The following is a 72,089-nucleotide window of genomic DNA, read 5'->3' on the forward strand; positions in this document are numbered from 1 at the left end:
GACATGTGCAATCCACTGTAACAATAATGATGAATGATAGCCGCCAACCGAATGATACTCTGCTTCCAAGAAGGAGTTGCGGTCACTTAGTGATGTCACAGGGTGAGCCCACCCCTTGTCCATATATGGGCAATGATGTGATAAGGGGCAGAGTCAAGATCCAAGAGTGGGGGAAGTGGAGAGTGATTCAGCATGAGCAGAATATTTTTTCCCCATGCGGTTTGGTGGCCTTTGTTCATCATGATTGACATAGACCTACACTATTGTGCAAACTTTTAAAGCAGGTGTGAAAAAATGCTGTAAATTAAGAATGACTTCATAAAGTTCTAATAAATTATTTTTATATATTAACAAAATGAGAAGTAAATGAACAGAGGGCAAATCCAAATCATAATCAATATTTGGTATGACCAACCCTTGCCTTCAAAAGAGCATTAATTCTTCTAGGTACACTTGCGCACAGTTTTGAAGGAACTTGGACAGTAGGTTGTTCCAAACATCTTGGAGAACTAACTACAGATGTTCTGTGGATGTGAGCAGCCTCAAATTCTTTTGTCTCTTCATGTAATCCTAGACAGACTAGATTATGTTGAGATCGGGGCTCTGTGGCACCAACTCATCACTTTTAGGACTCCTTGCTCTGAAGATAGTTCTTAATGACATTGGCTGTATATTTGGGGGTGTTGTCCTTCTCCAAAATAAATTTGGGTCCAGTCACACGCCTCCCGGATGATATGGCATGATGGATAAGTACCTGACTGTACTTCTGAGCACTGAGGATACCATTGGTCCTGACCAAATCTCCAACTCTATTTTTAGAAATGGAGCCCCAAACTTGCAAGGAACCTCCATTATACAGTACTTCATTGTTGCCTGCAGACACTCAGCATTCTTCTCCAACCCTTTGGAGGAAAAAATTGCCCCCCCGCTACAGCCAAATATTTTAAATGTTGACTCATCAGTCCAGAGCACCTGCATTTTCTGTACCCAGTTCCTATGTTTTCATGCATAGTTTAGCCTTGTTTCCATGTCAGAGGTATGGCTTTTTGGCAAAAAAAATTCTATGAAGACCACTTCTGGCCACACTTCTCCAGACAGTAGATGGGTGTACCTGGATTCACTTTTTTTCCCCCAGTTCTGTGCTAATGGCACTTTTGGACATCTTTCGATCTCAAAAGGAAGTAAGCATGATGTGTCATCTGCTGCATTAGGTTCTTTGGCTGATGACTGCATCTACAGTCCTCTGCGTTGGCTTTTTCTTTGTGTTTCTACAAAAGAGCTTGAACGGCACATCTTGAAACCCCAGTCTGCTTTGAAATCTTTGCCTGGGAGAGACCTTACTTATGCAGTATACCTACATTGTGACTTGTTGCTGTGCTCAGTCTTGCCTTGGTGTATGACTTGTGACATAAAATTGTCTTGCACAACCTCACAAGACAGGATGGATGTAAACCCTCACATATACCCAGTGAAGTGAACAGCCTCAGATGATACACAGGGATGAAACAAATCTCCTACATAAGTTTTACATGTGTATCTGCTGTCTTCATCTTGCTATACTATTTAGAATTCATACATCGGGTAAGAATTTTCACTTCCCCTTTCTGCACTGTTAGAGAAGGCTTGGATTACACTGGGAGCAGCTGATTGGAGTAAAAGCACACCCCCTCCCTCCACATTGGTAGAGGAATGAAAATGCTTTCACAACTCTGCTCTGAGATGGAAAGCTCACTGTTAATCTATTTATAGCAACCTCCCCTGACACACAGCCATCTCGGAAAACATGTGAGAAGTTTTCAGGCTGATAAAAGACAAACAGAGCAAGAGACAGCTATGGGACTCAGTACATTGGAGAAAGATAACAAAACACTGCAGATATATTTTATGAATCGGGTTTTCACCCCTTCCTGCCCAGGCCAATTTTCAGCTTTCAGAACTGTCACATTTTGAATGACAATTGCGCAGTTATGCGACATTGTACCGAAATAAAATTTTGATCATTTTTTCCCCACAAATAGAGCTTTCTTTTGGTGGTATTTGAGCACCTCTGCGTTTTTTATTTTTTGCGCTATGAACAAAAAAAGAGCATACATTTTGAAAAAAAAAACATAATATTTATTACTTTTGCTATAATAAATATCCCATTTAAAAAAAAAAAAAACATATTTTTCCTCAGTTTAGGTCGATATATATTCTTCTACATATTTTTGGTAAAAAAAAAATCCCAATAAGCGTATATTGATTGGTTTAAGCAAAAGTTATAACGCCTACAAAATAGGGGATAGATTTGCCAATTTTATTATTATTATTTCTTTTTTTACTACTGTAGCACTGACCCCCGAAGGAGCTGCTGGTTTTTATTGGGCTTACCGCTACCTCATCTGCTCACTTCTCCATCTCAGGGGTCCCGTTGTAAAGTGAATCAAAGAATGTTAGCTCTGACACTTAGTCCTTTTTCCAAGATTTATTTGCGATAAACAAAAAGTTTTGCAATAGAGGGATAGAGGGTTAAGGGGAGTTTAGGTACCTGCCAATTGCAGGTCAGAGATATTTTCTTGATCCAGAGGACAAACAGCTTTCACAGACTGGATCCAGCAATCACCAGATAGGCCTCTCTCACTGACCCAGCAGCCGGTGAGATGCTCAAACAAAGTCTCTGCCACAGACTTGTCAATTTAAATGAACTTCTTGAGAAAAGTTAAAGACTTGTCACCCAGTACCAGTTTCCTTCACTATACTGTGTGGTTAGTGACCTCTCCAGGCTCTTCCAGAGATACCAGCCTTGTTGATCGGTCCTCTCCAGAAAAAGTCCTCCCCTGGATCCTCCAGTCGCTTGGCTTCTCCCCGCAGGCAAGACAGCACAGGACCACCCCTGGATCAGTAGCTCCCAAGACTTTTGGGCCTACCCTTTCAGTTGCAAAGCCTTGGGCCAGCTGGCCCAAGACGCAGGAACAGGCAGCACACACCCCAGGCCAGGAGGGCCATGGGGTCAGGATAACGAACCCTCAAAATGGCGTCAGTACCTTAACCACTTCAATACCGGGCCTATTCTGGCACTCCTCTCCTACACGTAAAAATCATAATTTGTTTGCTAGAAAATTACTCAGAACCCCCAAACATTATATATATATATATATATATATATATATATATATATATATATATATATTTTTTAGCAGACACCCTTTGGAATGAAATGGCAGTCATTGCAACTTTTTATCTCGCACAGTATTTGCGCAACAATTTTTCAAACGCACTTTTTTTGGAAAAAAAACGTTTCATGATTTAAAAAATAAAAAAACTTTTTTTTTGTATAATATAAAAAATGATGTTACGCCGAGTAAATAGATACCTAACATGTCACGCTTTAAAATTACGCACACTCATGGAATGACGCCAAACTTCAGTACTTAAAAATCTCCATAGGCGACACTTTAAAATGTTTTACAGGTTACATATTGAGAGTTACAGAGGAGGTCTTGAGCTAGAATTGTGCTTGTGCTCTAACGCACGTGGCGATACCTCACATTTGTAGTTTAAAAGGCGTTTACATATGTGGGCGGGACTAACGTGTGCGTTTGCTTCTGAGCGCGAGCTACTGGGGACAGGGGTGTTTTAAAAAACTAATTTTTTTATTTTATTTTTTATTTAACTTTATTTTTTTATTTTTACTTTATTTTTACAACTTTTTTTTTTTTACTTTTATTCCTATTACAAGGAATGAAACATCTCTTGTAATGGGAATCATTCATGACAGGTCCTCTTTAAGGAGAGATGTGGGGTCAATAAGACCCCACATCTCTCCTCCAGGCTGGAAAGCATGAGATCGTGAAAAAAAATTCACCGATCCTATGCTGACAGCCGCGATCGCGGCTTTGTTTACTTCTGGGAACCTGGGCGTGACGTCATAACGTCGCGCCCAGGCCTCCGACAGTCATAGAGATGACTGGTGACCATCTGATCACTGGAAATCTCTATTGTCATCATCTGGTGCCGGATTATTCTTTCTTCGGGTCCCCGATGGCACGGGAGAGCCCGGAGAAGCACCGGATGGTGGCGGGAGGGGAGGATTCTCCTCCTGTCGCCTATAAGAACGATCAAGTGTCAGAATTGCCACTATGATCATTCTTATGGTGCACAGAATCACCGGTTGATGATGCCTGTGGCTTCTAGCATCATTCAGATATTCCCATTGAAAGTCCAGGGCGTCATATGACGGCCGTGGGCGGGAAGTGGTTAAGTACCCCCACCCAGAATGCACAGCGGGTGAACAACTCCCACTGGGCTATTTCTGAGTAAAAAGGGTATTCAATACATCCAGCCTGTTGCATTTCCAACACTTACCGGTGGTGACAGTGAGACCTATGGCCAAGTGGAAACTAGCACAACCCAGCTGAACTGGTACAGAAATCAGAACTTTGAAATAATTAGCCTGAGCCAAACTGCAGCTTCAGACAACTTAAATTTGCAAAAAAACAATAGAGTCTGCTCATTAGGAGCAGGGCGCTACACTACTAATGGTGGCTTTCTGCAGTTTTTATCATGACTGTGACATTGCAGTGGACAGATCGGACACGTTTGACACTAGTTTGGGACCATTCACATTTATAAAGCGATCGGTGCTATAGAAAATGCACTAATTACTGTGTAAATGTGACTGGCAGGGAAGGGGTTAACACTAGGAGGCGCTGTAGGGGTTAAATTTGTGTCCTAGGGAGTGATTCTATCTGTGAGGGGAGGGGACTGATGAGGGGAGGAGACCGATCGGTGTTCCTCTGTACAAGGAACATAGATCAGTTCTCCTCTCCCCAGACAGGACGTGGATCTGTGTGTTTACTCACACAGATCCACGTCCTAGTTCTGTGATGAGCAATCATGGCCGCCGGGCACAAGTATTGAGTCAGTGATGCGGCGAGAACGCGCGTGCCCTCCACGAAAGCCGAGGACGTTATATGACGCCCACCCAGAGGGAGGAACGGTTTCTGCCGCCATCATTTTACAATATGGTGGTAGCAGGGGTCAAGTCCTGGGAAAAAAAGTGTGGGAAATCCCACCCAAGATCCACTCCTCCACCAAAAAAAAATGATATGCTTATATGCACAAACGCTTCAAAAGTGGTATTTTTCATCCAATTTTCGTATTGTGTGTATGAAGCTTAACTGTTAGTACATAAAAAAAAACAATCCTCAATAAACATAAATACGGTAATTCTCTGAATAATAAGCAGCCATTCAATTGTGCTTCCATGCAAATGTGAACATCATGTTCTGATCTTAATTGGGGAATTTTATGTGGTGAGTTTACACTTTTCATTGAACAGAGTTTGGATAACACAGGGTTAAACGGAAAGGTCATAAATTAACTGCACATTATCTGGACAGAATGCTTGGGGAGATAGTGGTGTGTTCCTGCTTAGGAGATGTATGATAGCTTGGGGGGCTGCAAACTCTGCAGGGCTCCAACACACACTCGCTGCTATTCCGACCCTTCACATATTTCCACATAAACTTCCCTCCTGGCATTAAACTTTGCCAGGTATTGTGCTCAGCTTACCACCCCAAACTGATGTTCCTCTCTCAGCTCACCTCTCTCCCTGCATGTCCTGTAAGCAGAATAACTGATCTACCCATCAGCTAGACCTAGACCTGATCTACCCATCAGCTAACTGTGATTGACAGGTAGATCAAAGCGGAAGCCGTCATGGTGCCCCCTACTGGCAATGCCTGAATGGTCAGGTGTGCAGCACTTACTATTGCGAGCTGTGTCGGCAGCTGCTGGTGTGGCACCTGCCACACAGCTCGCATACTTCAAAGTCTTGCAGGACACTGCTGCTAACGGGAACTGAGTTCCTGTTGTGGAAGAAGTACAGGAACTCCGTTCCCATGCGTTCCCGCAGGACTTGAGCACTGGGTGGTAGGGAACTGGTTAATAGCAGGGGTTGACTTTTCCTCACCTAATTTTAAGTTTCCTACACAGCTGTTTCTGTTTCAGTTATTAACCCCCCTGGCGGTACTCCCAAGTCTGGCTCGGGGTGAAAATTTTGTACCATTTGCGGTAACCCGGAGCCAGACTCGGGAACGCATCGCTGAATCCAGGAAGAGGTTACTTACTTTGTCCCCTGGATCCAGCGATATCCCCCTGCTGTACGAGCCAGCCGTCCTCCGCTCGATCTATCACATCGCTGGGCTCCATTCCCTGTGAGCGTTGCAAAACTGTCCCTTTACATCAAAAATGGTTTTAGATCAGATAGAAAACAGCGATAATAAATTAGAATCATTCGCAGACTTGAGCGAAAGTGATTTGTGGGGAGATCCGTCATCAAATACTGAAAATGAATGACAGTGACAATTCTGCAACTGAGCAAATTTTTGTGTTTTTGATTTGATTACATTATTTAATATTTTTTATTATTGTTATATTATTATTTTGTATAATTATTTATAGTTATTTATTATATTATAATTTATGATTTAATTTTTCAAACTTTATCATACCCGGGATGTCTTTCTATGGCAGCAGCGGCTCTCATAGTAATAGTCTGGAGAAACCTACTTATTATCTCTCCTGATCAAAATCATTAAAATCTCTATTAACCACTTCCCGACCAGCGCACGACGATGTACGTCGACAGAATGGCACGGGCAGGCATATTGGCGTACATGTACGTCCAATATTCGTTGCTGCCGTGCCATCGGGAGCGCGCCGCCGGCGGCGCGCTCCCGCGCTGGTCGGGACCCCCGTGAGTCCGGTCGCGGGACCCGCGGACTCGATCGCCGCGGGCATCCCCGCGATCGTCTCACGGAGCGGCCGAATGGAGGAAATGCTGTATAAACAACATTTTCCCATTCTGCCTAGCAACTAGTGACGCTGATCTCTGCTCCATGTGATTGGAGCAGAGATCAGTGTACACTAAATGACAGCCCAACCCCCCCACAGTTAGTAACACACCCCTAGGAACACTTAACCCCTACACTGCCACCCACTGGTTAACCCTTTCACTGCCAGTGTCATTTACACAGGAATCACTGCATTTATATAGCAGTGCTTACTGTATAAATGACAATGGTCCCAAAAATGTGTCAAAAATGTCCGATGGGTCCCCCACAATGTCGCAGTCACAATAAAAATCGCAGATCGCCACCATTACTAGTAAAAAAAAAAAAAAAAAAAAAAAATTAATAAAAATGCTATAAAACTATCCCTATTTTGTAAACGCTATAACTTTTGCGCAAACCAATCAATAATCGCTTATTGCGATTTTTTTACCAAAAATATGTAGAAGAATACGTATCGGCCTAAACTGAGGGAAAAAAATGTTTTTTTATATATTTTTGGGGGATATTTATTATTACAAAAAGTAAAAAATAATGCGTTTTTTTCAAAATTATCGCTCTATTTTTGTTTATAGCGCAAAAAATAAAAACCGCAGGGGTGATCAAATACCACCAAAAGAAAGCTCTATTTGTGGGAAAAAAAGGACGTTAATTTTGTTTGGGAGCCACGTCGCACGACCGCGCAATTGTCAGTTAAAGCGACGCAGTGCCGAATCGCAAAAAGTGGTCTGGTCTTTGACCAGCAAATTGGTCCGGTCTGAAAGTGGTTAAACTGTACTCATCCCCAATTAATGCTGGATCATTTTTGTATTCCATTTTCTGTATACCCTCCAACTGTTCCTGATTTTGTGGGGCACAAACTACAGTGTACGGTAATTTTGTTCAATGATACCAATGTTTGCCCATACCCCCAGCTAACTACTATTTTCCCCTACCCCCAGCTGTGCACTATGGTCCCTCCATTGTCCACTTCGCACTATTGTCGCCCCCTGCCCCATGCACAATTCTCCCCACTGAGCAATATTGTTACACCCACCTCCTTATTCGCACCCATGTCCCTACATTTAGAATCAGTGTTGTTCCACCCCCTACTGAATATTAATGACCCCCTGCTGAGACAACAATGTCTTCATGTAAATTTCCTTCCTCTTTCAAATCTTTCCTCCTCCTAAACTTTTTTAATACAATTTGGATAGTAAAATATTTCAGTAGGAAGATTTAAAATGTATCTGTAAAACCTTTTCCCTGCTCTTAAGTGTAAGTTATTAATTTATTATCAAATCACCATTCAGCTGCTTAGACAAGCTCATAGCTTTTTGGTGTAAGCACAACACCATAAAAGCTTCCGTTAGTCAGAAAAATTCTTGAATTTTCTTCATTTGATGTGCATAAAGGCCTAATGAGTCAAATAATTCCTGGAACCGTACAAATAAATTACACTAGTAAACCAGCTGGAGGTTTAGGTTTAAGGTGCCCACATTTTTTTCACTGAGAAAACCTAGAAAATTTGATTTGGGATTCACAAACATTTGCATACGAATGTGTATAATGATGTGTTGTGCTGTGGTATTGATGCACAATTGTTTCTGATGATTTTGCCCATTTTGAAGCTACTGCACAACAGTAATACATAAATGTTTTAACATCTATTTTAGAAACAGGTATTTAATGTCATAATCGTTAATAATATACTGAGTTTGCTAGAAAGAGATGATTTCACATTTTTTTTGTACAGAGCTATTGATAATCTTGGGATTTTTAGATCAAAAGGATGTCGGTAAGGGACATTTCAGAGAAAGATGTAAATAAAACACAGATGTTTACATACTGTCCCTGGTTTTACTGAGGCTTACAACCCTTAAGCGGCCCCCTAGTGGCCCAGGGTTCTCGGGCAGTGCCCGAGTGGCCGAATGGTCAGTCCGCCCCTGGGCGCATTCAAACACTCATCCTCATGATGACTACAACCCTGATGTCTGCTAGCCTCATTGCTGGATTGTCTTCAACTCTGATCCCTGTGTTCTGTACTCCTGAAAAACTGCTGATCTTGCTACTAGCCCAGCTAAGTTTGACACCTCTTTGACATCCTCTTGGATTCCCCTTGCCTGTTATATCTGCTTCTGATCTGTGTTACCAACCTCGGTCTAAACTTTTGTCTAAGATTCTGCCTGCTGATTTTGTAACTTTCTGGCAGCATGTTCCCAACCCCAGCTTGTCTCTAACCTGGATTCTGATTGTGATTCTGTAACACAGCGATAATCCCGTGTGCATAAGTGCGATGGCCCAAATGGGAAAAGTACTCTGTGGTAGGAAGTGGATAATACTTTTGAAGCCTTTCTGTCCTCTAGGACTGTGGTTGTCCTCAGAACTCTGTAGAACATAGATAAAAACAGAGGGCGCACTGGCCCAGTGCATTATCCAACAACAATTTTTATTAAGGGTAAAATATAATAAATAGCTACTCACAAACATAGGCCTCAGTGGGCTCTGATGAAGAAGGACATACCTTTGATATGTGTCATACCTTTGATACGTATTGGCTAGCCTGGGAAATTGTAGCCACATGGAGTGGCTTAATGAACGCTTTTACTACCTACGCGATTCTGTACCTACTTACCTGCCTGGCTGTTACCAAACTTGGCTTGTGACCTGACTCATCGCTTCTGCTTATCCAACCTCAACATCTCCAAGTTTAATTTTGCTGAACCAACTTCCTGACACCTGCACCCTTCCGCAGCCCCAACAGCCCTGTCTCCACCACTAGGATTGCTTAGATGAGAATTGTGCAAAAGGCCACCCTTGTCATCTCAGGATTAACAGGATGGTATGTGACACCTCCTGTCCACGATGGGGCCTATAGGGTCAAGGTGGGCTGGCATGCATGTTACAGTGTTTCAGTGGCAGGAGGCTGTGCTTGGGCACTCACATTTAATGCACCCTCAGCATTACCCAATGCTAATTCATGTGCAGATCTCACTTCAATTGCATATGAATAAGTCATTTATTTTGTGAGTGCTTTTCCCATTCTATGCCAACTCCATTGGGGAGAGCTTGTACCCTAAATCAGGTTTGTTGCTAGAAGATAGCTAATTAGATCGACATGTCATTCTTTTGTGCTTGTGCTGGATTTGATAAATTAATTATACTGCTGGTAAGGGTGGGTTAGGAGACATGAGCCAATTTAAAAGATATATGGAAACATTTGTGTGGGATAGTCAGCCAGCCTTGAGTCTATTGTGGATGGACACCTTCCTGCTCCTCCCCTTCCAGACCTTGTTATTCATTGGTATTATTTTTTGTCAAACATTTTTATTGAAGATTTTAATGTAACATCAAAATAACAATAAAGCATTGTGGTGATCTATGTACAGCACAGTATGAATATCGACAGAATTGGTCCAGTACAGTATTAGAGGTACGGTAAACCATAAACTTTGAGTATATTACATAGAACTAAACATAGTAGAGGAATTTAAGAGAAAGGTGTCACCTGTGGTAAGATTTTTCACTGTTGGCTATTGGGGTAAAGAATAGGATCCAATATGCGTATATATGAAGGGTGAAAGCCAGGTGAACTCGTGCATGCTCCCCTGATATCCAAACACCCCTATCGGGCTCTATCCATTGGTATTATATTGGTACTGTATTTCTGTTAGCATACATAGTTGTGAATGTTTTATGTAAAAACAAATACGACTGATGATATAAACAGCTTGGAGCTGAGAATTCTTCAGCTTTCTTCTCTTTGGACACCATATGAGAGCAATTTATAGCAATAACAGTATATGGTATATAAAGTGGCTATTCATATATAGTGCACTAAAAAAGTACAAACTAAATTATAGGATAATGATTGAGAGGATTTCACCATAAGAACTTGTATCTTTATAAATACTGTAAGTTCATTTTACTAGCAACAAAAATTATATTTTCTTAATGTTTTTCAGTACAGGCAACAAAAAATTCATACAAAGGGGCCAAACTAGCAGCACATAAAAAATGCCCAGGTATTGTGACTGTTCTTCAACCCAGTATTGAATTTAAATATTGCCTTATAATTGTATTTGTTGTGGTCTTTTAGGGAGCATTTTAAATATTTACCGACCTACCTAGGTAACCCCTATAAGACATTATACAGTAAGCGTCAGTTTTATGCAGTCTGTAATAGGCTAGTGTAGGATTCAGCAGACATGATGATCTTTGACGTACATGTTGAGGTTACATATTTTTGCCAAAATACAATTACTTACCTCATAATCCTACTTTTTTAGTGTGTTTAAAGATGCCTAATAGCCTGCCCGCTTAGTTAATAGTATAGGCAATGCTAAGAGGCTGGTTTCAAGCATTATGCAACCATAGTTGAATTCCCTATTTTTTGTAGTTTGGTATGTTGAACTTAACAATCATAGGGTTATCTGTGTGTGGTCTGGAACTAATCTTAGGTGTCAGTTTTTGTATTATGACATCAGATGGGGGCGGGATCACCCATTTACATCACCAGTTAACCCCGCCCTTGCCTATATAACAGCTGTCACAGCCAAGAGACAGCAGTCGACAGGACACCTCCCATCAAGGCGGATCTTTTTTCTTCTTCTATTTTTCGGGCCTGTTGGGCACCGTGATTGAGGATGGATGAACATCGCAGGACACTTTTTTTTAAATAAAGAAATTGTCAAAAACTGTTTCTTGTAAGTTTAACTTTTTTGACACTTTTTTGGTGAATGGGTAGGGGTACAATGTACCCCTGCTCCTGAAAAAAACAATAGTTTTTAAAACTTTTTCTTGCATTGATACATGGCCCTGGGGCAGTACCCGGGTCCCCATACACTTTTTATGGCAATAACTTGCATGTAAGCCTTTAAAATTAGCACTTTTGATTTTTTATGTTCGTGTCCCATAGACTTTAATGGTGTTCACATGTTCGCACAAATTTTTTGTCTGTTCGCATGTTCTGGTCAGAACCAACCCGGGGGGCGTTTGGCTCATCCCTAGTAGCCATCCTGCCTTAAGCACATGTAGCACTGCTTTGATGTGTTCAGCTAAAGCTAAATAGCTAGATCTAACTTTACTTTGTTTTATCATAACCCAGCTTGATTGTCTACTTATACCTGCTACCAGGGATTAGTAATAGAGTGGGAAAAGACAATAGGATAGAAATAGGTTTGGATTATGAATATTTATCCCTCCCTGGCCAACCTTTATGCCCTTGTACACATGATCGGACATTCCGACGGAAAATGTCCGATCGGACAGTGTTGTCAGATAATCCAACTGTGTGTGGGCTCCATCGGACTGTTTCCGTCGGAATATCCGACGGACAAAGTTTTAGAGCTGGGCTATAAAACTTTCCGACAACATTATCCGATTGGACTTTGTCCGATTGTGTGTAGAGAATTTCCGATCGGACAAAGTGCCATGCATGCTCAGATCAAATTCCTAGACCAAAGCTATTGGCTACTAGCCTGAACGTAGTCCCGTCGTAACGAAATAACGTTGTCACGTTACGAACGATCGGATTTTCCGACAACTTTGTCCGACCGTGTGTATGCAACACAAGTTTCGGACAAAATCCGTCGGACAAAATCCAATGGATTTTGTTGTCGGATTGTCCGACCGTGTGTACAAGGGCTAAGAGGTTTGTTGGCAGTGACTTATGATGGGGAAGTATTGTTATATTTAAATATAAGTGCACATTTTTTTTCTGCAAATGTGAGTACATTTATAATTGTTTATAAATGGCAGACTTGCCTTTAACACCCTTTACTTGCTCCAATTTTTTGCAAGTACATGTTGTCAAAACATTATTAACACTATTCATTAATGCTTTTAACATTATATAACATTTTTAGTTAATTTCACTTATTCCTTCCTTTAAATATACAACATATTCTGCTGAATGGAGTATTGAGAGTTATTACTATATATTGTCTCATGTACAGACTCATAGAAATGTAATTCCTTATTGGAAGAGATACAACTTGTTTGTATATCTGTTTTATTATTGTAGAGTATTTATGCCAACTAGTGACTTTTATAGCTTTATACATCAGTCAGCAAAAAGCTGAATTGCCTCTGAATTGCCACCAAGGAAATACAGAAATAGATAATACATATTTAGGAACATGCTGCTTCATGCCAAGCAAGCTACTTATAGCAAAAGATGCCTATATACTGTAGCTAACACTTTATCTTTGAATCCCTTTTTATTTCTCTAACTGATAAAAGAAAACTCACCACAGCTTATCATTTGAGAAATCATTGGTCTACAGTTTAGGAAGAAAATGATGTACAGTTACCTAATAGTCTCTACCCCTCTCTACTAAGATGCAACACACTATGGCCTTTGGCCTTCTTCAAGAATGTATACCATTTAGCTCAGCTTCAAGTGACTGTTTTTCAATTTGTGCATACTAGTCTTGCTCATTTTGCTCAGATTTTATGACAGGACTTCTTTTGGGTGACTTCCTGCATGCCTAAATGTATTTAAGGTTATATATTTCACAGGGACAAAGTCACCATACAACAGGTAGATCTCTATGTAGGCCATGTTTTCAAATTTAAACAATGCAACATACATTTTCAGAGCATATCACCTGAACTTCATGTGGTTTTCAGGGGACCTAAATCTGAACTCTTTAAATAAGTATCAGCCTTTTGAAATTTTTTGTAAAAAAAGGCCTTGGATTTTCTAGAGAAATCTAAATTTCATATGGTGCACAAGACTATGATAACAATTATTAGCTGAAGTGTGGCAAGTTTTCTGGTTAAAGGGTTTTGTCACTTCCTTGGAGGTTGTATTCACCATACATGAGTTTACAGTATATGGAAATGGGCCACCATCAGGGGGGTACAGGCATTACACCCGTAAGGGGCCAGCATGTCTCCAGGGGCCCGGCCGTCACCAACACCCCCCCCCCCCCAGACAATCCGACAATCCGACAATCAGCTGGCTACTGGAGAGAGGAGGGGGAGGAAAGAAAGCATGCAGAGATTTCACTCACCGCGGCCAATGTTCTCTGGTTATCCAACCCTGTGGAGGCAGAGCCTAAGGATTTGTTTGGACTGTGATTGGGCAAGACAGGGCCAGGGGGAGTGGCCAGCTCATCAACAGTGCACATGGACACAGACACCAACAAAAAATTGTAGAGTGCAGCATGGAGGGTAAGTCGCAAATATTTAATGTTGCTGACTGTGCCCCCATGTGCTGCCTGTACATTTTAGTGGGACTTTCTTCTTCTTGGATGGGACACCCTAAGACCTATTTTACACGAGCCGCCACCATCATCAGCGATAAGGCGGCACTATTTTTAGCACCGCTTTACCGTCGTTTGAGCGGCTCTATTTGGCTGCTAGCGGAGCGGTTTTAACCACCTACTAGCGTCCGAAAAGGGGCTAAATCCACCCTGGAGCAGCATTTAGTCGTCGGTATCGTAGGGCTGCCCCGTTAATTTCAGTGGGGAGCAGCAGTGGAGGAGCAGTGAGTTCACTGCTCCTTCTCCGCTCCAAAGAAGCTGCTGGCAGGACTTTTTGTGACGCCCTGCCAGGGCACCGGTCCAGTGTCAAAGCCCTCGGGCTTTCACACTCGAGTGAATGGAGACGCTTTTTTCAGGCGCTCCCACGCTCCAACGCACCCACCGCCCCAGTGTAAAAGGGGCCTTACTGTTAAATATTGAAAGCACTGATGACTTTTAATCCACTTTACATATATTAAGGTGTAAGAGTATTAAAATAAAAGTGGATGCACCGAAGAAATCAGTGGGATGGTCAGTGGGCCGATTCAGTGGGATGACAAGTGGGCGGGCCCTGGAGAAGGTTGGGGGCTTGGGCCCCCGGGGAGGCCCAGGCCTAAAGCTGTGTAATGGGCCCCAAAATTTCTGATGGCTGCCCTGATTACTCCTATTAATTTAACTGCATTTTTGAAGGAGAAGGCATCTTTCAAGTCCGCCTTAGCAGGAGATCCTCACATCAACAGCTTAGGCCAGTAGCTTCCCATTTTATGGTATCTAAATGCTCTAATCTGAAGGTTTGAACTGGATTTAAGTATGCCTCATGTACACTACAGTTGCTAAACTGAATTTTAGGAGCAGTTTTTGCATTTTTTTCAGCAGCCCCTGAAAAATCGCATTCAGGACTGTAGTTTACTAGAATTTTAAACACTAAAAATGCTTGTAACTGCATGTAAACATGGTAAACTGCGTGTTTGCATCTATAAGCGTTTTTAAAGGGGGAAACATTTCTGATACTTTTTGAACATATAAAAATGTTTAAAAAACACAATTTTCACCACAAGCTGTTGGCTGCATCAATAGATGAGTCCAGCAGCGACAAACTCTGGTCCTCTAATGCAATTTGCTATGTAACTGCTGCTAAACTCACATAAACTCAGTATGTAAAAGCTGTAAAAGGGACATTTTTCACTGTCAGTTTCCATCTATCAAGTTTCCAGCATTCAGAAAAGGTTTTCAACTGCCCTGTGTACATGAGCCCTAAAAAGCAATATTGAAGAGGAGATAAGGGGGTGAGTTGCTCTGTCTTAGGCTGGTCAAAGGTCATACAATTTTCTTGTACAATTTTCCTTTAGGTTTACCAAAACCATATAATATAAAGTCAGACCTAAACAATTTCAATTTGTATATAAATCAGGCAGGCCCGGACACTACATAGTTGAAGGTAATTCTAAAGAAAGAAAACTGTATAATGTATGGCCAGCTTTAGTCTATACTGACATAAATGACTTGATTTGAAACGATCAGTACACCTTCACCAGTCCAATTGTTCTATAGCTGAGTGAGTTCTTTAATTGTTTATGTTGTCATTAGCAGTCCAAAGTACTTCTAAATTGTTTTATGAGGGATCTGAGTCTAGATCTAAAGCAAATACTGTATTAAACTCAGTGTTGATTTTTAGTGTGGAACCATGCAGGTAGGTGTCCAGTGTTATAAAAGGCAGGAACAGAGAATCTTGGAGAGTATGTGAGAATAGAGAACCATGAGGTAAGACGTACCTCTATCATTTCTACATAGGATATAATGTATACAGTATATTTATTAAACAAATGGCTTATAGATACACTTAATAAGTATCATTAACTGCTTGCCCACCACGCTATAGCCGAATGACGGCTACAGGGTGGCTCGATAAATACATTGTACATTGACGTCCTCCCAGAATCCTGCTCTCGCACGCCCCCTGGGGCACGCACCCAGGAATATCCGCGACCGCCGGGTCCTCACGGATCACGGTAAATGGCCACTGATAGCGGCCATTTACCACATGTACGCTCCGTCAAATGACACTTCCGGTTCTTTCTCCTCTGTGCAGATCGGTACAGTGGGAGGGGAAAGGGGAGAGATCAGTGGCAGCAGCGCTGTGGGCTAGATGTGTAGTGCCTATATGTATGTGCCCATTCCAGCCATCCATCCATCTATACTCAGCCATCCATGGTCAGCTTACCCATCCATACACAGCATACTCATCCATCCATCCATCCATTCTCACCCATCCATACTCAGCATACTCATCCATCCATCCATGCTCAGCCATCCATACTCCTCCATACTCAGCATACTCATCCATCCATCCATGCTCAGGTATCCATACTCAGCATACTCAGCCATCCATGCTCAGTATACCCATCCATACTCAGCATACTCATCATCCATCAATCCATGCTCAGCCATCCATACTCAGCATACTCAGCCATCCATACTCTGCATCCCCATCCATCCATCCATTCTCACCCATCTATACTCCTCCATACTCAGCATACTCATCCATCCATCCATGCTCAGCCATCCGTGCTCAGCCATCCCATCCATCCCCATCCATAATTAGCCATACCCATCCATACACAGCCATACCCAGCCGTACCCAGTAATACCCAGCAATACTCAGCCATGCCCAGCCATACTCAGCCATACCCAGTCATACTCAGCTGTACTCAGCCATACTCAGCCATACTCAGCTGTACTCAGCCATACTCAGCCATACTCAGTCGTACCCAGTCATACTCAGCCGCACCCAGCCATACTCAGCCATAACTAGCCATACTCAGCCGTACCCAGCCATTAGGGATGAGCTTCGTGTTCGAGTCGAACATACGTTCGACTCGAACATCGGCTGTTCGCCCGTTCGGCGAATTCCGAACGTTTTGGGGCGTTCGCGCCAAATTCGTGTGGCGCTCATGGCCCACAAAGCACTGCGAAGGTGCAGTGCATTACTGGCTCATGATTGGCCAAGCATGCCCTGTGACCCCGCATGCTTGGCCAATCACAGCGCCGGCAGCGAGGAGAGCCATGATTGGCCACAGGCAGGATGCCTGTGGCCAATCATAGCTCAGGCTGTGTAGTACACGCCCCACACTATATAAGGCCGCCAGCGCGACGACCTTGTGTAGTGTGTTGGCGTCTGTAGCAGTTAGTGGGTGTTCTGTGTACCTTCAACACCGTATTGGCCGATTTTTCGTTCTTGCTCTTCTGTAGTGGTTGTTGTCTGCGTGCCCTGACCGCAGTATACACCGCTATATTCACCTATATAGCTAGCGATATATCTATCTTTTATAATAGAGCTTTCAGTCAGTGGTAGGAGATTGTGCGTGCTGTCTGCGTGCTCTGAACCCAGTATACACCGCTATATCCACCTATATAGCTAGCGATATATCTATCTTTTATAATAGAGCTTTCAGTCAGTGTTAGGAGCTTGTGTGTGCTGGCTGCGTGCTCTGATCTCTGAGGACTTCCAGTGTGGTGGAGAAAGAGAGGGAGCTGATGACTTCAGTCAGCCCAGGCCAGGTGCCTGTTTCTCAGCCTAATGAAGGACGTGGAGCCCCTAAGCTCCTGGAGCTCGTCAAGGAGGAGAGGTTGTTTTTGGAGAACCAGCTGGATCTTGCAGATTGGTCTCTGAGACAGCCAGGAGAGGATGCGGAGAAATCTGCAGACAGAAGGAAGAAAGCTAAAAGCTTAATTGTGAAGGCTTCCCGCAGCTACTGCGAGAAAATGAAGGTCCTGGCGGAGCTAAGGAACCGGAGAGACAGATCGGGTGTTGTAAAGAGACAGGAGTTCAAGACGGTGATAGACGGGTTGAAGAAGCAGTGCAACTTGATGGGTGAGCTGTTATCCAACCTGATTGACAGTGCTTCTAGTGAGAAAGAATTCCTATCTAATGTGGAGAAGGCGGTGAGAGTAGCGTGTGACGAGGGGTCCCAGGCAGGGAGACGCCGCAGACAGCATCTAGCCCCAAGCACAACGCAAGAGGAGGAAATGGCGGGTCCCTCTGAGGAGGCCACCCGTGAAGAGACAGAAAGAGTAGTGGAAGGAAAGATGGACGGTGAGAAACCAGTGAAAAAGACTGTGGGTGTGGGAAAGCCATTGACCTGCAAAGAGACAGTCCCAGTGCGTAAAGGTGCAGAGAAACCTGGAAAAGTGGAAAGTGTCCCTAAAGACAAAACGGGTAATCAGCCTGTGTGTGAGGCTGTGATCCCGGGTGGCGTTGTAGGTCCCAGTGAAGCAGAAGGAAAGCAGCAAAGGAACAAGAAAGACTCTAAAAAGGTGAAGACACCAGTGGTGCAGTTAACAAGACTGAAAGACAAACAAGAAATGGACTTAACCTGTATGCAGTCCCCAGTGATCCCGGGCGGTAGTTGTAAGCAGGGCATGCCGTCAGCAGAGCTGTCGGCTGCCGCTGCTGCAAGCCGACCTCAGGGAGAGGGGAAGGGGGTTGGTGGTTGTAATGGTGGTGTAAAGAGCCAGGCCAGCTTGGCCGCCGCTGTGGGGAAGGTTACAGTGACGGCCGGCCGGCGGCAAGGCTCCTGGTGGTGCGGTAATGGCGGCTGCTGATAGCAAAACGCCGTCTTTTCGCGGGCAAAAGGGCGGGTCTGTTGGGCGTGAGCCTAATGTAAAGACAATGGGGGAGGGTGACGCGCTTCCGGTAGGCGGATCGGCCTCTTGCGGGGTTGATTCAGGGCCGGAAGTGATGTCAGCGGGAGCGGAAGTTGGCCGTGGAAAGCATTTCCGGCCGGTGGTTAACACAGCTTCCGGTCCAGCGCTTCACGCAAATGTTGTTGACAGTTCTAATAATATGGATATGTCTGATAGTTTGGAACTTGGTCAGGGGATTGCATGGGGAGATTGCCCAATGGGGGAACTGGATGAGGGTAATCCAGCACTGGACTATATTAGAGGTCTAGAAGGATCCCAAAGTGAAGGAGGACAAGTTCCAGTAGACTCCTGCGGGGCTCATATGGAAGTAGAGTGGAAGGAGGTCTGGAACGCGCTTCTTTGTAGTTCAGAGGATGAGACCCCTTTAGGAAATCATCCGAGTGTAGAAGGGGTGGAGGGTAATGCTTCTCGTGCTGGGGAGATAGGGGTGTCACCGTCTGCTCCCCCCTCTGTACCTGTGACAGGAGCCCCTCCCCCTGAGCCTATTTTGAGGGGTTCACCAGAGATAAGGTTACTAACAGCCTTAAGGGAGAAACGGTCTTATGCTAAAGTAGCAGGAGCAAATGTGGCTCTGGACCACATCTATCACCAGTTTGGGGCCGGGAATTTCCGGGTTCCCCCGGCTGATCAGTCCTCAGGGGCCAATTCTTGGTCAAGAGGGACTGGTGGTCCGGAGCGTAAGAGGAGAAATGTGGTACAGTTGCGTTGGGAGGGAGGTGGTCAGTGCCCCACTAGAGGCCAGGTGGTAGATATGGTCCTGTCCTTAGGTATTAAGGTAGAGGAACTTTATGCGGTGATTCACCCGTCTGGTTCCCCTGATTTTGATATCAGCTTCATGAACGCGGTCATCATGGAGCTGTTTATCACAGCCTTTGGCATGATTAGGGGAACCGATCCCTGGAAGGGGTTTCGGGTGATCCCTCTAAGTAGGCAGGAGGATATTAAAACTCTTACAATATTGGTAAAAAATGAGAGTTTGCCCCCAGAGGACATTGCGACTTGGTTGGGGAGATACGGCCAGTTGCAGTGTCCTCTAAACAAGTGTCGTGATGAGAAGGGGGTCTGGACTGGAGCATGGAACACTAGGATCAAGCTAAAAAGAGCTGGCAGCACAGTTGCGCATGTCCCGGGCAGTGCTTTTCTGGGAAGGGACAGGATCCTGGTGTTCTATCCAGGACAGCCCCGTCGGTGTTTTAGGTGTGGGTGCCCGACCCATTTGAGTGCTGACTGCACAGTGGTCCGGTGCATTAAGTGCAACAGGTTCGGGCACTCGGGGGAGGCATGTGATCAGATCTGCTGCAACCTCTGTGGCCAGATGGGACATCCATTTAGTAGATGCCCTAAGGCCTACAGAGGGGAAACAGCAGATGGGAATAAACCAAACAGTAGTAAGGCTCCACCTCCTGCTGGGCGGGGTCCTGGGAATAAAAAACAAAGTGCTGACCCTGAGGCTGGGGTGAGACGTGGGAAAACCCAGCCTCAGCAAGAAGGTAATATACCTCAGAAGGTTAAAGAGGTCAGGTCTGTGCCTGGGGAGGCTGCTCAAGCACCTGCAAATGAGGTGGAGGAAGAAGGGGTGGTTGGGCTTCCCCCCTCGGAGGGGGTGGTTCAGGTTCCAGCCCCCCAGTCTTCTGGTCCTGTTCTCCTCCCTCGGAGGCGGCGACCAGGTGGACGCCCAGCTAGGGTCTCCTCATCTGACTCTTCAGCAGGGGACAGTCAGACAGGGGAGGAGGAGATGGAGGTTTCGATGAAGGGTGCCCAAAAGCGCCCCAAGGAACAGTCTGATGAAGAGGGGGAGGTTAACTGGGTAACAGTTAAAAAGAAGAGTGGGAAGAAGAAGAAAAAAAAGGCCCCACCCCTTGAGGTGGAATCAAGGCCCCAGTCAGGGTCTAGTAACAAAGGGGATGCTGCGCTTATACTCTTCTCTTCGGGAGAAGAGTATAGTGATGAGGATATGTAAAATTGTATTTCCTTGTATAGCCTAGTATTTTTGTAAGTTTGTATTATGTTCAAGTGGATGTAAACTAATGTTTGGTTTTCTTATGTAAAGTATTGTATATTTCGGTAGCAGTTTTGGATTAAAAAAATATCCACCTATATAGCTAGCGATATATCTATCTTTTATAATAGAGCTTTCAGTCAGTGTTAGGAGCTTGTGTGTGCTGGCTGCGTGCTCTGATCTCTGAGGACTTCCAGTGTGGTGGAGAAAGAGAGGGAGCTGATGACTTCAGTCAGCCCAGGCCAGGTGCCTGTTTCTCAGCCTAATGAAGGACGTGGAGCCCCTAAGCTCCTGGAGCTCGTCAAGGAGGAGAGGTTGTTTTTGGAGAACCAGCTGGATCTTGCAGATTGGTCTCTGAGACAGCCAGGAGAGGATGCAGAGAAATCTGCAGACAGAAGAAAGAAAGCTAAAAGCTTAATTGTGAAGGCTTCCCGCAGCTACTGCGAGAAAATGAAGGTCCTGGCGGAGCTAAGGAACCGGAGAGACAGATCGGGTGTTGTAAAGAGACAAGAGTATAAGACGGTGATAGACGGATTGAAGAAGCAGTGCGGCATGTTGGGTGAGCTGTTATCCAACCTGATTGACAGTGCTTCTGGTGAGAAAGACTTTCTATCTAATGTAGACAAAGCGATGAGAATTGCGTGTGACGAGGGGACCCAGGCGGGGAGACGCCGTAGACTGTATCCAGCCTCGAACACAACGCAAGAGGAGGAAATGGCGGGTCCCTCTGAGGTGGCCACCCGTGAAGAGACAGAAAAAGTGGTGGAAGGAAAGATAGATGGTGAGAAACCAGTGAGAAAGACTGTGGGTGAGGGAAAGCCATTGATCTGCAAAGAGACAGTTCCAGTGAGTAAAGGTACAGAGAAACCTGGAAAAGTGAAAAGTGTCTCTAAAGACAAAACTGCTGACTCCAGTAATCTTACAGAGGGGTCAGGTAAGCCTAAGGGTTGCCAGCCTATGAACGAGGCTGTGTCCCATGAAGGCAGGTTAGACCCCAATGATGTAAGAAGGAAGCAACAAAGAGACAATAAAGAGAAGAAAAATACCAAGGAGAAGAAGATTCCAGTGGTTCAGCTGGCTAGGCTAGAGAAAATGGACTTACCAACACAGTCCCCAATTATCCCAGCCGACAGTTGCAAGCAGGGCGCGCCGTCAGTTGCGTTGTCGGCCGCCACTGCCGCAAGTCGGTCTCAGGGTAAGGGAGCCGGGGTGTGTGAGGAGGATGGAAAGAGTCTGGCCAGCTTGGCTGCCGCTGTGGGGAGCGGTACAGTGTCAGCCGGCGGTATAGCGTCTGCTAACTCAGCAATGGCGGCAGTGTGCAAAAAAACGCCGTCTTCTCGTGGGAGGAGGGGCGGTGCTTCTGGTCGAGAGGCCAATGGTAGTGTAATAGAGGAGGATGACGCACTTCCGGTGCGCGGGCTGACTTCCGGCGGGGTTAGCCCGCGACCGGAAGTGACGATGGCGGAACCGGAAGTAGGCCGCAAGGGACACATCCAGCCGGTGACTACTATGACTTCGGGCCCTCCTTCCGTTCAGGGAAATACTAATGAAAATGTTTGTATTGTAACATCAAATAATATAGAGCCAGGTCAAATTACTGCCTGGGGTGACTGCCCAATGGGTGAGTTGGATGGGGAGAACCCCACAATGGCATATATTCGTGGCTTAGAGGGATCCCAGCAGGAACAGGGCCAGGTGTTGGTGGATTCCTGCGGGGCCCATATGGAGGTAGAATGGCAGGAAGCTTTGGAAGCCTTGCTATACAGCTCTGAGGATGAGACTTGTCCTAAGGTTCAGGCTGGGGTAAACAATGTGGGGAGTGTGACTTCTCATGCCGGGAGTGGGGGGGCTGCTTCTCATGTTGTACCCCCAGTGTCTGTGGCAGAGGCTCCTCCTCCGGGGCCCGTGCTAAGGGGGACACCGGAGGTAAGGTTGCTGACGGCACTTGGTGAGAGGCGTTCCTACGCCAATGTGGCTGGGTCTAGTGTGCCTCTGGACCACCTGTACCACCAGTTTGGGGCCAGTAATTTTCGGGTACCCCCGACTGGTCAGACCCCTGGGGCCAATACTTGGTCTAGGGGGACAGGTGGTCCGGAGCACAAGCGTAGGAACGTAGTCCAGCTGAGGTGGGAAGGTGAAGGTCAGTGCCCCATGAGGGGTCAGGTGGTCGACATGGTCCTGGCGTTGGGGTTCAGGGTGGCTGAGCTATTTGCTGTAATCCACCCAGCTGGCTCCCCTGACTTTGATGTCAGTTTCACCAATGCTGTGACCATGGAGCGTTTTATAACTGCTTTTGGGTTGGTTAAAGGGGCTGATCCCTGGAAAGGGTTCCGTCTGATCCCTCTGAGTAGGCAGGAGGAGATCAAAAACTTGACGGTGTTAGTGAGGAACGAGAGCCTGCCCCCAGAGGACATAGCAACTTGGCTGGGAAGACACGGCCAGTTGCAGTGTCCTCTAAATAAATGCTTAGACGAGCGTGGGGTATGGACTGGAGCATGGAATACCAGGATTCGCTTGAAAAGATCTGGCAACACGGTTGCGCATGTCCCAGGGAGTGCTTTCCTGGGACGGGATAGAATCCTGGTGTTCTACCCAGGCCAGCCCCGTAGGTGTTTTAGGTGTGGGTGTCCAACCCACATGAGTGCAGATTGCACAGTTGTGCGCTGCACTAAGTGTAATAGGTTTGGACACTCAGGTGACACGTGTGGGTTGATCTGCTGTAACCTTTGTGGTCAAATGGGGCATCCCTTTAGCAGATGCCCCAGGGCCTACAGGGGTGAAGCTGCAGCGGGTGGTGGGCCAGGTGGGGATGGTGTACCTCCTCCTGCTGGGCAGAGTTCTGAAAGGGAAAGGCAGGATAGTGCTCCTGCAGCGGAGCCACAGGGTGCGCCTCGAACCCAAAGGGCAAGTAGGGCCCCTCAAAGAGAGAAGGGGACACGGCCTACAGAGGCTACCCAGGCCCCTGTCACGGAAGCTCAGGTGTCAGGTCCAGATATTGGTCAGGCGGAGGAAGTTGGGCCTCCCCTTCCGGGTGGGGGGGGGGCGCAGGGTTCTAGTCCCCAAGTTTCTGTTCCCACTCCCCTTCCTCGGAGATGTAGGCCGGGCAGGCGTCTGGTCACTGTCTCCTCGTCCGAGTCTTCGGCTGGGGATGATAGGTCTGGGGAGGAGGAGATGGAAGTCTCGGTTAAGGGGGCTCAGAAACGCCCAAAAGAGGTATCGGATGAAGAGGATGAAGTGGCTTGGGTCACAATTAGGAAAAAGCAGGGGAAGAAGAAGAAAAAGAAGGCCCCGCCACCTGAGGTGGATCCTGGGCCACCAGCAGGGCCTAGCAGTAGAGGTGATGCTCTGCTTATAAATTTTTCTTCTGGGGAAGAAGAGGGGGAAGTTGACATGTAAATATTGTTTTTTTCCTTTTTGACTGTATAGTTTATTGTTGTTAGTTGTTTTGTAAAGTGAATGTAAACTGATATTTGTTTTGTTATGTTAAGCTTTTAATTCGGTAGCAGTTTACTAAAATAAAAAATATCCACCTATATAGCAAACTATCTTGCTCGTTTTAAATAGAGCTTGCAGTCAGCGGTAGGAGCTTGTGCGTGCTGTCTGCGTGCTCTGAACCCAGTATACACCGCTATATCCACCTATATAGCTAACTATCTTGCTTGTTTTAAATAGAGCTTGCAGTCAGCGGTAGTAGCTTGTGCGTGCTGTCTGCGTGCTCTGAACCCAGTATACACCGCTATATCCACCTATATAGCAAACTATCTTGCTAGTTTTAAATAGAGCTTGCAGTCAGCGGTAGGAGATTGTGCGTGCTGTCTGCGTGCTCTGAACCCAGTATACATCGCTATATCCACCTATATAGCTAACTATCTTGCTAGTTTTAAATAGAGCTTGCAGTCAGCGGTAGGAGATTGTGCGTGCTGTCTGCATGCTCTGAACCCAGTATACATTGCTATATCCACCTATATAGCTAACTATCTTGCTCGTTTTAAATAGAGCTTGCAGTCAGCGGTAGGAGATTGTGCGTGCTGTCTGCGTGCCCTGAACCCAGCACACACCAGGAGAGGCTTTCCAGGAGAGCAGACGTGTGTGGAAGAGCTCTGTGGAGAACCACGGCTGTTTTGGACATCCGGCCTTATGGCGTCGGCCAGCCCAGGCTCGGGGCCTCTTTCCCGGCCTGGGTCTCAGACAACCCCCCCTGGGGTGAGAGACCTCTCCAGGGAGGAGAAATTGTTCTTGGTCACACAATCTGAGTTAATGGACTGGACCTGGGCCCAGCCGGGAGAGGGCCCAAGCAAGCTCCAGAAAAGGAGAGAGAGGGTAAAAACCCTTATACAGAAGGCCGTGGCGACTTATGCACAGCGATCGGAGCGACTGGCCGACCTACGAAATCGCAGGGACCTCTCAGCCAGCAGCAAGCGTGGTGAATATAGGGAGACCATAGACGGCCTGAAGCTTGAATGCAGGGACCTCTGGCGGCTGCTGGGCGGTCTCTGCGAGCGTGGAAAGGGTGAGCGAAGTTTTTTGGCAGACGTGAAGAAAGAACTTCTAAAGACCAGCCAGGAAGGAACCCAGGCGGTGAGACGAGGAAATGCCCCCCTGAAGTCCCCCCTGAAACTCTCACCTGATGTAGCAGTACAACAGACCCCAGTGGAAGCAACATTTTTTGGAGACGACCAATCCATGGCCGGTCAGGAATGTATGACCCCCGGAGCTGTCAGTGCGGAGGGTCCCCGGGTTCCTGTGTTAACACCTGCCATGCCTATGGCCGCAGTCCAGGAGGATCCGGGTAGGGTACCCGATGAAGCACGTAAAAGCTCCGGTGGAATCGCAAGTCACAAGAAACTGATGGTGGTCCTCACCAGAGAGCCGTCGGAGGGGCCAGTGAAGGCCAATGGTCAGAGGTCCCCAGCGGATAGTGCAGTCCGACCCCCCTCCGGGGCCCCCCCGGTGACCCCAACAATTCCCGCCAGACCCATAGCGGTGCGAGGAAAACCGGCCATAATGGCGGCCCCCGCCGCGGCCGCATGGAGAGAGGGGGAGGTGCTGATGGGAACGGACACATGTGCAGTCTTGGATAGACATTGTGGACAAGCATCCTCTGCTGACACTGGGAGGAGTGGTGGGATGGGGGCGGGTGCATCACTTCCTGTTCCGGGTGACGAGACAGGAAGTGACCTCATCGACTTCCGGGAGCCGGAAGTGATGTCAGTGGTGACCCCGGAAGTCCCGGGAGGGCCTAAAACAGAAGTGGGGACACCGGGAATTCAGCCAGGGGGGCCGTTGGTGTCGCTCGTTGGGGGAGAGGAGGCGTTGGTATCGGAGACCTCCCTGGAAAAAACAGCTTTAGCGTCCTCTGGGGATTTTCTTCCAGCAGGACAAGTATGCTGGGGTGAGTCCCCGATGGGGGATTTGAGGAGCGAGTGCTCGGCCCTGGATTTCATACGGGGTTTGGAGGGGTCACAGGAGCGGGGTCCTGAAGAAATGGAGGTGGCTCCCCCCCAGGATCATATGGGTGTAGGGGGTACTGCTCCTTCCCCCGTGGTAAGGAGTGAGATGCCGGTTGGTGGGGATGCGGTGGGTAGAGGTACTGAGCCAGGGAGTCCGGTCCGTCAGGGGTCTGGCCCTTCCCCCACAGACCCAGTTTTCATCTTGGGCACACAGGAGGAGGCAAACCTCTTAGGTGCCCTGAAGGCTGGGCGCTCGTTTGCACAGGTGGCAGGTTCCTCTGTCCCCCTGGGTCCCCTGTACGGCCAGTTTGGCGCCCAGAATTTCCGGGCTCCCCCTGGGGATCAGCCCCAGGGTGCGCAGGCCTGGACGAGGGGTACGGGGGGCCCTGAGAGGCGCAGACGGAATGTGGTGCAGCTCAGGTGGGAAGGGACGTCTGCATGTCCCAGCAGGGGTCAGGTCATCGACTATCTGCTGGGGCTGCGCTTTAAAGTTTCGGACTTATTTGCAGTCATACACCCCACAAACTCGAAGGAGTTTGATGTGAGTTTCGTCTCCTTGGTCTCCATGGAGCTTTTCCTGACACTGTACGAGCTCGTCAGGAAGTCAGATCCGTGGAAAAGTTTCCGGGTGATACCTCTTTCGAGGCAGGAGGAGATAAAGAATGTGACTGTACTGGTCAGGAACGAGTCCCTCCCACCTGAGGACATCGCGACCTGGCTGGCGCGGTACGGGCAGCTCCAGACAGGGCTGAGGAAAAGTTTGGATGAGCGCGGGGTCTGGACAGGTGCGTGGTTGGTCAGGATCCGGCTCAAGCGCCACAATAATACCGTGGCGCATGTACCTGGCAGCGCCTTTATAGGTAGAGACCGGATCCTGGTCTTCTACCCTGGACAGCCCCGTCGCTGTTTCAAATGCGGCAGTCCCGCGCACCTCAGTGCGGACTGCACAATGCCCCGCTGTGTGAGGTGCAATGGTTTCGGCCATTCACCTGAGGGTTGCAGGCTTATTGTCTGCAACCTCTGTGGGGAAATGGGACACCCCTTTAGTCGGTGCCCCAAGGCGTTCAGGGGGCGCCAGGCTGAGGGGGGTGCCCCAGGCCCGGAGGGTGAGGGGGTCCCTAGACGAAGTGGGGATCCCAACCCCTCAGGGTCACAGAGGGAGGGTTCCCCCCTCCCTCAAAGGGTCAGACCCCCCAGGCGCGGATCAAGGACAGGAACTGGCGTAGTTAGGGAGCCGGCGAGTTCTCCGGCCCCGTCTGACCCTGTGTCAGATGGGGCAACGGTAACAAAAACACCTGGGAAGCCGGCCAAGGCGAAAAAGCCCTCGCCCAAAAATCACCCTCCCCCCCCTCCCCCTGTTTCCCCCCCGTCCTCCTCCCTTTCCCCTGCTCCCCCCCCTTCCCCTCTCCCCCCCCTGGTCTCCCCCCTCCCAGCTTCCCCTTCTTCTCCTTTGCCCCCTCCCCCCCCCCTCCCTTCAGTAATTAAATCTGCGGGTAAACCGCATCCACCCCTGGATCAGGCGGCTATACTAATGCCCCCTCCGGCCTCTTCGGTGGTCGTGAGTGGTCGGCAGGCTAGTGCAGGAGGGGTGACCCCGATGGACATCTCAGGGGCCGGTAAGGGGGTTAATAAGAGGATTAAGGAGATGTCCAGTGGGAGGTCCGATGAAGAGAGTGGGAGGGAACCTCCCAAAGTGGAATGGGAGAAGAAAACTAAAAAGAAGAGGAAGAGGAAGGTTTCGGGGAAGGAGGGTGGTGAGGACCCCCAGCCCAGTACGAGTTCAGGGGCAGGGGGGGGCTCCTCACTGGCCCTATGGAACAGATACGGGATCCTTTCCTCCTCGGACTCCGAGGAGGATTGATTTTTTAGAAATGTAAAATAGAGAGGAACGTAAAATTCAATCACTAAGGATGGCGGTACCCGCTCCAATACGCCTTGCGACCATTAATGTCGCAAGTGTGCGTTCTGCGGCGGCTAGATTTTCAGCCTTTGATTTTCTCGGCCGGGTTGAAGCCGACATTTTGTTTTTGCAAGAGACCTGGCTGGCATCTGTGGCAGAGATGCACCTAGCGAAGAGGGAGTGGAGACATGGGCCCTCCCTCTGGTCTCTTGCGGCTGAGCCCTGCAGTGGTGTTGCGGTCCTTTTTAAGACCGGTTCGGTGGCTTGTCGACGAGTGATTGAATTGGAAATCGGTAGGTGTTTGATTGTGGACGCAGTCGTGAGAGGGGAATCCCTCCGCCTTATCAATTTTTATGGACCTCAGTCCCAGAGGGGGAGGAAGGACCTTCTCACGCTGCTGAAACCATACCTGTTTACATCCCAGCAGGTGGTCTTTGGTGGTGACTTTAACATGGTCACCAGGTCAAAGGACCGGGCAGGCACCTCAGGCCCTCTGGGATATGATAGTATCTTTTTGAATAGAATAGTGAGGAAAGCTGGGTTGGTGGATGTGCACGTTCGCCACTTCCCCAACCTCACTGGTTTCACATATTCCAGAGGTAGTTGTAGGAGTAGGTTAGATAGGTTTTTTTTGAAGGGGGACTCGTCCTTTGCAGCTCCTGCGCTGCATGCGGTTGAGTTCTCTGATCACCGTATGGTGTCGGTCACTCTGAATGTGGCGGACACCCCTCAGAAAGGGAGGGGCCTGTGGCGACTAAACGGGTCGCTACTTGAGGACCCTGAAATCAGATCGGCCTATGAGGACTTCTTTTTGGAACAAGCCTCGCTCCTTGAGAGCGGCTGCTCCCGCCAGGAATGGTGGGAAGTGGTGAAGAAGAGGTCGGAGGGCTTCTTCCGGGAAGTCTCGGGCCGTCGGGCAGCATCCCGGTATCAGGCCTACCAGAAGTTACGCAGGCAGCTAGATCGCTTGGTTTCTGATGGTGGCCCTCAGGACCAGATCTCGGATCTGAAGCTCCAGATGAAGGAGTGTCAGTATGACCGTCTCGCCTCCCTGGTGCTGGAGAGGGATTACGGGAAGTTCACCAACCCAGATCCCTACAAAAGCTGTGGGGACGCGGTGAGTGGGAAGGTCATACATGGACTGAGAGATCCCTCGGGTTCCCTGGTAAGGTCCAAGCCAGGCATCCTGGGGATCATCAGAGCCCATTTTTCAGACATCCTTCGGAAGAAGCCATTGGATCTGAGGAGAGCCAAGGAATTTCTTGACGGGACTCCACTTGAGGTGGGGTCTGACCCCCTAGACTCCTTGGTGGAAGAGATCTCAGTGGCCGAAATTGAGCAGGCTATTGACTCGTTGTCTCTAAAGAAGTCGCCGGGGCCTGATGGGTTCACGGCAGAATTTTATAAAGCCTTTAAGAGCCTTTTGGCTCCTCCTCTGAGGGAGGTGTTCAGTGAGTGTTTGGCATCTGGCCTGCTCCCTCCCTCGATGAGAAGGTCGGCCTTGATCCTTCTGTCCAAGGGGAAGGATCCGTCCGTGGTTGAGAATTGGCGTCCTATCGCCCTTCTCTCCACGGATAGAAAGATTCTGGCAAAGATTTTGTTTACGCGTATGTCTGCGGTTGCGGGCAAGCTGCTGTCTGCCTCCCAGCACTGCACAGTTCCCGGCCGTAGCACCTTTAGTGCAGTCCTTAACGTCCGGGAGGCTGTGGAGAGGTGCAGGGCAACGGGTGATGGGCGGTATCTGCTGGCATTAGATCAAGCGAAAGCTTTTGATCGGGTAGACCACGAGTACCTCTGGCTTCTCCTGGGTAGATACGGCCTGCCTGATCGATTTATTGATTGGCTCAGGACTTTGTACAGAGGGGCCGAGAGCTTCCCTCTGGTCAATGGTTGGGTGGGTCCTACCTTTCCGGTGGACTCTGGTGTTAGGCAGGGCTGTCCGCTGAGTCCCCTGCTCTATGTCTTTGCAGTCGACCCCTTCGTAAGAAGGCTAGACTGTGGGCAGCTGAGGGGGGTCCTGATGGAGCCCGGCAGTGGCCCGGATAAGGCGGTGAAGGTGGTGGCCTACGCGGACGACGTCTCGGTGGTGGTGGCTAGCCGAGAGGAGGCCCATTTTGTGGAAACACAGATTGGAGGCTACTCCGAGGCGTCTGGTTCGTTGGTCAACTGGGACAAGAGTGAAGCTCTCTGGTTGGGAAGGGAGGGTGAGCAGTTTGCCCTCCCGGACGTTTTTCCCCCGCCCCGACCAGAAGTTAAGATCTTAGGCATTTATTTCGGCCAGGGTGATTATCCCAAGCTAAATTGGGAGCGCAGGTTGGTAAGTGCCACCCAGAAAGTCAACGCCTGGAAAGGCTGGAAGCTGTCGTTGAGGGAAAGGGTGAGCCTGGTTAAAACCTATTTGCTTCCTGAGTTCCTCTATGTCAGCTACGCATGTCTGTTGCCAGAGTCACTCTATGCGCGGGTCTGCGGTCTGTTTTTTCTGCTTTTGTGGGGAAACAGACTGAACCTGATAAAAAGGGAGGTCACGTATCGACGGAGAGGGGAGGGCGGTTTGGACATGATCAACCCCACGGTTTTCTTTACTGTGGTGTTCCTGAAGTTCAATCTGCAATCCATTTTTGTGGACGAGCCCTCTCTGTGGGAACGTTCATGTAAGAATTGGTTCCTGGTGTTCCTGAGCAGGTGGGAGGGGGGCGGTCGCCCGGGTGACCTTCGGAGGTCCCACGGGTACCTCCCCGCCTATGTCCCAACCGCCCTGAAGGTACTAAGGCGGTGGAGGATAACGGCCTTAGAGGTAGGCTCCCTGGGCCGGCGTGAGCTGTACCAGAGGGTCATGGCTTCGGACGTTTTGAGACCACTAGCCTTAAGGGACTGTCCAGACAGGGTTCTCAGGGAGGGACTAGCCCTCCTGAATTCCAAGAGAATTCCTGCCAAGTTCTGGGATCTCGCATGGAGGGCGTTCCACGGACGACTCTATGTGAGATCGAACTTGAAGTACCGGAGCCCAGAGGACAGAGGCTGTCCTCGCCCTGAGTGTGGTGGGGTGCTAGAGACCATGGACCACTTTTTGGTCGAGTGCCCCTTCAACTTGGGGGTTCTGGGGGAGGTTGGAGATGCCATTGGCTATCCCCGTCTCCAGGCCCTTGCCTATCCTGAGAGGGTGTACGGTGACTTCAGAGCCCGGAGGGGTTTTGTGTTATCATCACTGTATTTAGTTAGTGTCATATGCCTTTACTACACTTGGCACGCTCGGTGTTTAGTGTCCACTAGGGGCAAGTTCCTGCCCATGCATGAGGTGGCGGGTGATATCGTTCGGGAATTGGGTAAGGTGAGGTTTCTTGAGGGGGAAAGAATGGGTAGGGAAAGGTGTGCTAGGTTGTGGAGAGGGTTCTCTTTCCGGCCACCTTGATGATCTCCCCCTTCTTTTCCTTAGGTGGAGGTCTGTCTATCCTTTCACCCCCTTTTTTTAGCTTTTGGGCAACTTAATTTTAAAAACATGGTATGCACCGTCAGTTTCGTTACGTTCCTGCCTATAGGGGGTATGTAATATAAATGTACATAGTTAGAATAATGATTGGAAATTGTTTGGATAGGTTTTTTTTTTTTTTTTTTTTTTTATTAGTCCAGATGATCATGGGACTAAGGGTCATCCGATATGGGCGATATGGGCAGTTTGAATAGATCCTGTCTATCTAAAAGCATTTGTACAAGTTGTTCTTTTGTTCTTTTTTGCTCAAGTATGAGTCTTTCTTAAGTTCTTGATTATGTAAATCAGTAGCAGTTTTATTTTAATAAAAATTTCCACCTATATAGCTAACTATCTTGCTCGTTTTAAATAGAGCTTGCAGTCAGCGGTAGGAGCTTGTGCGTGCTGTCTGCGTGCTCTGAACCCAGTATACACCGCTATATCCACCTATATAGCTAACTATCTTGCTCATTTTAAAAAGAGCTTGCAGTCAGCGGTAGTAGATTGTGCGTGCTGTCTGCATGCTCTGAACCCAGTATACACAACTATATCCACCTATATAGCTAACTATCTTGCTCGTTTTAAATAGAGCTTGCAGTCAGCGGTAGAAGATTGTGCATGCTGTCTGCTTGCTCTGAACCCAGTATATACCGCTATATACACCTATATAGCTAACTATCTTGCTCATTTTAAATAGAGCTTGCAGTCAGCGGTAGGAGATTGTGCGTGCTGTCTGCGTGCTCTGAACCCAGTATACACCGCTATAACCACCTATATAGCAAACTATCTTGCTCGTTTTAAATAGAGCTTGCAGTCAGCGGTAGGAGATTATGCGTGCTGTCTGCGTGCTCTGAACCCAGTATACACCGCTATATCCACCTATATAGCTAACTATCTTGCTCGTTTTAAATAGAACTTGCAGTCAGCGGTAGGAGCTTGTGCGTGCTGTCTGCGTGCTCTGAACCCAGTATACACCGCTATATCCACCTATATAGCTAACTATCTTGCTCGTTTTAAATAGAACTTGCAGTCAGCGGTAGGAGCTTGTGCGTGCTGTCTGCGTGCTCTGAACCCAGTATACACCGCTATATCCACCTATATAGCAAACTATCTTGCTTGTTTTAAATAGAGCTTGCAGTCAGCAGTAGGAGATTGTGCGTGCTGTCTGCGTGCTCTGAACCCAATATACATCGCTATATCCAACTATATAGCTAACTATCTTGCTCGTTTTAATTAGAGCTTGCAGTCAGCGGTAGGAGATTGTGCGTGCTGTCTGCGTGCTCTGAACCCAGTATACACCGCTATATCCACCTATATAGCAAACTATCTTGCTTGTTTTAAATAGAGCTTGCAGTCAGCAGTAGGAGATTGTGCGTGCTGTCTGCGTGCTCTGAACCCAATATACATCGCTATATCCAACTATATAGCTAACTATCTTGCTCGTTTTAATTAGAGCTTGCAGTCAGTGTTAGGAGCTTGTGTGTGCTGGCTGCGTGCTCTGATCTCTGAGGACTTCCAGTGTGGTGGAGAAAGAGAGGGAGCTGATGACTTCAGTCAGCCCAGGCCAGGTGCCTGTTTCTCAGCCTAATGAAGGACGTGGAGCCCCTAAGCTCCTGGAGCTCGTCAAGGAGGAGAGGTTGTTTTTGGAGAACCAGCTGGATCTTGCAGATTGGTCTCTGAGACAGCCAGGAGAGGATGCAGAGAAATCTGCAGACAGAAGAAAGAAAGCTAAAAGCTTAATTGTGAAGGCTTCCCGCAGCTACTGCGAGAAAATGAAGGTCCTGGCGGAGCTAAGGAACCGGAGAGACAGATCGGGTGTTGTAAAGAGACAAGAGTATAAGACGGTGATAGACGGATTGAAGAAGCAGTGCAACATGGTGGGTGAGCTGTTATCCAACCTGATTGACAGTGCTTCTGGTGAGAAAGATTTTCTATCTAACGTGGACAAAGCGATGAGAATTGCGTGTGACGAGGGGACCCAGGCAGGGAGACGCCGTAGACTGTATCCAGCCTCGAACACAATGCAAGAGGAGGAAATGGTGGGTCCCTCTGAGGTGGCCACCCGTGAAGAGACAGAAAAAGTGGTGGAAGGAAAGATGGATGGTGAGAAACCAGTGAGAAAGACTGTGGGTGAGGGAAAGCCATTGACCTGCAAAGAGACAGTCCCAGTGAGTAAAGGTGCAGAGAAACCTGGAAAAGTGAAAAATGTCCCTAAAGACAAAACTGCTGACTCCAGTAATCTTACAGAGGGGTCAGGTAAGCCTAAGGGTTGCCAGCCTATGAACGAGGCTGTGTCCCATGAGGGCAGGTTAGACCCCAATGATGTAGGAAGGAGGCAACAAAGAGACAATAAAGAGAAGAAGGATACCAAGGAGAAGAAGATTCCGGTGGTCCAGCTGGCTAGACTGGAGAAAATGGACTTACCAATGCAGTCCCCAATGATCCCATCCGGTAGTTGCAAGCAGGGCACGCCGTCAGTTTCGTTGTCGGCTGCCACTGCCGCAAACCGGTCTCAGGGTAAGGGGGCCGGGGTGTGTGTGGAAGATGGGAAGAGTTTGGCCAGCTTAGCCACCGCTGTGGGGAGCGGTATAGTATCAGCCGGCGGCATGGCGTCTATTGACTCAGCAATGGCGGCCGGGAGCAAAAAAACGCCGTCCTCCCGCGGGAGGAGGGGCGGTGCTTCGGGTCGAGAGGCCAATGGTAGTGTAGCAGAAGGGGATGACGCACTTCCGGTGCGCGGGTTGGCTTCCGGTGGGGTTGGCCCGCGACCGGAAGTGACGATGGCGGAACCGGAAGTAGGCCACGAAGGACACATCCAGCCGGTGACTACTACGATTTCGGGCCCTCCTTCCGGTCAGGGTAATACCAATGGAAATACTTGCATTGTAATATCAAATAATGTAGAGCCAGGTCAAGTTACTGCCTGGGGTGACTGCCCAATGGGTGAGTTGGATGGGGAGAACCCCGCAATGGCATATATTCGTGGCTTAGAGGGATCCCAGCAGGAACAGGACCAGGTGTTGGTGGATTCCTGCGGGGCCCATATGGAGGTAGAATGGCAGGAAGCTTTGGAAGCCTTGCTTTACAGCTCTGAGGATGAGACTTGTCCTAAGGTTCAGGCTGGGGTAAACAATATGGGGAGTGTGACTTCTCATGCCGGGAGTGGGGGGGCTGCTTCTCATGTTGTACCCCCAGTGTCTGTGGCAGAGGCTCCTCCTCCGGGGCCCGTGCTAAGGGGGACACCGGAGGTAAGGTTGCTGACGGCACTTGGTGAGAGGCGTTCCTACGCCAACGTGGCTGGGTCTAGTGTGCCTCTGGACCACCTGTACCACCAGTTCGGGGCCAGTAATTTTCGGGTACCCCCGACTGGTCAGACCCCTGGGGCCAATACTTGGTCTAGGGGGACAGGTGGTCCGGAGCGCAAGCGTAGGAACGTAGTCCAGCTGAGGTGGGAAGGTGAAGGTCAGTGCCCCACGAGGGGTCAGGTGGTCGACATGGTCCTGGCGTTGGGGTTCAGGGTGGCTGAGCTATTTGCTGTAATCCACCCAGCTGGCTCCCCTGACTTTGATGTCAGTTTCACCAATGCTGTGGCCATGGAGCGTTTTATAACTGCTTTTGGGTTGGTTAAAGGGGCTGATCCCTGGAAAGGGTTCCGTCTGATCCCTCTGAGTAGGCAGGAGGAGATCAAAAACCTGACGGTGTTAGTGAGGAACGAGAGCCTGCCCCCAGAGGACATAGCAACTTGGCTGGGAAGACACGGCCAGTTGCAGTGTCCTCTGAACAAATGCCTAGATGAGCGTGGGGTATGGACTGGAGCATGGAACACCAGGATTCGCTTGAAAAGATCTGGCAACACGGTTGCGCATGTCCCAGGGAGTGCTTTCCTGGGAAGGGACAGAATTCTGGTGTTCTACCCAGGTCAGCCCCGTAGGTGTTTCAGGTGCGGGTGTCCAACCCACCTGAGTGCAGATTGCACAATCGTGCGCTGCACTAAGTGTAATAAGTTTGGGCACTCAGGTGACACTTGCGGTTTGATCTGGTGCAATCTTTGTGGTCAAATGGGGCATCCCTTTAGTAGATGCCCCAGGGCCTACAGGGGTGAAGCTGCAGCAGATGGTGGGCCAGGTGGGGATAGTGCTCCGCCTCCTGCTGGGCAGAGTTCTAGAGGAGAAAGGCAGGATAGTACTCCTGCGGCAGAACCGCAGGGTGCATCCCGAACCCAAAAAACAAGTAGAGTCCCTCAAAAAGAGAAAGGGGTACGGCCTGTAGATGTTGCCCAGGCCCCTGGTGTTGAAGTCCAGGTGTCTGGTCAAGATATTGGTCAGGTGGGGGTGGTTGGGCCTTCTCTTTCGGGTGGGGGGGCACAAGGTTCCAGCTCCCAGGTTTCTGTTCCCACTCCCCTTACTCGGAGATGTAGGCCAGGAAGGCGCCTGGTCACTGTCTCTTCATCCGAATCTTCGGCTGGGGATGATAGGTCTGGGGAGGAGGAGATGGAGGTTTCAGTTAAAGGGGCTCAGAAGCGCCCAAAAGAGGTGTCGGATGAGGAGGGTGAAGTTGCTTGGGTCACGATCAGGAAAAAACAAGGGAAGAAGAAGAAAAAGAGGGCTCCGCCACCTGAGGTGGATCCTGGGCCATCATCAGGGCCTAGTAGTAGAGGTGAAACTATACTTATAGATTTTTCTTCTGGGGATGAGGTGGGGGAAGATGACATGTAAAAATAGTTTTTCCCCCTTTTGATTGTATAGTTTGGTGTTGTTAGTTACTTTGTAAAGTGAATGTAAACTGATATTTGTTTTGTGATGTAAAATTTGTATGATTGGTAGCAGTTATCTATTAAAAAAAAATATCCACCTATATAGCAAACTATCTTGCTTGTTTTAAATAGAGCTTGCAGTCAGCAGTAGGAGATTGTGCGTGCTGTCTGCGTGCTCTGAACCCAATATACATCGCTATATCCAACTATATAGCTAACTATCTTGCTCGTTTTAATTAGAGCTTGCAGTCAGTGTTAGGAGCTTGTGCGTGCTGGCTGCGTGCTCTGATCTCTGAGGACTTCCAGAGTGGTGGAGGAGGAGAGGGAGTTGATGGCGTCGGTCAGCCCAGGCCAGGAGCCTGTTCCTCGGCCTGAGGAAAAGCGTGGAGCCCTGAAGCTCCTGGAGTTCGTTGAGGAGGAGAGGCTGTACTTGGAAAACCAGCTTGACTTGGTTGACTGGTCTCTGAGACAGCCAGGAGAAGACGTGGAGAAATCTGCGGAGAGGAAAAGAAAAGCCAAGGGCTTAATGGTAAAGGCTTCTCGCTGTTACTGCGAAAGAATGAAAGTTTTGGCCGAGCTGAGGAATAGACGCGACAGATCAGGTATCAAGAAGAGAACAGAATTTAAACCTGTCATAGATGGACTGAAAAAGCAGTGTAATATGCTTGGTGAGCTTTTATCAAAACTAATTGACAGTGCCTCAAGCGAAAAGGACTTTCTGTTGAGAATAGATAAAGTTATGAGAGTGGCGTGCGATGAGGGCTCTCAAGCGGTAAGACGCCGCAACCAGCGTCTATCACAGGCGGCGGAGCCCATGAGAGAGGCGGAGGAACCCACAAGTGAGAGTGCACAGACAGATGGAGGAGAAAAGCAGAAGGTTGTGTCCCCGGAAAAGATAAGGACCAAGGCAAAGACAGAAGGTGACATGAGAGACTCTATCCCAGTGACTAAGGGCTTAGGTAGCGCTACAGTGGGTCCCGGCAAGCCTAGTGGTTCTCAGCCTGTTGCCAGGGCTGCAGACCCGGTGGTAGCTGTGGACGCCAGTGGTGCAGTGCCAAGCCAAGGTCAAAGAGGAAAGCAGAGTTTAGTGGTACAGCTGGAAAGACTGATGGAGACTAAAAAAGCCACGGACTTACCTTGTAAATCCCCAGTGAACCCAGCCGGTGTTTGCGGGCAGGGCATGCCGTCAGCTGAGTTGTCGGCTGCCACTGCTGCAACCCGGTCACAGGGTAAGGGGAAGGAGCTCCAGGGTAAAGGTGGACAAAAGACTCAGGTCAGCTTGGCTACCTCTGTAGTAAACACAGCGGTGTCCAGCAGTGAAGCAATGGCGGGACAGCATGGAGGGACGCCGTCTTCCCATGCTGACACAAACAATTGTTTGGCGGGAGAATTTGGCGGGGTTTCTGTAGGGAGGAAAGCTGCGGTCGCGCCGGAAGTGACGCCTGGGCCGGAAGCGGAAGTTGGCCGCGTGAAGAACTTCCGGTCGGCAGCTTCCGGTGTAGTATCCCAGCGGGAGGAAGTGGGAGGAGAGAACGAACATATGGAAACTTCTGACAGTTTACCCCCCGGTCAGGTGTCAGCATGGGGTGATTGCCCTATGGGGGATTTGGATGAGTCTGATAATCCAGCTGTAGTTTACATTAAAAAACTGGAAAGTTCCCGAAAGTCACAGGTGGACTCCTGCAGGGCTCACGAGGCTATAGGTGGATCAAATGGCCCGGGTGCCCTCCCTAATGACCAGCCGTTAAGCGGTCAGGAGGAGGGTATCACGGTAGTCCAGCAGGAAGAAATGGTACCAGAGGTTGACGGACAGGGCCTGAGAGCCGAGGTGGCCCATCAGAGTCCTGTGGAAAGGGGTTCTGCCCCTGGATCCTTACTGAGGGGTTCGCCGGAGGCTAGGCTCCTGAACGCCTTAGGCGAAAGGCGTTCTTATGCAAACGTTGCGGGTGCTAATGTGTCTCTGGGCCACCTGTATGACCAGTTCGGAGCCGGGAATTTTCGGGTTCCCCCGGCTGGTCAGTCTTCCGGGGCTAACTCATGGTCTCGGGGCACGGGTGGCCCAGAGCGCAAGCGCCGCAATGTAGTGCAATTGAGGTGGGAGGGGGAGGGTGAATGCCCCAACAGGGGTAAAGTGGTGGATATGGTTTTGTCTCTGGGCATTAAAGTCTGTGAGATTTTTGCAGTCATACACCCTGCAGGATCTCCAGACTTCGATTTAAGTTTTACCAATTTAGTTATAATGGAAATTTTCATTACATCTTTTAGTTTAATCAAGGGAACTGACCCCTGGAAGGGTTTTCGGATCATTCCCTTGAGCCGACAAGAGGATGTGAAAAACCTTACAATTTTAGTAAGGAATGAGAGCCTGCCCCCAGAAGATATTTCAACCTGGTTGAGTAGGCATGGCCAACTACAATGCCCACTAACTAAATGTTTGGATGAGAGAGGAGTTTGGACTGGGGCTTGGAACACCAGGATTCGGTTGCGGAGAGTCGGTAGCACAGTAGCACATGTCCCCGGAAGTGCGTTCATTGGAAGAGACCGAATCCTGGTGTTCTACCCAGGACAACCTCGGAGGTGCTTCAAATGTGGGTGTCCTACCCACTTAAGTGCGGATTGCACGGTTGTAAAGTGTATAAAATGCAACAAGTTTGGGCACTCAAGCGATGCCTGTGGCCTCATTTGTTGCAATCTGTGTGGCCAGATGGGCCACCCTTTTAGTAGGTGCCCTAAGGCCTACAGAGGTGATGTTCCACCTGGTAGACAACCTGGGGGAGGTGGGCCTCCTCCTGGGCCGCCCTCTGGTGGTCGTCCTGGGGGTGATGGACCTTCTCCTGGGCCCACACCTGGGGGAGGTGGGCCTCCTCCTGGGCCGCCCTCTGGTGGTCGACCTGGGGATGATGGGCCTCCTTCCGGGCCTACAGGGGGAAATTCAGGGGAAAACCAAGGTACGACAGGGAAAGATAAGTGTGCTCCTTCTAAAAGGTCTAATGTCGAAGAGACACCGAATGTCAACAAGGTGCATGTTAGTGAGACACCAATGGAGGGTGTAGTCTCTCCTAGTGATGAAAGCCCTTCAAGTAAACCTGGTGTGGTAGATCCTCCTATTGTTTCTCCTCGCACTGGGGGCATCCCAAGCGGTAGAATGTCGCGTCGTGGGCTAAGCCCAGTGGAGGAGAAGAGAGGTAGAGTGGCAAGGAAAGGGTCGAGTAGACAGAAGCCGGAACGGGTGAGCTCCTCTCGGAGTAGAAGCCCGCTTAGATCTCCCAGTCCGGTTTCTTCTTCTCCATGTAAAGGCCTTCAGGGTACAGGGGTCGAGTCTTCAGAAAGCTCGTCAGTGTCTGGTGATGAGCAGGATAACAAAGTAACAGATGGACCTGTTGAAGCAGTCCAAGTGAAAGGCACAGGTAATAGGGATAGTCCTGATTCTAAGGCAAGTAGTAAGAGTTCCATTAAAAAGAAAAAGAAGAAGAAGGGAAATGTTGAGTGGGAAAAGTTCTTTAATGAAATGTCTGACGACCAGGTACGGGAACTTATTATTTCCCCTCTTTATAAAGCAAGTAATGCTAACTAGTTAAGTTGTAGCTTTTGTTTGTTGTATGTTATGTGAATTGTAAAGTTTGTCTGTAATATGTAAAGTTTTTGTTTGATTGGTAGCAGTTACCTGGAATAAAAAATATCCACCTTCATAGCTCTTCTCTATTTGAGCCATCTGCCATCTGAGTTAGTGGAAGTTGTGTGTGCCTCCAGCACAATATACACTACCCAATTGCTGGTTTGCCCAACTCCATTCAGGCCATTACCATGTCTGGAAGGCCAGCAAGGAGAGGCAGACAGACGCGAAACGATAAAAGAGGGCAAGCAGGCTCTGTGTCTAGAGACAACAGTGCTGGTCGTAGACGCGGTGCATCGTCATCATCAGCACGTGGCCATGGGACACGCTTGTCCTTCTTTTCGGCAGCAACATGCCAATGACTTGGTAGAGTGGATGACCAAGCCCTCTTCATCCTCCTCATCCTCTCTCACCCAGGCTCAGGGTACTAGCAAAGCAGCTGCCAACGCATCGTCTTCCCTCCTCTCAATGTCATCATCAGTGACTCCTTCCCTAGACCCACCACGTCCTCCTGAGGAGTCTCCTGAACTCTTTAAGCACAGTGTTGGGTACATGCTCCAGGAGAATGCCCAGTGTTTTGTAGGCTCTGATGATGATACTCAGCTAGAGGAAGGCAGTAGCGTGAATGCAGAGAGAGGGGATGCTCAAGAAGGACAGCAATCTGGCAGTCATGTTCCACAAGCTGCAGCATACTGCCAGGTTTGCTCCAGCGATGAAGAGGGAGGGGATGATGAGGGCACTGACTCCATGTGGGTGCCTGGTAGGAGAGAGGAGGAGGAGGAGGAGGCACATGTCCAATGAGGCAGGATGCCCTCCGGGGGCCAGCTTAGGGGCAGCACACCGACTGAATCACACCACAGAGCTCCGCCTGTGCAGGGCGCTGCCTCTGCGCGTTATTCTAAAAGTTCTTTGGTGTGGGCCTTTTTTGAGACGAGTGCATCAGATCGCACCGCTGCTATTTGCAACATATGTCTCAAGCGTATCTCACGTGGCCAAAACATCAGCCGCTTGGCACCACATGCTTGACCAGACATATGTTGACCTGCCCTGCAGCTCGTTGGCAAGCGTACCTCAAAGACCCACACCAAAGAACAAAGCGGACCTCTTCTTGCTCCTCATCAGCTGGGATCTCCAACCCCACTAGACCTTCAGTCCTCTCTGAAACCTGCTCTGAGAGGAATGAAGGTGTACAATTAGGTGAGTCACAGCCAAGTGCTTCCGGGCACTCTGCTAGCAGTACACCTACGTCCGATTATAGCAGGCAAATGTCCCTGCCCCAGCTGCTGGACCGGCGAAAGAAGTTCACTCCCAGCCATCCACATGCCCAGCGGTTGAATGCTAGCTTGGCTAAATTGCTAGCACTTCAACTGCTGCCTTTTCAGTTGGTAGACTCTGCCCCCTTCCGTGAGTTTGTACAATGTGCGGTTCCTCAGTGGCAGGTCCCCAAACGCCACTTTTTCTCACGGAAGGCGATTCCGGCTCTCTACCGGCATGTGGAAGGCAATGTCCTTGCCTCGCTGGACAGGGCGGTCAGCGGTAAGGTGCATATTACCGCTGACTCATGGTCCAGCAGGCATGGACAGGGACGTTACCTGTCTTTCACGGCCCATTGGGTCACTCTTCTGGCAGCTGGGAAGGATGCAGGACAAGGTGCAGTAGTGTTGGAGGTTGTTCCGCCACCACGCCTCCAAAATGCTACTATTGGTTGTGACACACCTCTCTCCCCCACCCCCTCCTCTTCTTCTTCCTCCATAGCCTCTTCCAGTGCTCTGTCCTCAGTTCCAGGGGCTACGCAAGTACGCAGGCAAAACAATGCCATGCCGTGCTTGCGCTGGTTTGTTTGGGGGACAGGAGCCACACTGGGGCGGATGTTTTGTCAGCTCTGCAGGGGCAGGCCGAGAGGTGGGACGCCACGCCAGCTTAAGCCAGGAATGGTGGTTTGCGACAATGGCACCAACCTCCTCTCCACCCTCCGACAGGGACAACTGACCCATGTGCCCTGTGTAGCTCACGTCCTTAACCTGGTGGTGCAGCGGTTCTTGGGCAGGTACCCGGGCTTACAGGATGTCCTGAAGCAGGCCAGGAAAGTCTGTGTGCATTTCCGCCGATCATGCTCGGCTGGTTGAGCTCCAAAAGGAGTTGAACCTGCCCAAGAACCACCTTGTATGTGACATGCCCACCAGGTGGAACTCAACGTTGGCCATGCTGCAGCGGCTGCACACGCAGCAGAGGGCCATCAATGACTACCTGTGCGACTACGGCACCAGGGCAGGGTCAGGGGAGCTCGGTTTTTTCTCACCACGCCAGTGGGGCATGATCAGGGATGCATGCACTGTCCTGTCACCGTTTAAAGGAGGCCCCAAGGATGGTGAGCAGTGACAGTGCATGCATCAGTGACACTGTACCTCTTGTCCACCTCTTGGAGCATACGCTGCGTGGAATAATGGACAGGGCACTTGAGGCAGAACAGAGGCAGGAAGAGGAGGACTTCCTTGCCTCTCAAGGCCCCCTTTATCCAGACAGTGTTCCTGCTGTGCCACCCATCACACAGGAAGAGGAAGAGGAGGAGGAGGAGGAGGATGATTGTGTCAGCATGGAGGTGGAGGCTGGCACTCAGCATCAGCAGCAGCAGCAGTCTTGTAGGGATGATTTACAGTCCCAAGAAATCCTGGACTTGTACGTGGCTGGGAGGAGGTAGCTGCGGATCATGTTGTCCTTAGTGACCCAGAGGACTCCGGACCGAATGCCTCAGCTAACCTACACTGCATGGCCTCCCTGATCCTGCAAAGCCTGCGGAAGGATCCTCGTATTCTTCGGATCAAGGAGAGGGACCATTACTGGTTGGCCACTCTCCTTGGTCCAAGGTATAAGGGTAAGGTTGCCGACCTTACCCTTGGGAGAGGGAGCAGAGGATGAGACATCTTGCAGAAAGGTCTGTGCAACGCGTTCCCAGAGACTGGGAGGTTACAAACTCCTGGTCCTGGACAACGTGTTGCTGAGGCATCGGTCAGAAGGAACGGTGGAGAAGGTGGCCGTCTGACCGATGCTTTCAGACAATTTTTTAGTCCGCAGCCCCAATGTATGATCGGTTCCAGCAACCATCGCCAGTGTCTGATTTACATGGTGCAGGAATACCTAGGGGCAAGGTCAGACTTGGACAACTTTCCCACCGAAAATCCTCTGGCTTACTGGGTCTTGAGGATGGATCACTGGCCAGAGCTTGCACAGTATGCAATTGAGCTACTGGCCTGTCCTGCATTCTTTCGGAACGCACCTTCAGTGCTGCTGGTGGCTTTGTTACCGATCACAGGGTGCGCCTGTCCACCGAATCAGTTGATCGACTGACCTTCATCAAGATAAATCAGTCTTGGATCACCCACAGCTACCAAGCACCTGAAGCTGATGTAACCGAATATTTTTTTTTTAAATATCACATCCCTTCAAGACTGCCTATGCTGATGCTGAGTGACTGTCCTGTTATGTTGATTGTCTATCCTCTTCCTCCTCCGCTGATATGCTGGAAGAACATTTCTGGTTCTGGGTGATGCCATCAGCCCAATTTTTCTGCCCCTGTTAAACAGGGGCGTTTAATTACAATTTTTGATGCAATGCTTTGCAGCAGGGCTAATTCCTGCACTACAACTAGAGTATATGGGAGAGGTTGCAGTGCCGTGGCACCAGCACCAGTGCCTAAGGCCCAATTTTTCTGCCCCTGTTTAACAGGGGCGTTTAATTACAATTTTTGATACAATGCTTTGCAGCAGGGCTAATTCCTGCACTAAAACTAGAGTATATGGGAGAGGTTGCAGTGTCGTGGCACCAGCACCAGTGCCAGCAGCCCAATTTTTCAGCCCCTGTTTAACAGGGACATGTAATTACAATTCTTGATATATTTCACAGGAGGGCCCGTTCCTGTGCCCACCCAGAGTAACTGTGAGGACTTATAGTGTTGTGGCACCAGCACCACAACCACCAAAGGTCAATTTTTCTACCACTGTTCCACAATGGCATGTAATTACAATTCTTGATATAATCGTTCACAGCAGGGCGCTCCAGCGCCCACCAAGAATCACTTTCAGGGCTTACAATGTTGTGGCAAAACCAACACCTTGTTCCGCTATTTCTGCAGAGCATATAGGGCAGGCCCCTACTTTCAAACATCCAACTTACAAACATCTCCTACTTGCAAATGGAAGGAGACAACAGCAAGTGAGATGAAAAAAGACGGACGGCGAAACAAATTATACAGGGGTGATAACCCTTCCCTATGTTTTCCAAAAAGCTTAAAAATAATTTTTTTGACTGGAGCTACACTTTAAAAATGTACCAGTTGAAAATTACAAACAGATTCAACTTAACACAACAAACCTACACAGTCCCTGTCTTGTTTGCACCGCCTGTATACTGCTGTTCTGAGTATATAGGGCCTGGGGGCCACACGTATTTCCTTTTTTTAATATGGGTACAGGGTTCCCCTTAATATGCGTACAAGACCCAAAGGGGCTACCCATGCCATTTTTCTCAATTATTTTCAACCATATTGCAGGAACCAGATATAACATTAAAACCGCAAGCAGTTTTAAATGACGTTATTTCCGTTAAATGTAATTTTGTGCAGGGACTGTTCTAAACACGGGAAACACGTGGCACTTCACAGGCATACTACAGACACCCCCCAGGCACGATATTTAAAGGAATATTTCACTTTTTTTTTCACTTTAATCGTCATTAAAATCAGTGCTCCCGCCAAAACGGCCATTGTTAAAACTTTTTTTTGCATTGACCCATGTCCCCTGGGGCAGGAGCCAGGTCCCCAAACCGTTTTTAGGACAGTATCTTGCATATTAGCCGTTAAAATTAGCACTTTTAATTTCGAACGTTCGAGTCACATAGACTTCAATGGGGTTCTAACGTTCGTATGAATTTGGGGTCCGTTCGAAAGTTCTGGTGCGAACCGAACCGGGGGGTGTTCAGCTTATCCCTACCAGCCATACTTAGTCATGCCCAGCCATACTAAGCCATACCCAGCCATACTCAGCCATACTCATTCATGCTTAGTCATCCCAACCATACTCAGCCATCCCCATCCAGGGCTCATCCATCCCCATTCATGCTCATCCATGCCACATCAGTTCTCATCCATGCCACTACAGTGCCTCACAAAAGTGTAATAGGTAGTGTGGTGAATCTCCAATCCTGGGACCGGGTTTTGGGAACAGCCAGAAGTCTGGCTGCATGATTGCACAGGTGGGTCTTGGGCTTAAAACAAAGCCAACACCATGGTTCTGGGCTCCACCCTCCCGAGGAGTCCAGGCGTGTAAGGGAGAAGAAGTGTGCATGTCTGCACAGGTCGGTCTGTCAGAGCAGACAGAGGGTCCAAGCTTGTGGGCTGAAAGAGAAGCTGTTAAAGAGTGCTGAGGTACTGGGTGTACGGGAACTCTGTTAAAGAGCCAAGAGGGCTGCAGCAGAAGTCTGAGCAGCAGTGCTGCTAAAGAGAGCCAGGTGGCTTGGTATTTTTGGTTCTACATACATTACTGCTGTGGAAAGCTGAAACCCCTGTGTGGGCAACTATTTTGTTATCTGACTTTTCTTTCTTTAATAAAAGTGGGCCTACGAGCCCTTAAACGACATCTGGTGTGGATCCAGCTCACTGGTAAGCTCTACCTTTAAGCTAAAATAACCCCCAAATATTACAAGTGGTGTTCGAATGCGGGCAGAAGACGGTGGAATCCGGGTCCTTGCTCTACAGTAAGTTCAAGTCAGGAACTATTGGCTGTGTGTTGAAGTGCAGCCAGGCAAAAGGCATTGCGTGTTGCAGGTGGTGTACCTGTGAATGAAAAGTCAAATTTTTTTTTTTCTCTTGCTATGAACTGTGTTTGTGTGCATGAGACAGCACAATCAGTGTGTGCAATGTGCAGGTGAGGAAAGCTTGCATGAAGAGAAAAGCAACTTGCTTTAAAAGAGACACTTTCATTTTCCTGGACTGTTTAAAGTTGTTCTGGAGTCTCTAAGTATGGGGCGGTCAAAGCTCTTAAAAGAAGCCAGGTTTGCTGAAATGAGAGACAGAGCTCTGTGGTTGGAGGGGTTGTTACCGCCTGAACGAGCCCCATACATACCTGATCAGAGTTTATCAAGGAGAAAAATGGCTGGGGTTGTCCCTAGCAACCCTGGTGCAATGAGTGCACAGGTGACTGCTGTTATGGAGAGTCCACCAGCATTTGAATCTGCAGTGGATTGGTGCAAGCGGCATTTAGCAGCACTGAACCAAGCTACAGAGGAAAGGAAGCCAACCCTCAGTGCAAGGGAAAAGCCGCTGGATGTCCATAACTGGAAGAGGGCTGTTGTTGCCCCTGGCAAAGCTGCTGCAGTTAAAACAACAGCTATTGTGAAAGATGTGAATGTGTCACAGCATGAGATGGGATCCAGCAGAGCGAAGCCCATGCGATATGCAAGGAGAGAGGCTGATCAAAGGCTTAGGATGAGAGTGGTTGCCCATAGCAACGCAAAGGAAGCCAATCGGGCTGTCTCTGTACCATGGGCTATGTCTAATAAGGATCGTGGAAAGTGGCTTAAGGAGGAACCAGTTTATTATGTTGGAGAGAGCCAGCAAAGTTCTGCTGGGAGAGTGCGGTCTCCCATGGCAACCGGAGTGAAATTTATGCCTGAAAGGAGCTGCAGTAGAGGTTTGGTTCAGCGTCCCCACAAAGAGGCCTGTGCATTCCGGCCAGCTGGGAATCGCCAGGAGAGAATCTCTTTGGAAAAAAAAAATCGTCCAGTACCATGCCTGGAATGTGGCCAGCTGGGGCATGGCATGTTTTCTTGCCCTAGGTTGTGGAATACGGCTGGAGATAATGTTGCTGAGAAAGTTTTGTCTGTAGGCCCAGAGTCCGGTGAAAATATGTTTGCAGTCACCCCTAGCAACAAGAAGTTTCCTGTTGTGCCTGCAGGGGGTGCTAAGCGGTGGGAGATGCCTGCTGTAGTTTCATCCCATGGCCACCAGGAGGTGTTGGCCAGTAAAAGTGCAGCAGAGGACTGGTGCATAAGACGACGTACTCAAATGAAGATGGTGACCCCAACTACTGCGGTGGGTAAGACTGTCTTTAATGAAATGATGGCTGGAACTGCTGATTTCATGTATAAAAGGACTGGTTACGAGACTGTCCATGATGATGTGAGAGTGACCCCAGTTAGTGGGGCCACTGAATGTGCACTTGAGAATGACTTTTCCCTATATAGTGGGAATGCAAGGGTTAAAGTCCAAATAGAACCTGTGTTGATGTCTAGAAGTGTTGTGTCTAATGACTATCAGGCTCAAGTTGACCATGGGCTAGGACAGCCTACAAATGCGAAAAATGCTATAAGTGTTACTGTTAATGAAAAGTTTAATGCTGTTGGGAAAACTTTTGCTCTGAAAGAACCTGGGGTTATCAAAAATGGGCCGTTGCCTGTAGCAACTGGTGGTAAGACAGCACAGTTGTCCACAGGAATCTCCAGGGAACTTCATGTGTTGGAGTCAGAGGTTGCCCTGGACAACTGCGATGTCACTCTGGTGGGACAGAATGGAACTGTACCGTGTAATGGTAATGTGTTAGTGCAAGCTGCTAGTACTAAAAATGTGCAGGTATATGGTGTATTGCAACCTGTGCTACCACAGTCTGACATGATTTACAATGACTGGTGTAATGAGTCTGCAGCTGAGCCAGTCTGTTCTTATGTGTCTCCTTGGGCAGATGGATCGGTGCTGAGGAATACCGCAGAAGGGAGCGCACATACAACAGATTGGGATAGTTGGAGCAAAAATCTTATCTCCCTGATAGATAGGGCTTTTATGCACAAAGATAAGGTGGACGTGGTTTCTGCTGGGCCAGCAGGAGGGGCTGCAGAACAGCCTGTACCTGAGGGCGCAATGGCTGCTGCAGGGGTTAACCCTGGTGAGCAGGATGAACCAAATAAGGGCACAGCAGAGGCATTGTCCGTGACCCACAAAACTGAGGTTGGCATGGAGTGTCAACGTGACGTTGTCACTAGTAATGTTCTGGAGCAGTTCACTGATGCTGGGCCTGAGAAGTTGTGTATAAGTCCAGCACCTGGCAGCGCTCTGGTGGAGCACCAGGCTGTGTTTACCTCCAGCCGGGAGGAGGTTCCGTTAAACGTTGCAACTTTTCAAGTCTCAGCAAGTGAGTCTCTCTGCATCCCCAGTGTCATGAAAATCCCCAGGAAGGACTTGGGTCTGGAGTCAAGGGCCTGGTTATTAACCGAAGCATTAAAAGAGATGCTTGAACTTTGGGATGTACAGCCAATCTATACTTGTGTGTCTCCTCCACAGTCTTATGGTCTGGTATTGCGGAGTACCACTAGGTGGAGCACTGTGTGGCAGGCTGTACAGATCAAAGCAAAACAGGACAGGAATGGTTTATTCCTAAATTTGCTACTTTTGTTAAAAGTTGCTGCTACGTGTGCTGCTGGACTACGTGCAGAAGAAATATTTGAGACAGACTTTGGAGAACTTGAAAATAAGCCTAAAATGTCTGTGGTTACACCTCCTAACAGCCAGATGGGAAGCATTTCTGCTGCTATGGTCCAGTGTGGTGCTGGTCAGTTGGTGAAGGGCGTGTATACTGCACCAGTAGAAAAACCACATGAGGTGGAAGGGCCATGTGTGGACCTGAAAGCAGCAGAGATCCTGACCAGGGCTCAAACAAAGGTGGTTAAAGAGACTGGGGTCCCCAGTCCAGTGGTTGGTTTAGGTGACAAACCTAATAATAAGGTCCCCGGGACAGGGGAATGGGCAAGGAGCGTGATAAAAATTGTATGTGGATCAGACCAGAGCTTGCCTGTTCCGGTGGATAAAAATACAGATGGCATCAGAACGGGTCAAGTGATAGGACAGCTGCCTGCAGAGTGGGTGAACCCAGGGGAGGTGGCGTCCTGTGAGGTTCCTGTGGGTGATGGCGGCCCTCCAGTATGTGTGCCCTCTGCAGACTCTGCCCTAGCAAATTTTGAAAAAAAAGGCATTGGTGACATGTGCAACATTGAGAGGTCTAATGTTGGTTTGAATATGTCTGTCAATGATGAACCAAATAATGTGTTAATGGTACATGATAATGTGGTGTCCAAAGGTACAGGTAAACCTGGTAATCAGTTAGTGACTGCTGCGTCAGGTACCAGAAATAAGAGGTGGGTTTCCGTTCTAAACACTATAGAAATGGGCCCCCTACAGTCTCAGAACAGTACTGCTGAGAGAGTTTTGGGGAAACCTGGGAAACTGAAGCGTGGAGGCAGAAGGGTTGGTAGAAAGACCAACGGGAACCCATTTAGATTTCAGGAGAGGAAGTGCTTATGGAAATTCACTCGGAAGAAAAGTTGGGAAGGTCGCATCAAAGCTCATAGCAGAGTGACAGTAAGGCTTAGAGGGAGACCCCAAAGGAGGCATTGGGTGGAGTTCCCCGTTAGGAGAAGCGAGGTTGGACAGGAGGGTACTTCTGTAAATGGTATCTGGCACAGAGGTGCCAAAAGTAACTTGGGTGTTCCGCCCTCTGGGTCGAAACAAAGGGGGGGGATATGTGGTGAATCTCCAATCCTGGGACCGGGTTTTGGGAACAGCCAGAAGTCTGGCTGCATGATTGCACAGGTGGGTCTTGGGCTTAAAACAAAGCCAACACCATGGTTCTGGGCTCCACCCTCCCGAGGAGTCCAGGCGTGTAAGGGAGAAGAAGTGTGCATGTCTGCACAGGTCGGTCTGTCAGAGCAGACAGAGGGTCCAAGCTTGTGGGCTGAAAGAGAAGCTGTTAAAGAGTGCTGAGGTACTGGGTGTACGGGAACTCTGTTAAAGAGCCAAGAGGGCTGCAGCAGAAGTCTGAGCAGCAGTGCTGCTAAAGAGAGCCAGGTGGCTTGGTATTTTTGGTTCTACATACATTACTGCTGTGGAAAGCTGAAACCCCTGTGTGGGCAACTATTTTGTTATCTGACTTTTCTTTCTTTAATAAAAGTGGGCCTACGAGCCCTTAAACGACATCTGGTGTGGATCCAGCTCACTGGTAAGCTCTACCTTTAAGCTAAAATAACCCCCAAATATTACAGTAGTCAAATTAGATTTGAAACGTATGCCCCTAGAACACCTGACGGTGCTCCCTGCATGTTGGGCCTCTCTATGTGGCCACGCTATGTGGCCACATAGAGATGTGGAAATGTGGAAAAGTCTTACACATGTGGTATCGCCATACTCAGGAGGAGAATCTATTTTGGGGTGAAATTTTTGGTATGTACATGCTATGTGTTAGAAACATTGTGTAAATGGACAACAGTGTGTAAGAAAAATGCATTTCCATTTTCTTTACACCTTTTCCAAAAACTTGTAGAAAAAAATGGCATGTTCAAAAGACTCATTATACCTCAAAGAATACACATTCAGGTGTTTTCTTTCCAAAATTGGGTCATTTTTGGGGTGTTTCCATTGGACTGGTTCTCCAGGGCCTTCAAAAGTGCAAGAGGTAGTCAAGAAATTATATGTGTAATTTATGCTCCAAGAACGCCTGATGGTGCTCCCTGCATATTGGGCCTCTGTATGTGGCCGCACTGTGTAAAAGTCTCATACATGTGGTATTGCCATGAATAGTCAAATGTGTTTTGGGGTGTAGTTTGTGCTATGCATATGCTGTGTGTGAGAAATAACCTGCTAATATAACAATTTGTGAAAAGAAAATATAAAAAACAATCTTGATTTTGCAAAGAATTGTGGGAAAAAATGACAACTTCAAAAGCACTCATCATGCCTCTAACTAAATACCTTGGAATGTCTACTTTCCAAAAAGGGATCATTTGCGGGGTATTTGTACTTTCCTGGCTTGTTAGGGTCTCAAGAAATGAGATAGGCCGTCAGTGCAATAAATTTTCAGAGATTGGCACCATAGCTTGTAGCAGTATACATTTTGGCCAAAATATAAGAAGAACAATTACTAATTTGCAAAATTTTATAACAGAATCAAAGAAAAATTATTTTTTTTACAGAATTTTTGTCCTTTTTTCTTTTATAGCGCAAACAATAAAAAACCAAGCGGTGATTAAATACCACCAAAAGAAAGCTCTATTTGTGTGAAAAAAATGAAAACAATTTCATATAGGTACAGTGTTACATTACTGAGTAATTGAAAGCTGAAAATTGGTCTGGTTAAGAATGGGATTTAAGTGTCTAGTGGGTAAGTGGTTAATTGGCAATAATTTTAATGACATGCTTTATGTGGCTGAAAGACAGATAGGAGATTATTTGGTCTCTCTTTCTTTGAAAGACTCAAGTTGGCTTTTGTGCTGGCCCCAGGTCTGACCCATGCTTATCCTGCCTTGCTGTGCACTGTGAAGGTAAATGCTTTGGATATTGGTAACTATGATCATTTGGCAGTTAAAGCGGAGGTCCACCCTAAAATGGACCTCCGCTCATCGGAACCCCCCCCCCCCTCCGGCGCCACAATTGGCACCTTTCAGGGGGGAGGGGGGTGCAGTTACCTGGATAATCCAGGTAACTGCACCCACTTCCGGGATAGCTGTCTGCGGAAAGGGGCGTAGATTACGCCCCTTTCCGCAACTGCCCGCCCCTTTGCGCAAGTGCCCCGCTGCCTGCTGGGAAACACAGTTCCCAGAGGCAGCGGGGACCGTCCGGATTGCGCCGTGCGGCTCGCGCATGCGCAGTAGGGAACCGGGAAATGAAGCCAAAAGGCTCCATTTCCTGATTCCCATACCCAAGATGGCGGCGGCAGGACCCGACAGACGACCTAGCGATCGGCTTCGGGTGCCGACATCGCGGGCGCGCTGGACAGGTAAGTGCCACTATTTTAAAAGTCAGCAGCTGCAGTATTTGTAGCTGCTGGCTTTTAAAAAAAAAAAAAAACGCGGAGTCCCGGTGGACTCCCGCTTTAAGTGGATTTTAGAAGAATGAAATCATTGGTTAGAGAGGCTCGTCACTCCTTGGTTATTTATACCAACCACAAAAACTTAAAATATAATGGGTCCTCATACAGTTTCTCAACAAATGAACCCAGTTTCTTTTTAATTGCAGCATCCTACCTCCTACCTCCTACCTCAGAAGTCTGTCCACCAGGATACCATTATTTCTTTGCAGCCTCCACTATATGTCAACACTGAAGAGGAATACGAAGTGGCCCACATCTTAGACTCCAGGAAAGTTGCAAATTCTAGCCAGTATCTTTTCCAGAGGAAGGGTTTTGTTCCTGAGGAAAATTCATGAGTTCCTGCCTTATGTGTCTGTGCATGCAGACTGGTGATCAATTTTCATCATCTTCACCCTGGCATACTGGCCCCAAAAATCCAAGGGCCTCTCTTTAGAGGGGTCTAATCTTTGGAGTGTGAGTAAGGCTCACACCCCTACTCTATGTCCTTCCACTTGGGCTTAGCCTACATCGTCATTGCCAGGCAGCAGCGCCAAAAGCCTCTATCTTCCTATTTACCAAACACAGACACAGTTTTCTCTCTGACCAGTGCCACCTCCTTCCTCCTTTTTGGCCAACAGTGCCACACCCCTGCCACAGCATCCCATTTGCCAATTTCTGAAACTCTAGACAGACTGGCTGTGACTGTATTTGAGCATCACAAGCTCTGGGCTTGCGATAGCATCTGCTACCTGGTTGCCTGCATGTTGTGCTCTGCCTGCTGTTTTACCCATTTATTGAATTATTCAGAACCCCAATGTGTACCCTTACTACTCTTTTGGATTGTTACCTGCCCAATCTTCAGAACTGTCTACTGGATTACATTTGCTTGCTACCTGCCCTCTCCAAAACTGTGCACTGGATTATTCTTGCCCACTACCTGCACTAACTTTGGAACTGTTTACTGGATTGTGCTTGACCACTGTCTGGCTTGATCTTGAGCTGTTCCAGGTCCTTCCCACCACAAAGCTTCTTTGTCTCAGTTACATACTCCTGGTGTCTTCTGGCCAGGAACTAAAACATTGTGTTCTGAGACCTGGGGCAACCATATACCATTAGACCTGCTGCTTGCCCTAAGGGAACAGGAACGACTAAAGGAAGAAGAAACTCGCCAACTACAATTCCTGAACTAGGCATCATGCTGATCTTCTCACATTCTCTGTAGTGAATCATATTGTATTTTTCCTTTGTTTACCCTTAGGCTCGGTTCACACAGGGGGCGACACGAGGCGACACGACTTGCCGTGCCGTGACCTGCTGCGACCTCAGCGGCGACTTGCAAATGACTTCTGTATAGAAGTCAATGCAAGTCGCCCGAGGTCGCCCAAAAGTAGTACAGGAACCTTTTTTCTAAGTCGGAGCGACTCGAGTCGCTCCTCTTAGAACGGTTCCGTAGTACAGAACGGGGGCGACTTGTCAGGTCGCGGCACGGCAAGTCGTGTCGCCTCGTGTCGCCCCCTGTGTGAACCGGCCCTAACTCATTTGACTGACACATAATCTCCAAACATCCGTGACCACGGTAGCTGCCGTTTACCACGTGATTGCTCCGTCAAATGACGGAGCGATCACTTGTAAACAAACCGGCATTGTGTCATAACGCCGGTTCCTCCCTCCCCTTTCTGTACCGCTCGGTATAGTGTGAGGGGAGAGGGGGAGAGATGGCAGCAGCACTGTGGGCTGGATGTGTAGTGCCCACAGCGCTGCTCTGTGACAGTACTCTGCCCATACTGTGCAATACTCTGCAACATTGTGTAATACTCTGCAACACTGTGCAATACTCTGTCAGTACTCTGCAACACTGTGCAATACTCTGCCAATACTCTGCAACACTGCAATACTCTGCCAATACTCGCCAATACTCTGCAATACATTTTTACAGAAAGAAATCATTTTTTTTACCGAATTTTCATTCTTTTTGATTTATAGCCCAAAAAATAAAAAACCCAGCAGTCATTAACCAGTTGCCGACCGCCGCACGACGATGTACGTCGATAGCATGGCACGGGCAGGCATATTGGCGTACATGTACGTCCCTTGCCTCCCGCGGGTCGGGGGCCCGATCGGGCCCCCGCCCGGTGCCTGCGGCGGTCGGTATTCGTGCGGGAGCGATCCCGGACGAGGGGACGGCCATTCGTTCATGGCCACCCCCTCGCGATCGCTCCCGACGAATAGGAATCCCCCGTGACATCACTTCCTCTCCTGTAATGTAAACACAGGAGAGGAAGTGATGTATTCTCTCCTCCGTGTCGGTATTTTCCGTTCCGACACGGAGGAGAGCGGATCGGTGAGTTGCACCAACACTCTACACACACAGTAGAACATGCCAGGCACACTCACACCCCCCCAGTCACAGTGACACCAATGTCATTTTTTTTTTTTTTTTTTTTTTTTTGCATTGGTGTCATTTGTGACTGTAATAACTGTTAGGGCAGTTAGAGTTAGCCCCCTTTAGTTCTAATGTACCCCCCTAACCCCCCCAATAAAGGTTTAACCCCGTGATCACCCCCCGTCGCCAGTGTCACTAAGGCTGGGTTCACATTGCAGCGGTTTATGAGAACGAATGTGATTCGCACCGCACTGCAGTGCAAATCACATCCGATCTCTGTGCGATTTGAGTTCAGCCATTCGCCGCACCCGCCGCACCCGCCACACCCGCCGCACCCACCGCAAATTCGCACGGGACCCTTTTTTTGGCCCGCAGCAGAATCGGATCGCATGGGTGTTCACACCATGCGATCCGAGTTTGCAGATCGCACTGCGATATGCGAACTGATCTGGGGGTGTCAGTAACATTTCACTGACACTCCCAGCAGTTCGCATAGGGCAGTGTGAACTGCCGCCGGGAGGCATGCGATGCGGGAACCCGCCGCGGATTTGCGGCGTTTCCGCATCGCTCCAGTGTGAACCCAGCCTAATAAGCGATCATTTTTCTGATCGCCGTATTAGTGTCACAGGTGACGCTAGTTAGGCAGGTAGGTATTTAGGTTCGCCGCAGCTTTTTATAGCGCCAGGGACCCCCATATACTACCGCATAAAGCCCCCTGATTGCCCCCTAGTTAACCCTTTCACCAGTGATCACCATATAACTGTTACAGGTGACGCTGGTTGGTTAGTTATTTTTTATAGTTTCAGGGCACCCGCCATTTATTACCTAATAAAGGTTTAACCCCCTGATCACCCGGCGGGTGTCATTTGTGACTAATAACTGTTAGGGCAGTTAGGGTTAGCCCCCTTTAGTTCTAAGGTACCCCCCTAACCCCCCCAATAAAGGTTTAACCCCGTGATCACCCCCCGTCGCCAGTGTCACTAAGGCTGGGTTCACATTGCAGCGGTTTATGAGAACGGATGTGATTCGCACCGCACTGCAGTGCAAATCACATCCGATCTCTGTGCGATTCGAGTTCAGCCATTCGCCGCACCCGCCGCACCCGCCACACCCGCCGCACCCGCCGCAAATTCGCACGGGACCCTTTTTTTGGCCCGCAGCAGAATCGGATCGCATGGGTGTTCACACCATGCGATCCGAGTTTGCAGATCGCACTGCGATATGCGAACTGATCTGGGGGTGTCAGTAACATTTCACTGACACTCCCAGCAGTTCGCATAGGGCAGTGTGAACTGCCGCCGGGAGGCATGCGATGCGGGAACCCGCCGCGCATTCGTGGCGTTCCCGCATCGCTCCAGTGTGAACCCAGCCTAATAAGCGATCGTTTTTCTGATCGCTGTATTAGTGTCACAGGTGACGCTAGTTAGGCAGGTAGGTATTTAGGTTCGCCGCAGCTTTTTATAGCGCCAGGGACCCCCATATACTACCGCATAAAGCCCCCTGATTGCCCCCTAGTTAACCCTTTCACCAGTGATCACCATATAACTGTTACAGGTGACGCTGGTTGGTTAGTTATTTTTTTATAGTTTCAGGGCACCCGCCATTTATTACCTAGTCTCACTAGTGTACCCCTAAATTTAGGGGTGTCTACTTTCCAAAATGGGGTCATTTGGGGGGGGTTTGTGCCATCTTGGCATTTTATGGCCTTCAAAACTGTAACGCCCTTAGAAAGCCTGAAGGCGGTGCTTGGTTTTCGGGGCCCCGTACGCGGCTAGGCTCCCAAAAAGTCCCACATATGTGGTATCCCCGTACTCAGGAGAAGCAGCAGAATTTATTTTGGGGTGTCATTTCACATATGCCCATGGCATGCGTGAGCAATATATCATTTAGTGACAACTTTGTGAAAAAAAAAAAAAAAAAAAAAAGTTTGTAATTTTCCCGCAACTTGTGGCAAAATATAAAATATTCCATGGACTCAACATGCCTCTCAGCAAATAGCTTGGGGTGTCTACTTTCTAAAATGGGGTCATTTGTGGGGGTTTTGTGCCATCTTGGCATTTTATGGCCTTCAAAACTGTAATAGGTAGTGAGAAGTGAACTCAAAAATTTACGCCCTTAGAAAGCCTGAAGGCGGTGCTTGGTTTTCGGGGCCCCGTACGCGGCTAGGCTCCCAAAAAGTCCCACATATGTGGTATCCCCGTACTCAGGAGAAGCAGCAGAATTTATTTTGGGGTGTCATTTCACATATGCCCATGGCATGTGTGAGCAATATATCATTTAGTGACAACTTTGTGAAAAAAAAAAAAAAAAAAAAAAGTTTGTAATTTTCCCGCAACTTGTGGCAAAATATAAAATATTCCATGAACTCAACATGCCTCTCAGCAAATAGCTTGGGGTGTCTACTTTCTAAAATGGGGTCATTTGTGGGGGTTTTGTGCCATCTTGGCATTTTATGGCCTTCAAAACTGTAATAGGTAGTGAGAAGTGAACTCAAAAATGTACGCCCTTAGAAAGCCTGAAGGCGGTGCTTGGTTTTCGGGGCCCCGTACGCGGCTAGGCTCCCAAAAAGTCCCACATATGTGGTATCCCCGTACTCAGGAGAAGCAGCAGAATTTATTTTGGGGTGTTATTTCACATACGCCCATAGCATGTGTGAGCAATATATCATTTAGTGACAACTTTGTGTAAAAAAAAAAAAAAATTTTTTTTTTTGTCATTATTCAATCGCTTGAGGCAAAAAAATAAAATATTCAATGGGCTCAACATGCCTCTTATCAATTTCCTTAGGGGGTCTACTTTCCAAAATGGGGTCATTTGGGGGGGTTTTGTACTGCCCTGCCATTTTAGCACCTCAAGAAATGAGATAGGCAGTCGTAAACTAAAAGCTGCGTAAATTGCAGAAAACGTACCTTAGTTTGTAGATGTGACAACTTTTGCGCAAACCAATAAATATACAATTATTGACTTTTTTTTTACCAAAGACATGTGGCTGAATACATTTTGGCCTAAATGTATGACTAAAATTGAGTTTATTGGATTTTTCTAATAACAAAAAGTAGAAAATATCATTTTTTTTCAAAATTTGCGGTCTTTTTACGTTTATATCGCAAAAAATAAAAATCGCAGAGGCAATCAAATACCATCAAAAGAAAGCTCTATTTGTGGGAAGAAAAGGACGCAAATTTTGTTTGGGTACAACATTGCATGACCGCGCAATTACCAGTTAAAGCAGCGCAGTGCCAAAGTGTAAAAAGACCTCTGGTCATTTACCAGCAAAATGGTCCGGTCTGAAAGTGGTTAAATACCACCAAAAGAAAGCTCTATTTGTGTGAAAAAAGGACAAAAATTTCATATGGGTACAGTGTTGCATGACTGAGTAATTGTCATTCAAATTGTGAAAGCACTGAAAGCTGAAAATTGGTCTGGTTAGGAAGGGTGTTTAAGTGTCCAGTTGTCAAGTGGTTAACTAACCCACCAACCAAGTTCTGAGAAACATAAACCATCACACTTGTTTTGAACTGCTAAGGACAATCAATGAAATCTCTGCCCTAATTTCTTCATTTAATGGCATTTCCAAAACCTCCTGAATTCTATACTAAGTACCCTTGAGCAATAAACAGGCTTTTTCAATGCAAGTTGGGTACAGTGCGCTTAAAATATATTTTTCAATGGTAAAGGCAACTGGAAAAACCTAGATTTTCCATGCACCCTGATAGACAATGTCGGAGGTTGAAGGACAGGCTAAGCAAGGCATTTACTTTGTTTCCTTAATGCACATCTAAACTCAAAAACAAAAATGCAATGTATTGCATCTTACCAATTTCAAAATGTTGTGGCTGCATTACTTTTATTTTTTAGGCTTTTTTCACCATCTGCCAAATTATCTCTGAAGAGCGATCTGAACACAGATTGCTCTTTAGACAGTAATGCTAGTGTAAACTAATCTTTAGTAAATTAACCCCAAAATCTCATCAAAGAATAGCACTGAACTTACAGGAAGCTTTGACCAGAGCAGTGCACTTACAAAAATAGTTTGTGCATCATAGCACATTTATACATTGTCCAACACACAACGAATCAAGTTTTATAAATGAACAAAAACAGCATGTGAATCTTACTGTGGGTTTCAGTATATTGCAGCTTACAAATTTTTGAATGTGATGGCTACATTAATTTTATTTTTTAGTCTTTCTTTCTTCTAATTTCATCTGGTGATCCAGCCAGCAAGTCTCTTGTTTTTCAAAAGCACAAGCTCTCCAGTAGAATTGACCAGTTTTCAGCTATGTTAGGGGTGCCTAAAATTATCAACTTTTATTTATTTATGTAAAACCTTTATCCCAAAAGGGAAAAAAACAGTTTGCTGTAACTGAAGTGTGAGCTGGAGTTTGTCCTCAACTTCTTAGTATATTTAAATCTGCCAATACGTTTAACGCTACTTCTCCCTAGACTGAGAATTTTGCTGTCCAAAAGTGCTTCCTCTGCTCATTCATCCAGAGTGGGGGCACTTTAACCAGTTGCCGACCGCCGCACGACGATGTACGTCGACAGAATGGCACGGGCAGGCATATGTACGTACATGTACGTCCCTGCCTTCCCGCGAGTGGGGGGCCCGATCGGGCCCCCCCCCCCGGTGCCAGCGGCGGTCGGAATCCGTTCAGGAGCGATCCGGGATGAGGGGTCGGCCATTCGTTCATGGCCACCCCCTCGCGATCGCTCCTGACGAATGGAAGTGCAGCGTGACATCACTCCCTCTCCTGTAATGTAAACACAGGCAGAGGAAGTGATGCAATCTCTCCTCCGTGTCGGTATTTTTCATTACGGCACCGAGGAGAGAGGATCGGTGAGTTGCACCAACACTACACAATACAGTAGAACATGCTAGGCACACTCTCACCCCCCTTCACCCCCCAATCACCCCCCCAATCACCCCTGCACCCCCAGTCACAGTGACACCAATTGCATTTTTTTTTGCATTGGTGTCATTTGTGACTGTAATAACTGTTAGGGCAGTTAGGATTAGCCCCCTTTAGTTCTAGGGTATCCTCCTAACCCCCCCAATAAAGGTTTAACCCCGTGATCACCCCCCGTCGCCAGTGTCACTAAGGCTGGGTTCACATTGCAGCGGTTTATGAGAACGGATGTGATTCGCACCGCACTGCAGTGCAAATCACATCCGATCTCTGTGCGATTCGAGTTCAGCCATACAGATAGTATGGCTGAATTCGCATCGCACCTGCCGCACCCGCCGCACCCGCCGCAAACTCGCACGGGACCCTTTTTTTGGTCCGCAGCAGAATCGGATCACATGGGTGTTCACACCATGCGATCCGATTCCTGTCCGAGTTTGCAGATCGCACTGCGATATGCGAACTGATCTGGGGGTGTCATTAACATTTCACTGACACTCCCAGCAGTTCGCATAGGGCAGTGTGATGCGGGAACCCGCCGCGGATTCGTGGCGTTCCCGCATCGCTCCAGTGTGAACCCAGCCTAATAAGCGATCGTTTTTCTGATCGCTGTATTAGTGTCACAGGTGATGCTAGTTAGGCAGGTAGGTATTTAGGTTCGCCGCAGCTTTTTATAGCGCCAGGGACCCCCATATACTACCGCATAAAGCCCCCTGATTGCCCCCTAGTTAACCCTTTCACCAGTGATCACCATATAACTGTTACAGGTGACGCTGGTTGGTTAGTTATTTTTTTATAGTTTCAGGGCACCCACCATTTATTACCTAATAAAGGTTTAACCCCCTGATCACCCGGCGGGTGATATAAGTTTGAGGGTCAGATAAGGTCTGTGTTAAAAGTGAGTGTAGAGTAGTAAAATGCAAATGTAGTGTAGATGCAACTCTACATACTCACTCACAGGGGCGTTTCTTAATGAATAGCAACGTCTTTGTGTTATATGTGAATCAGTAAGTCTGTCTTCCTTCCAAGGCATTTCAAACGTACTTTCAGGAGTAGTAATTGAAGAATCCTTCGTTCGTCCAATAGTTCGTTTATTATTCAGAAAGACAAGCAAAGACAAGATTGACATCTGGTAACATATGGCATGGTGATGGCTTCAGAAGGAGGAATAGGTTTTCTGATCTACATTCTCCAAAGTGTAGAATCCTTTCTCATCCCACCATTCCTGCTCTTCCCATAATCCTACCCCATTCTTATACTGTTTCAAGATGTTATGTCAGCAAATCCTAATAACTCCCACATTTGCATATATACCCAATATGGTTCAGTCTATAGATAAGTAGCATAACTCCACCCATTGTCCTGACTAGTAACTCAAAATATAAATACCTACTCAGCAAAACCACTCCTCTCTATATGATCTGCTGTAGTGTGACCTTCAGAAACCATCACTCACCACCAAACATATAACTTACATATATTTTCAGAAACCCTTATTACTTAAAATATTAATTACCGCAAAAACTTCTAACATATTCCCCCTCAATGCACGATATTCAACAAATAATAAGTGCATTCATCTTAAATAATGTCTCTGATTCTCTTTTTTCCAATACAAACAATACAATAAACATTAATACAATACTCATTAATACATTTTAGTGAGTCAGAATTTGTACATAAACATTTTCAAAAATTCTGAGATGTTTCTATGAAAAATATTTAAATATTTCATTCCATTGAGAAAGTATAAACTATTATATTTAATTTTAATTAATTCTCCATCTAAATCATGTAATATTAAATATTTTCTTCTTTCAACTTTATAAATGTATTTAACTTCTTGTGAAACTCTTATAACTTTAACCATATCATATAAATATTTTATTGATAATCTATGATCTTACTTTAAAAATGATCTTCTTTTCAAGTATATTGTTCCATTATATGACACACTCTCTATGTGTTTTCTTATCTGTGAAACCACTGACCTACTGACCTTTAATCATAAACTCTGGTCGTAAAGAACAACTGGTACCAAAATGACATTCACACAACTTGAATATTAGCTAAATCACTCACACTTCATTTATGGCGCCCTTTCATACACATTTTGAATCAATTGCTCCAGATGTACCATAGTTAATCACTGGATCAGATAAACCAGAAGTCATTTTCCGACTAAAAATACTTGTCATAATTTTTCATCTTTTTTTTCATTTCTTCATTAATCAATTTATAAAATTGTTTCATTCTAACCTTAATACAGATTTGAAACAAAATACATAAAAACTTTCCCATTAGTTGATTGTCATATTTTATATATTCTATCTATCATTCTATTTATTTTTCAATTTATTTATCCATCTATCCATGACCAACAAGCAACTTTTTCTATATATTTTTTTTTTTTAAACATTCCAAAATTATTTAAATTCAACAATAACTTTGTTTAAACACATTTAAATCCTTTTCTTCATATACTTCTAATTATACATTTTTGTCTTTCCTATTATCTTATTACTATCATCATTATTCAGATAATTCATAAAAAAATTCTTATGAGAATCACATCCTAACTCCCCCCTCACATAATGATCAACCGATCAATATGTCGCTTTTGATGCAAGTTCACCAAAAATTGATAGTCCTTGATAACATAATCAAAAAATAATAATTTTTGAAAAAACAAAAATATTAACAAATAGAAATTTAGTTGTGCTTGTTGCATTGTCATGGAAAAATTTCAAAAAACTAAATAAAAAAAATAAAATAAAATCATTTTCTTTACATTTAGAAACGAAAGATATATCTATAAAAGAAAATGAAAACAAGTATCAAATTCTTTTAAAAATTATGTTTTCCTAAATAATTTTCATTAATCAATGTAAACCATTTTAAAATGATAATCCTTTCTGTGGTTACCCATTTTATTCTTATTTTTACCAATTATTTTTATTTTTACCAATTATTTTTATTTTTACCAATACTTTTGAATCAAAAAAACTATAATCCCAATGTACCTTAAAAATAACAAAATAATCTTCCCAATTTATATCCCAGTTGACATCTCTGTTGACATCCTTGGTACCTTCAGATCTAGAATTATTAACCATAACTTTAGCTACTGGAATAAATTACTAAACATACTCATTAGAAGTAGAAATCTCATTCAAGACATCATTTCTATTTAAATTAGCATAGGCCTAGCCATGTTTTGTGAACAAACTTCTGAAATACCTATACCTGTTGTTTGCAAAATTTGCAACCACACTACTTTCTATACAACAGATAATATAAAAAACTAAGTATGCTAATCTCAAAAAACTGTCATTAACTCAAAAAGTTAACAAACCCTATGTTTAGAAAATAATAACGTTTTTAAACTATAGCAGGTAAATAAGTCACCCAATATTTACCTTTATCATCTTAACCAATACTATTCATACGTTCTACAATACCTGAGTACTTAAGATGATAAGAAACAAAAACTTTACTAAACCTAAAATAGCATACATGTCCTTCACTACCTGTCCTATAAAATTTTAAATCATTAACTGATTCCATGGTTTGAAAACCAACCCCAATGGAATATGACATAAGTTCACAACAACTTCGTTTTTATAAAAATATTATTTTTTCTAGAATTACCTCAATTAATTTATCAAAAAGAAACATTAACTAAAAAAACAATATCCTTGTAATCCTCCTGTAGCAAGTGATAAAACTAATATAAATAAATCTATATAGATTTGCCAAATCCCTCAATACTTTGTAGTATCAGGTTAGGCCTATTTCACTTTAGATAATTCTATAAACAAATAAAACAATGTTCAGAAGTTTGATGACAAAGTGTTCTAAAATGAGTAGTTCAGAATTTTTATAAGCTAAAACAAAAAATCAATCAGTCAGTCAGGTACCTGGATATGCAAAAATAAATATTTTCATTTAAAAATAACTCTATCCATTATTATTGTAATCCACTTATTTTTACAATAAATGTTATCTCCTTTATCAGTCTGTACTGATTCTAACTAAGACAAATAGTCCCCCTCTTTATCCTGTGACTAATATTAAATCTTGTAAAAGAATAATCTTGCCAGATTACTGTTTTTTCTCTACACTGACAATTTATTTTAATTTTGTAAAAGAACATTCATTTAGGTTGGGCTTTCCTAAATATTCTGTTTCTGAAAGAAATTTGATCATGCTGAAGTTTCTCTTCAGAACTCTCCTCATACAGTATGATTGAATGAACCACACCTGCTCTGTCACTGACTGCTCACATGACCGTCTTAAATTCAGCTTTCAATGCGTCCACTAAAAGTTGAAAAAGTGACTTCTCATGATTAATTTACACAACTGTGGCTCTGTCCCTCACACTACAACTGATCTTTTTATTATTCAATTGCCATTAGACAAGGTTGTGTGTATTGACACCTCCTGTTTTCCTTGAAATAACACCTTTAGTGTAACATAAGATGTTTTTCAAAACAAATGGTGCTAAACCCACAATGTCTCAGATCTGTAGCATTGGACAATGCACTCCTAACACATTTATTAATAAATACCAATGAAACTGTCTCATCATACACTTAAATGTAAAATGACTGAGAGATATTTCTATATTTACCAAAAATAGTAAATTTATAAGGGCTTTCTTCAGACCTTCAAATGTTTGTATATAAGTTATCTTTTGTTATTAAAAATATATTTGCCCTACAGTAAGCCAATATAATTCATTAAAATTTACTCAGACAGATACTTTGGCTGCAAAAATCTCAATGAACTCTCCAAAAAAGTTATTAAGGCCTAAAAAATCTTATTTTTCAAAACAATTACTTTTAGTAAGTAATGATACCTTTTAAATATATATTTTCCTCATCAATGAACCCTCTTCCAAGTATCTGGAAAATTTAACACAAACATATATTGTGCTTTGATCCATTAAAGTGAAAAATGTCATGGCATGACTGACCAGTCTGTAACTTGATCTGCATCTCTCTGTTGGTAATACACACCTCACATGTCACATACTCTTCAGAGAATGATCTGTTACTGACAGTCTTGGCTACCATGCTTTGTACACCCTACACTGTACAATTCGGTAACAATCTTGTTTCTCGTTTTTAAAATGTTTAACCTTTTTAACACCTTTTAAACATATTTTGTTTGTACATCTATGAAAAATCATGTACACTATGTTATATGACTTTCCTGATTATAATAATGACAAAAAATTGTTTAGAAGACAATCTCGTGAAACTCACAGATTGGGTCCTGCCCATGACCTGTGATTGACCATTTCCCCGAGAAAACTCCTCCCACAACAAAAATCCTTACTATCACCAGAAATACTAATTTACAAAAACTTTTAACAATAGTTATTTTTACTTTTTTTTTTAGATTGAACAAAACTTTCATATTTTAATATTTTCTCTGGGTAACCTTAAGTAAATTAGAACAATTTACTACTTTTAATTTAATAACCAAATCCAAGTTTGTAAAAATTGCTCAATCCTTAACTTATTATTTCCTGCAACCAAATCTTTAGAATTTTTGTAAAAAACACTAAACATCATGTTTTTTCCATTATCTCAATTTCATACAGTTCTTTTACAATCTTAATCAATAATTTTTCTCTGAAAACTTTGTTCAGGGCTTAATACATAAAGATATACATGCAGCATTAAACTTAATTTTCTTCTTAATGAACTTCTTTACACTCTGGCATAAATTAATTAATTACCTTAGTACTGCATGTATTCCTATATTCCATACATATGAAATATATCAATTTCCCGATCATACTGAGACTTACTTCTGAGCCTAGAGATGTTAACCTTTGCCATATTACCCTTTTATATAAACAAACACACTCACCCCTTGTTAGTATGATAGTCCTGTGTGTACTTAAAATAAAACAAGAGATGAATAATGTCCCTTTAACTTTGTTGTTCGTTGCTTTATCTTCATTTTTTCTTCTTTTGTAGCTCTTTGCCTTGTTTCTTGAATTCTTGAATTGTGTGCTGTAGTGTCTTGCCTTGTTTCTTAAATTATGTGCTGTAGTGTATCGCCTGTTGATCTATTCTTTGCCTTTGTGCTTGGACCTTCCATCTTCAAACATCAAAATCCGACTTCCATATTAGCTCACCCAAAGTGTACATTTGCTTCTGTACCTTCAATGGTGACTTTTTCAAATAACGTGAAGTTTTTGTTTCTATTTCAACACTTTTTTCTTCTTGGGTAACAACCCAATATTTTCTTATGTGAGACTCTCTCACCTTCTTAGGAACTAACCTTGGCAGATATCTTCACGTACGTAACTAAATTACGTCTTCACAAAGTCCTGGATTTTCCAAAAATAACTTGAAGTATACCGTCCAACTGGCCTTGTCAATCAACTTCGTAGGCTGTATCTTTGTTTTTTTTTTAATTCTGTGTACAGAGAGGTGAGAAAACAAAGAGGAAAAAACTCACTCTTCACTGTTTTTCTTCTGGACCGTTTGTCCGCATCTGACGCAAACGCCTCCTTCTAGGTTCTTTGATCATTTTTTCCCAAAACTTGACAAATTTGTGTGCACATACCTCCTTTTTCAAGGAGTAGGGAAAATAATTGATCATTTTGGCTGGCACGACAATGTTAAAAGTGAGTGTAGAGTAGTAAAATGCAAATGTAGTGTAGATGCAACTCTACATACTCACTCACAGGGGCGTTTCTTAATGAATAGCAACGTCTTTGTGTTATATGTGAATCAGTAAGTCTGTCTTCCTTCCAAGGCATTTCAAACGTACTTTCAGGAGTAGTAATTGAAGAATCCTTCGTTCGTCCAATAGTTCGTTTATTATTCAGAAAGACAAGCAAAGACAAGATTGACATCTGGTAACATATGGCATGGTGATGGCTTCAGAAGGAGGAATAGGTTTTCTGATCTACATTCTCCAAAGTGTAGAATCCTTTCTCATCCCACCATTCCTGCTCTTCCCATAATCCTACCCCATTCTTATACTGTTTCAAGATGTTATGTCAGCAAATCCTAATAACTCCCACATTTGCATATATACCCAATATGGTTCAGTCTATAGATAAGTAGCATAACTCCACCCATTGTCCTGACTAGTAACTCAAAATATAAATACCTACTCAGCAAAACCACTCCTCTCTATATGATCTGCTGTAGTGTGACCTTCAGAAACCATCACTCACCACCAAACATATAACTTACATATATTTTCAGAAACCCTTATTACTTAAAATATTAATTACCGCAAAAACTTCTAACAGTCTGCGTCGCCCCAGGCAGCGTCAGGTTAGTGCCAGTACCGCTAACACCCACGCGCAAAGCATACACCTCCCTTAGTAATATAGTATCTGATCAGATCTATATTAGCGTCGCCAGCAGTTTAGGTTTCCCAAAATGCATGGTTAGCACAACACACATAACTGCAGCATTCGCAGAGTCAGACCTGATCCCTGCGATCGCTAACAGTTTTTTTTTGTAGCGTTTTGATAGTCGCTGACAGCCTAGGTGCTTTTTTACCTGTGAGTCTCCCTAGTGTACCCCTAAATTTAGGGGTGTCTACTTTCCAAAATGGGGTCATTTGGCGGGGGTTTGTGCCATCTTGGCATTTTATGGCCTTCAAAACTGCGATAGGTAGTGAGGAGTAAAATCAAAAATTTACACCCTTAGAAATCCTGAAGGCAGTGCTTGGTTTTCGGGGCCCCGTACGCGGCTAGGCTCCCAAAAAATCCCACACATGTGGTATCCCCGTACTCAGGAGAAGCAGCATAATTTATTTTGGGGTGTCATTTCACATATGCCTATGGCATGTGTGAGCAATATATCATTTAGTGACAACTTTGTGAAAAAAAAAAAAAGTTTGTATTATTCCCACAACTTGTGGCAAAATATAAAATATTCCATGGACTCAACATGCCTCTCAGCAAATAACTTGGGGTGTCTACTTTCTAAAATGGGGTCATTTGTGGGGGTTTTGTGCCATCTTGGCATTTTATGGCCTTCAAAACTGTAATAGGTAGTGAGGAGTGAAGTCAAAAATTTACGCCCTTAGAAAGCCTGAAGGCGGTGCTTGGTTTTCGGGGCCCCGTACGCGGCTAGGCTCCCAAAAAGTCCCACATATGTGGTATCCCCGTACTCAGGAGAAGCAGCAGAATTTATTTTGGGGTGTCATTTCACATATGCCCATAGCATGTGTGAGCAATATATCATTTAGTGAAAACTTTGTGAAAAAAAATTAAAAATAAATAAAAGTTTGTAATGTTCCCGCAACTTGTGGCAAAATATAAAATATTCCATGGACTCAACATGCCTCTCAGCAAATAGCTTGGGGTGTCTACTTTCTAAAATGGGGTCATTTGTGGGTGTTTTATGCCATCTTGGCATTTTATAGCCTTCAAAACTGTGATAGGTAGTGAGGAGTGAAATTACAAATGTATGCCCTTAGAAATCCTGAAGGCGGTGCTTGGTTTTCGAGGCCCCGTACGCGGCTAGGCTTCCAAAAAGTTGACCACATGTGGTATCCCCGTACTCAGGAGAAGCAGCAGAATGTATTTTGGGGTACAATTCCACATATTACCATGGCATGTGTGAGCAATATATCATTTAGTGACAACTTTGTGTAAAAAAAAAAATACAATTTTTTTTTTGTCATTATTCAATCGCTTGAGGCAAAAAAATAAAATATTCAATGGGCTCAACATGCCTCTTATCAATTTCCTTAGGGTGTCTACTTTCCAAAATGGGGTCATTTGGGGGGGTTTTGTACTGCCCTGCCATTTTAGCACCTCAAGAAATGAGATAGGCAGTCATAAACTAAAAGCTGCGTAAATTCCAGAAAACGTACCTTAGTTTGTAGATGTGACAACTTTTGCGCAAACCAATAAATATACAGTTATTGACTTTTTTTTTACCAAAGACATGTGGCTGAATACATTTTGGCCTAAATATATGACTAAAATTGAGTTTATTGGATTTTTCTAATAACAAAAAGTAGAAAATATAATTTTTTTTTCAAAATTTGCGGTCTTTTTACGTTTATATCGCAAAAAATAAAAATCGCAGAGTCAGTCAAATACCTTTAAAAGAAAGCTCTATTTGTGGGAAAAAAAGGACGCAAATTTTGTTTGGGTACAACATTGCATGACCGCGCAATTACCAGTTAAAGCAGCGCAGTGCCAAATTGTAAAAAGACCTCTGGTCATTTACCAGCAAAATGGTCAGGTCTGAAAGTGGTTAATACAAGAGGTGTGTTACTGGCTAGATCTCGAGGTGAAAACAGGGAAAAGACAAATAAAGCATAACTGATGCAGCCACATCTAATGATTGGTAATCTGTAATACATTACATTTTTGGTTTTGGTTTTAATTCTGCTTTTAGCTTAAAATGGTTCTAAAGGCTGAAGTTTTTTTTTTATTTTCATGCATTCTATGCATGAAGGTAAAAAACCTTCTGTTTGCAGCTCAATTCGCTTGCTATGGGGGCACTCAGCAGGGTGGAGGAGCTCAGTGAGCCGGCAGGGACCCCAGAAGAGGAGGATAAACCTTTATGTTCCTGTTCCCCTAATGACACACTGTGAGGTGAAATGCATTGGGTAGGCCCACAAACGTGTGACCCTATCACAATCGATGATGGTGTTTGTTGGCGAGGCTCCATGCTGTTTGAATGCTTTTTATTGTCCTGGACCATGTGAGTCCCTTGTGGTGTTTTTGACAATAACATGTACCAGCAGTGTGGCCTATGTTCCTTTTTCTCTATGGTAGTTGTCTGAGTTGGATCTGAAGTTGTGGCGTTGGTATTGGTAAATATCATATGTTGAAACCCAGTGGACCATACTGGTCCTATTTAGAGACACCCAGAGGGGTCCATTATTTATCTCTGTAATTGGGGATTACAAACAACTAGTAAGAGGATTAATTACAGTGGAGCAGTGGCGGCCGATCCACAAGGAGTGCAGGGGCGCAGCGCCCCTCAGCCCCGCAGCACCATCCCCCAAGCCCACACCATCTCTGTGGCCGTGCACTGTGCGGGGTGCCGGACCAACAGGTCTTTACCTGGTTCATCACCTCTTCACGGGCACATAACCACAGCCTGACCCCCAATTGTCCAGTTTTATGGAAGGGTTCAGGGCGCAGTCCTCTGCGCCCTGAGCCCTCCCACCCTGCAAACACAAAGAACTTCCTGCCCTAGCCAGTCAGCCACTTGTCTATCCTGGCCGACCAGATCCGATCAGCTTAAGGGAGGAAAGCAGGACACACCAAGGGAGCGGAAAGTAGGCGGCCAGCTGACTCTGCACAGATCGTGTGACGATACTTCGGCATTACAGATGGAGAAAATAGAGAAGATAACAGCCGTGCTAACTTGGAATGTACACGCCATTATCAAAACGGACAAATCCGTGAGAAGTGCTGGAAATTTAAGCTAAGTGATCCGACTGAGTGGGGGGGGGGTGGGGAGAGGTGTTGGTGACGATCTGACCGACCGGGGGGTGGCATTGATCCCAACATTGGGGAGGGGGGGTTGGTGTCAAGTTGGATTGTTTGCGGCCCCTTCCCAGAAGGTGGAGCACTAGCTCCCGCTGTGGTGAAGTGCGCATGAGTATGGTGGAATTCCTTAACAGTTCAGTTCGTTTTCTGCCGATGGGATATATCATTATCTTGAGGAGAATTAGATACACCTTCATTCCACTATATGCTTTCGTTGTTATTGGCAAATGGACCTATTACCATATTGAACTTTATGAACTTTTCAATTTGCTGTTTGATTGTACATTAATATATTTTTAATATTCTATTTCCTGCATAGTACCCAGAAGTGCACTATTATTTATGTACTGTATATATATATATATGTGTGTGTGTGTGTGTGTGTGTGTTTTCATATCACTTTTGATATTTGGGTGATATATAGGTGCAGCTCAGCACAGAAACATAACTTTGCTTAAAAGTACAAGTGTTAATCCCAGGCTGATTTGTCAGTTTGCAATGAAGCTGAACAAGTGTTTCACTGCACTAGGTTGACAAAGATTGCCTGTTTCTGTCTGAAACTTCTTAGCCAATTATTTGTAGCCTAGATATCACAATATATAACAGACATATATTCTAGTACAGTGATGGCGAACCTTGGCACCCCAGATGTTTTGGAACTACATTTCCCATGATGCTCATGCACTCTGCAGTGTAGGTGAGGATCATGGCAAATGTAGTTCTAAAACATCTGGGGTGCCAAGGTTCACCATCACTGTTCTAGTATATACAATTATAACAGAGAAGTTTACAGATTGTGTTTCAATAATAACAGGTTTTAAATGTCTACATGCAGATCATTATGCAATTCAATAATATTGCATACCTGCCAGCAAAAAATGATTTGTGCAGTGCTTTATAGGTTAGCCTTTAATTGGTCATGTCTAGCACCTTTCTTCCCCAGATTTCATTTACCATTAAGTTGGGTCGTGCTGGTCATGCAGTGAGCAGGTAAGACTGTTGTATCAAAATCGTGGTTTGACAGGAATTTGATAAATGGCACAAAATATCACTTGCAAAATGTCATGCAATGCATTTACCAGATATGACAAAATGATTAACAGCATGCCTTGTACAGTGTAGTGCTGTGAAATGTAAAATTGGATAATGATTGCAAACAGACAAAGCTACAGAATGTGTCTGTGTTTTTTGTTTTAAAACTGAATTTCAGGAATTCAGTCATTTTGTAACATGTTGAGGCTTACTATGATTTAAGTTCAACAAAGTGATAGATTTATCGCTTTTTTTTATGACTAATGCTGCGTACACACGACCAGACTTTTCAACAGAATAGGGCCGATGGAATGAATCTGTTGGATATTAAGATCGTGTATGGGCTCCAGCGGACTTTTTTTTCCCCAAAAGTCCGATGGACCTAGAAATAAGACATGTTTCAAATCTTTCTGATGAACTCGAGTCCGGTCGAAAAATCAGTTTGTCTGTATGCTAGTCCGACAGACGAAACCGACGCTAGGGCAGCTATTGGCTACTGGCTATGAACTTCCTTAGTCTGGTCACATGTCATCACGTTCAAATCCGTCGGACTTTGGTGTGCTTATGTGTGGCCAAGTCCGTTTGTTCGGAAAGCCTGTTGGAACTCTGCCAAAAGTCCGTCGGAAAGTCCGTCGGACCTAGTCCGAAGAAAAGTCTGGTCGTGTGTACACGACATAACAGTTTATGGAGCTCCAGGGAGTAAAGCTATTGGATACTATTGGACAGTCGCAGTTGGACGCCATGAGACTTACCTACAAACGGAGCCCTACAGTGGTCATGGCTCTCCTGATACCAGGCAGCTTCCGTGTTAACCTGAGCTTCTTTCCTGGTACCAAATATTCAGCCTCCTGATTGGCCACGATGAGAAGCTGGAAACCGGAAGTGTTGTGCCCCGAGGATGGCCTAAGACAAGCCAATTAGAGCCTCAGGCTCTAATCACATGCTTGTAAAAAATGACAGACCTAATAGAAACCCATTAGTCCTGTGCCCCGCACAGTGCACACACATAGAACAATTGATTTTTAAATAAATTATAATATGACTGAGGCCGCGTACACACGCGGGGACTGTTCGCTCAACTTTGTTTGTCAAACAGTTTCAGCGGACAGTCCGCTCAAACTTAGCATGGACGGACTTGCCCACACACGATGAACTAACAGTCCGCTGAAACCGTGCGCGATGACGTGAACGGCACGTACGACGGGACTAGAAAACGACATCCTATACACTGCAATGCAACCTTCGGCGTGTAAATCCTTTCTGAGCATGCGCGGAACTTAGTTTGACGAACAAGCCTACACACGAGGGGACTGTTCGCTGAAACAAAGTTTCAGCGGACAGTTTTTCGGAAATTCCGAAAAACTTTGTTCAGCAGACTGTTCGCTGAAACTGTCCGCTGAAAGCCCACACACGAGCGGACTGTCCGCTGAAACA

This window comes from Lithobates pipiens, unplaced genomic scaffold (genome assembly GCF_037356315.1).
Source record: "Lithobates pipiens isolate NorthernLeopardFrog02 unplaced genomic scaffold, aLitPip1_a1.2 Scaffold_13, whole genome shotgun sequence".
Lineage (NCBI taxonomy): Eukaryota > Metazoa > Chordata > Amphibia > Anura > Ranidae > Lithobates > Lithobates pipiens.